At 29.7% G+C, this 72,089-nt stretch overlaps 3 protein-coding genes, 3 long non-coding RNA genes and 1 other non-coding gene across 16 annotated transcripts in view; 5 read left to right on the forward strand and 2 right to left on the reverse strand.

Moving 5' to 3' along the window:
* The first annotated feature begins 17,228 nt into the window (after window positions 1-17,228).
* LOC124956087 lies at window positions 17,229-20,333 on the forward strand. 8 transcript variants are annotated; one of them, XR_007103082.1, is made up of 4 exons: window positions 17,229-17,543; window positions 17,698-18,734; window positions 19,107-19,810; window positions 19,913-20,333. It is a non-coding gene; the product is annotated as an uncharacterized LOC124956087 (long non-coding RNA). The 8 variants fall into 8 exon arrangements; XR_007103087.1 differs by having other exon boundaries at window positions 17,698-18,462; XR_007103085.1 differs by having other exon boundaries at window positions 17,698-18,180; window positions 18,296-19,810.
* Window positions 20,334-27,242: 6,909 nt separating this feature from the next.
* On the forward strand, window positions 27,243-30,517 carry LOC124956085 (23 kDa integral membrane protein-like). The gene is made up of 4 exons (XM_047511462.1): window positions 27,243-27,473; window positions 28,786-28,974; window positions 29,075-29,206; window positions 29,299-30,517. Exons 1-4 carry the CDS (start codon window positions 27,363-27,365, stop codon window positions 29,464-29,466), a joined length of 600 nt encoding a protein of 199 aa, XP_047367418.1. The 5' UTR covers window positions 27,243-27,362; the 3' UTR covers window positions 29,467-30,517.
* A 5,737-nt stretch (window positions 30,518-36,254) lies between these two features.
* On the reverse strand, window positions 36,255-38,014 carry LOC124956090. The gene is made up of 2 exons (XR_007103092.1): window positions 37,938-38,014; window positions 36,255-37,398 (listed from the first exon to the last, which is right to left on the reverse strand). It is a non-coding gene; the product is annotated as an uncharacterized LOC124956090 (long non-coding RNA).
* LOC124956088 lies at window positions 37,495-39,618 on the forward strand. The gene is made up of 3 exons (XR_007103089.1): window positions 37,495-37,609; window positions 37,728-38,486; window positions 38,641-39,618. It is a non-coding gene; the product is annotated as an uncharacterized LOC124956088 (long non-coding RNA).
* Window positions 39,619-56,069: 16,451 nt separating this feature from the next.
* On the reverse strand, window positions 56,070-62,631 carry LOC124956074 (gem-associated protein 5). Of its 2 annotated transcripts, XM_047511445.1 has the most exons (16): window positions 62,348-62,631; window positions 61,570-61,887; window positions 60,809-61,494; window positions 60,467-60,722; window positions 60,150-60,378; window positions 60,001-60,085; window positions 59,534-59,918; window positions 59,103-59,433; window positions 58,804-59,037; window positions 58,591-58,738; window positions 58,199-58,456; window positions 57,922-58,132; window positions 57,630-57,836; window positions 57,474-57,561; window positions 57,132-57,389; window positions 56,070-57,042 (listed from the first exon to the last, which is right to left on the reverse strand). In XM_047511445.1, exons 2-16 carry the CDS (start codon window positions 61,876-61,878, stop codon window positions 56,813-56,815), a joined length of 3,915 nt encoding a protein of 1,304 aa, XP_047367401.1. In that variant the 5' UTR covers window positions 61,879-61,887; window positions 62,348-62,631; the 3' UTR covers window positions 56,070-56,812. The 2 variants fall into 2 exon arrangements, with proteins under 2 accessions (XP_047367401.1, XP_047367400.1); XM_047511444.1 differs by having other exon boundaries at window positions 57,132-57,561; window positions 62,348-62,629.
* A 680-nt stretch (window positions 62,632-63,311) lies between these two features.
* Window positions 63,312-63,383, forward strand: Trnad-guc. Its single transcript has one exon. It is a non-coding gene; the product is annotated as a tRNA-Asp (tRNA).
* A 3,442-nt stretch (window positions 63,384-66,825) lies between these two features.
* LOC124956026 (leucine-rich repeat-containing protein 58) overlaps window positions 66,826-72,089 on the forward strand; it is a 7,554-nt gene continuing 2,290 nt past the window's right edge. The window contains exons 1-4 of one of the 2 annotated variants that reach the window (XM_047511360.1): window positions 66,826-67,098; window positions 68,321-68,796; window positions 69,030-69,246; window positions 70,063-70,252. In XM_047511360.1, coding sequence (XP_047367316.1) covers window positions 68,324-68,796; window positions 69,030-69,246; window positions 70,063-70,252 — 880 coding nt within the window. In that variant the 5' untranslated portion in view covers window positions 66,826-67,098; window positions 68,321-68,323. Of the gene's footprint in view, window positions 67,337-68,320; window positions 68,797-69,029; window positions 69,247-70,062; window positions 70,253-72,089 lie in introns of both variants that reach the window. The other variant, XM_047511359.1, reaches the window with a different exon arrangement.

A 72,089-nucleotide genomic window follows, 5' to 3' on the forward strand; every position in this document is an offset into this window, starting at 1 on the left:
ACGAGAAATTTGTGAAGCGGTTCCGCCCGCGTTGCCACGGGACGAGCTGTTTATGGCATTAGCCGAAGCACTCGAATCTGAATTTGGACGGTCATTGCTATACTTAATCCTTATGGATCGTAAGTCACCTCTCATGTTTACATAATTATACTTTGTCGCTGAGGTCGTATATCATGTGGAAGGTGACAAGACAAAATCTGCCGAAACGCGCTCTCTGTGAAATACGGACACAATTGTCTTGAAGAAAATTTGACAACAACAGACCAGTTAATAGATCTACTAAAGTCCGCGTCAACCATCGAAATGGGTCAGCTATTATTAAGGTGAACTCTCTAGTATATATCGAAAAGCTGACGAGCATGCATGACGGAATAGAGACATGAAGCAAACAGTTATCGAGAGAGAAACTATTCGACAAAATTTCGACAAGAGAGCGTTAGTCAGTCAAATCAAATGAGATTCTTGAATGTTTCGAAAACGATTTATCACCTGAATTGAAAATTTTACTAAAATTGAAAAATTATTTTGACTCAGCATTCACATCAACAACACTTCTTCATGTCAGTCAGATTGCAGAAAAAGACATAGAGAAGGTAAAATTGCCCATACGAAAGAGTGCCATGGAAGTGATTGCTGTGAACAGACCAACTTGTAATATATGCGGAAAGATTGGACACATAGCTGTTCAATGCTAGAAGAAATAACAACCAACCTCCTACACTAACGTTGCTGCTAAACCGCCTCTTCGTGATAGTGCATTTCCTCGAACTAACAAGCGAAATAGTGCTCCTCGAGAACAAAATGATCGTGCAAATTCAGGTAGGACGAAATCTTCTAGTACGAGAGAACCTATAATATACAATTACTGTAAGAAAATCGAACGTATAAAGTGAGATTACCGAAAATTCAAATACAATAATGACGTTCAGAGCGGACGTTTTAGAAAACGCCGTGAGCATTCCGAAGCATTCTAGACAAAGTCGTTCTCAAAATCGTTCGTCCTCTTCAAGTGACAAAGGCAACGAGTACAATCGAGTACGACTAATAAACTATTAAATGGTAAAAGCATTTTCCGTATATCTAGATACAATGAAATTCTGCAAGGCACCTACCTTCATGATCGACACTTAATTTAATGAAGTTAGATGTTATTAAAACAGGGGAAATGGTAGATGAGAGCGAGACCATTAAAATCAATGGAATTACGAGCAGTCACATTTATACTCAGGGCTTTATTATGATGAATCGTTTTGGGAAATCAGTCCGATTCCATTTAATAGATTTAGTAGAATATTTACAAGAGAATAGCATGAGCGTGAATTACACCAAAGAATGTGTAGAATTTAAAGATCAGGAAATATTTTTCTATAAAGAGCTAATTCATGTTCCCGTTAGATCACAGTTAGAGCACAATGTATCGATGTCACATAGGAAACCAAGGAGCTAAAGAAGAATATATTCCCAGATTCGAATTTTTCCCCGTGACATATATATGGGAGATGGGTTGATCAAAAACAAAAAGAATAAGCATACTTTAAAGCAGTAAATAATACTTTGTGACTATAACATAATAATACTTACTCTTACTTTGCAATCTTACATAATATATAAATATCAAAAATGAAATAAAGCCGAAATCCAAAATTCAAACAATTGCGCGAGGAAAGATCTGAAATCCGATAATTCTGATTCCGAAATTCGAATAAACTCGCATCGATTAATTCGAAGCTTGACGATTTTAGCTCCGAAATCCAAAGTACGGACAATTTTATGTGAAAAGGTCCGAAATCCGACGACACTCCGAGATCTAAAATTCGAAGGCATCTGTTAAAATTATTCCTGCCGCTTGTTGTAGCCCGTAATACGAATGAGTATTTTTCTAAGTGAGTCTCAACCCGAATGGGATAAATAATAAAAAAAGGGCAGCCCAGATGGACTTTCTTATAAATTTTGTAAAAATTGATCGAAGTTTTAATTCGTTTTTTTTTTTTTTTTTTTTTTTTTTTTTTTTTTTTTGAATCCTTTGGATGTCGATAATCGAAATTATTACTAATATACAAAATGAGAAAAATTCGTATAGATCCTAACCTAAAGAGATCGTGGGATAAATATTTTTTTCTTTCTTTTCATTTTCTTTTCTACTTACAGATATATACCTTCCAAAAATGAAATGTTCCTTTACGTCTCAGGATCGGAGTTATAGATTGTAGTAGAAAGGATACTGATAATAATAATAATAATAATAATAATAATAATAATAATAATAATAATAATATTAATGAAAATGAAAAAAAAAAAAATTAATAATAATCGTCTAAAGCGATTGCAGATAATAAAAGTAAAGTACTATAGGTAGACATCGAACTATCTTATGACCGTTATTCTAGAGAATCCTGGATCTGAAAATCACATACGACAATAGACCTCGCTTTTGAAGAAGGAAGAATGCGAAGAGAGAAGTCTCTGTCGCATTCCTTCCGTTCATCCGTATTTTTGGTTGCGGAGATGTGCAGAAAAGCAACGTTTATGGTCGTCCAAAAATAGGGACAAAAGTGAAAGTACGAAAGAAAGAGAGAAAGAGAAAGAGTTTATTAAGTATTCCAGTCGCGAAGAAAGATCTCTCACGTCTCTTCTCAAATTGACTGGGCACATTCCTTTTCCCGTCTACCTTTCCGCCAGGTGAACCTCTTTCTTCTCTTTCTCTGTTCTCTTTGAGTCCTCTCTCTCTCTCTCTCTCTCTCTCTCTCTCTCTCTCTCTCTCTCTCTCTCTCTCTCTCTTAGCCTCTCTCTCTCTCTCTCTCTCTCTCTTAGCCTCTCTCTCTCTCTCTCTCTCTCTCTCTCTCTCTCTCTCTCTCTCTCTCTCTCTCTCTCTCTCTCTCTCTCTCTCCCACTATTCGTTGGCTCTAAATTATTCCATCGCCGACAAATGAAATAATGAATTTTACACGAGGCGATATTCTTCATCGAAATTCCTCTCAACAACGTCATCGACCCTAATACAATAAAACCATGTAACGTAATCGAAAACCTGATAAAAGAAGAAGAAGAAAAATAAGGAGAAGAAATATTTATTTTTCAATAATACCTATTATAACAGATGATATTTTTAATTATCATCAAAAATAAAGAATGGAATAGCATAATTGTATAGTGTAACATACTTGTATCCTACTAGGTGAATACAAAAAATTAAACCGTAAGTGTTTGTACATATAATACAACAATTGTACACTTATTCCTAACAGAAATGCTTTTATTTATGACAGAGAACAACGAAGAGATTTGAATTGACCAAAAAAAGAGTAACGAGAAGAGAAATACAAAGAGGACATAGGTCGATTTAGAACAGAACGATCTAAGAATAAAGAGTTATATCTTAATAAAATCCATATTAATCAAAAGAAAATGATCCGAGTTATTTAGTCTGTATCTTTCAGATAGGATTACAAAAAATATCTTTCATATATATATATATGTAAAGAAAGTATACTTTCTTCAGATAGATTTGCCGCGTGTCTCATAGCCCGCCCTTCCATTGTCCTTTGTTATTTACAAATTCTTTTGTGACCTACAAATCGAGCTGTTAAGATTTGGAAGATAAACGAGCAGTACGAAATATAACATAGAAGAGAAAAGTAACACCAGAGCTATAAGAAAATTTATAAAATATATTAAATAAAATTTAACAGTGTGAATAATAAACGTAAATTGTCATTTCTTTGTTCACAGAGAAACTTATTTTATCACCTCACCTTATCTATTCGAGATAGATATATATATATATATATATATATATATATATATATATACATATATATATATAAATGTAAAGAGTTTCTTTCATAAACAAAAATACATGAAGGCACATAAACGCACGCATGTTCACATATGATTGATTCGAAAAAATTATAAAACTGTTTAATCAATTAGTAAGAAATTTTATTATAATTAAAAATTAATTTTATTTTTAATTTTGGTCTGAAATACATAAATAAATTAATAAATGAAATAAAATATATAATTGTACGTTCACATTGATAATTTTTGACAGAGTTTTTTAATAATTATTTGTGCTGTGATTAAATCAGAAAATAAATTTTAAGGAACAATAAATTATTTGTTAACGATTAAAATTAAAACAAAAATTAAATAATAAAGCTGATAAAAATTAAATTTAGAAATATATTAGAATATAAAACTAGTAGAATATTAGAATATTCGAAGGAAATATTAAAACGTTAAAAGTAAAGCAAGTATTTAGAAATTACTAATGCACGATTATTGCCTTATGAAAACCACTAACAATGTTCACGTTGGTAAACTCGTTTAACAAAAAAAAAAAAAAAAAAAAAAAAAGAAAAGAAGGCAAGAGAAAGAAAGGAAAGAAAAGAATTAATATGCCGAAACACATGAATTTTAAATCTTTAACGAAACTATTCGATGAATGGTAACAAAAGATATATATATAGAGAGAGAGACAGATATTTAGATAGATAGAGAGAGAGAAAGACAGATAGACAAATATATAAATCAGACAGATTTTTATTTTATTTTGCATTATCATCATCATCATCATCATCATCATCATCATCATCATCATCATCATCATCATCATCATCATCATCATCATCATCATCATCATCATCATCATCATCATCATCATCATCATCATCATCATCATCATCATTATTGTTATTATTATTATTTCTTTTTTTTTTTCTAGAAATAAGATTTTGGTGATACTGTAAAACATTGAATTTGACGGAACATGTAATGAAATTCACTGGAACATGGCCTCCAAATAGTTCCCAGCCAATTTTTCTTTTCTTCCTTATTTATCTAATAGTTCATTATACTTTAGTTATCATCGATATTGCATTTAAAATTACTGATATGGAATAATTAAAGAATTCAATAATAATGCAAAAAAAATTATACGTTCGATAGAAACAATCATAATTTTTTTTTATCTTTTTTGATTCCAAAAAAAAAAATTGTATAAAATACAAGAAAAAGATAATAGTGAAAAATAAAATTGTATACTCGATGAAAATGATTATAATATTACTTCAGGATATTTTTATTATCCTGTCTAATTTAAAAAAAGATTAAAAAAAAAACAGAATAAGAAGGATAAAATAATAACTAACAAAAATTGTACGTTCAATTGAAGAAGTTGTAATTTTATTTTTATTTCTTTTTTTTATTATATTTTAACAATTATAGCATTTTCAGAGATCAAGCGACGCTGACATAACAATGTTACTGTCCATTCTTTTTATTATATTTTTTGTATCTTGTAGACTATTAAAATGATTGGACATGCGGACTATTTCTTAAAAATGGAGTAATTTTTTTATCTTTTATTTATTCATTAATTAATTTTTTTTCTTTCATAAAATTTCATCATCGAAAATATTCCCACGATTGATGTAATGCAATTTTTTTCATAAAGTTTCGTTATCAAAACTATCCTCACGATTTACATAATTAATGTACATTTTTTATAATTTACATAATTAATAATTAAATACGATTGAATTGAATTTATTCTTGCCTATAATCAATTATTTCTGCAGTTTTGTACTTTGTAGAAATGGCATAAACGTTACTTTTATTTCCTCATTTCAGTCATATTTTCCCGTTTTTAATTTTGTACCGACAAAATCTCGGTATATTGGTTTTATTAGAACGCATAGTTCCAGTGTGTTTTATTTTGGGTTTTATTTTTAATTATTGTTAAAAACAGTTTAGGTACAATGAGGCCTATTAATTCTCAACATATAAAATAATTTATCGAAAATTGATTGTGACAATTCCCTAATTTTTAGGTGCGTTATTATTAGAATTTATTTTGTCATTACCTATATATATATATAATGACAAAATTATATAAGTTAAAAATCTTGTTTCTTTCGGCCCGTCTATTACAATCTAGTAACTTGCCCCGTTTTCGGTTAGCGCAAAATTCCGCTCGGGATTGAGACTGTTTTTATTTTCTCTGTGAATGATACTTCGAAGGACGCATTTATCTTAGAACTCCGAAGTTTCGATATTTCTCGAAATGCTTATCCTTTTATTGATGACGTCACTGATTAAGAATGTAGTTCACCTCCAAATTAACTGTTGAATGGAAAACGGCAGCTCTCTACTTGTGTTTTTCCCTTGAAACCTTTACTTTCTCCAGGAAACTATAAATAGATTGATATTAAAGCGAAAAGGAAGCAGATCAAAAGACTGAAATGATGGCCCTCAAATTGTCACAATTGTTTAACAGTAACAATTATTTAATATATTGGATCGTACGGAAAATTCGTCCCTCCGGAAAGTCGACACAACCCAATAATTAATAAAAGAAAAAGTACGATCTTCACTTCATTGGTTGATCAACAGATTTTTAGAGATTTTCGTATAAAGTTATTATTTGCGCACGATGCTATTTTAATAAAATTATTGTTATTCGTTTGTACCGCGCACAATATTCGTGTGTCTCTTTGCCTTCGATTCGAGATTTGGATTCGATTGTAAGACAATTTGATGTCTCATGTAGACTGACTTTATGATCCTATTATTATAAATTGAATTCGAATTTAAACTGTATTAATTGTATTACAAGTACTAAGACTGTGTGTCTTATTACAAAAATTATTAACTTTCCAGAATAAGTGGATAACAGAATCGCACTTCCTCATCTATGCTGTGTAAACTATGCACTACACATGTAACATGTATAATATTAGCATAAAATAATTTCAATTTTTTCTCTGTTTTGGCTATATATAGTATGCTGCATTCGTTATAAATAGAACTTTTTCTTCACTACCATGTGATAATAAAATTCTTAAGATTAAATTTACAAAGTGAGATATATTTTCATAATTTATTTCTCCCGTTATTTTATGTTAGAAATAAAAGTTATATTTTGTCAAACTGTATGCATATAATGGTGAATTTAATATAGAAAATAATAAACAAAACTACTTTTAGATAATGATAAAACAAATTATATATTTTTCATTTTAATTTTCAAGGAAAACAGAAAACAAGAGTAATGTATTTTCTTTCACTTAGAACTAAATGGCAGATGATTCTTATTTGATTAGCACATTTTTTATAAATTATAGATCTTTCTACTCTGTTTTTTCCACGAATATATTTTCTACACTCACTGCAGATTTTAGATATTTTAATGGCCTTATATTGGGTCGGCAACTAAGTGATTACGGATTTCAAATAAGAAGGAAAATTCTTAATTTTTATTTAAAAAATATAATTTTATTCAATTAGATACTGTCCGTTCTTGTCGATGACCTTTTGCTATCGTTCTGGCAGTGTCAAAATTCCACGTTCGTAAAATTTCTGATCTTTGCTATTAAAAAACTGAATTAAATGTGATCTGACATCATCAGCGTTATTAAAAATTTTACCATTTAAGGATTTTGCATGGAACGAAACAAATGGTAGTCTGAAGGCGCAAGATCAGGGCTATATGATGGATGTTATAAAACATCCCAATCCAGTTCCAATAATTTTATTCTTGAGTGATCAAAGACGTGTGGGGCTTTGCATTATCATGGTGGAAAACGACACCCTTACGATTTGACAATACCGGCTGCTTTTCTTGAATTGCATCGCTCAGTTTGGCGAGTTGTTGAACGTACACGTTTGAATTGATCGTTTGGTTTTGTAGCATAAGTTCAAAGTACAAAATTCCTTTATAATCTCACCAGACTGACAGCATAATCTTTTTTTGGTGAATCTCTGCTTTTGATGTCGTTTGGGCTGGTTTATCTTTCATCACTCACGATCTCTTCCGATTAACGTTGTTATAAACTATCCACTTTTCGTCGCCAATAACTAGGCTTTTCAGAAATGGATCAGTTTCGTTGCGTTTCAGAAGCGAATCGCAGATGCTAATGCGTTGCGTCAAATGAATTTCCTTAAGCTGGTGAGGGATCCATAAATCGACTTTCTTGACATAACCAAGCATTTTTCATTTTTTTTCAATGCATGTATGCGATACATTGAGCTTCTCCGCAATATCACGTGTTGTACTATAACGATCTGAATCGATAATGGCCTTGATATGGATCTCATCGATTTAAACTGGACGGCCAAATCATTGAGCATTTTTCAGTGAAAAATCACCAGAACGAAATCTGGCAAATCAATTTTGACAGTGCCTTTCTTTCAAGGCTTCATTTCCATATGCGGTACATAACTTCTTTTGTGCTTGCGATGCAACCTTGCCTTTTCGTAAGTAATACAATAAAATATATCTGAAGTACACGTCTTGTTCTTCCATTTTTAAATTGGGATAAAAACAAAACTAAAGCACTAATCGATATAATTTTTTTATTAAATTAAAGGTAGAAGTCCAAATAATAAGAAAAAATATAGGTTAGATGCAATGACCACGTTAACAAAACAAAAGAAAGTATAAAGTCCATCTATCGACAAAATCCGCAATCACTTAGTTGCCAACCCAATAATACGTAATTCGGACGTTTTCCGTATTATTATTTGCATTTGTTGATATTTCTTTGATTATTGTATTAGATATTTGTATGTTTTGTTATTTTTATTCTTGTAATTCTTTGTATACCACGGTAAGTTTTTCTGTGAGTTGGAACAAGAATTCACGTTGATATTTTCTTTCTTATTGTTTGTTTGCAAAGAATCCATCCAGATACACCGATTAATCAAGAATATTGAAAAATATTTTTTTCATTGGTGGATCCATCTCCGAATGCCTGATTAATATTTCTTGAAGCTTGAGCTGTGGTATGATTTAATTTAAACTTGTACAAGAAGAGTAGATGTAAATCGCGTTTTGTTTCCATCTGGTTTAGGATTAAAGTAAAATAAAAATGGGATAGAAACACGAACAAATTTTACAAAATGAGTAAGAAGTATTACCTTTAAGCTTTATAAATTAAAATATCGTGCGCACGTTACAATGTATCTCTCTCAGTTGCAGCTGAACACAGACTAAACAAAAAGTGCCCGTTTCATAGTTTCCAACCTAATATTTACAGCTTTATTTTGAGTTCGCTATTGAAATAAAATAATAATATAATTATGATTTTAACCCTTTGCACTCCGAACCATTCAGGACGTTGTCTACCAGCTACTCAGCGCTACTTTGTTGCAGAAACGTGCATTTACAGACCCTCGTATTATTTAGTATGGTTTTGGAACTAACTAACATATTATAATGATATTGGACTTATATGAATTGGTTGAAATCGAGAAATGTATATTTGCAAAAAAATCAATATTTTATTTGTTATAATTTTGTACAGTGTGATAAACTTTAAAATACTCCCCAAAATGCATTACATGCTGATTAATCCACGTTTGACAATAATAAGTTGTTTGACACTTGCCACCAGGTATTTTCCTGTCAGGGCAAACAATGCAATCCCGTTTTTTTTTGTCCCACATCAGGAATATGTAGTTTATTCTCTAATCTATTGTCCGCAGAAAATGTGGATGGACGTTTTGCCAATGTTCTAATAAAAAATATGAATAAATATATGGGTTGAAAATTTCTAATTGTTATTACTAACTCACAAGATGATATTTATTAAAAAAACTTTTACCAAACAATTTATTTACCAAGAGTAGAATCACTTTTCCGATTTTCTCACTCGTTAGATCAATACAATATATTGTATGAATCTACATCTAATTTTAATTAAAAATAATGGTTTATTAACGGAGAGATGCATGGCCAGTTTGTAACAATTTTATCTACTTTCAATAAATTTATTCCATACTTCAGAAATCAAAGAATATTTGTCAGTTTGTATACGTTAGCTTCGAATACTTTTTTCATCGAATAAATTTAAAAATTTTTATAAAACAATTCTTGGTTATAGTGTTTGAAAAAAATATAGTCTCCCGTTTCTTATTCCAAAAATATGAAATGTTCAAAATTTTTTCTTCATATGTTCTACATACGTACAAAATAACAAATGTATTTAATTGCTGGAAATAGATTCCCTATAAAACTTAATCGATTTGTTTCTAGTTCTGTGCATTTTCGCATAAGTTCAATAATAATTATCAAGGCAAATATAGTTCTTACTTGATCCTTTATAATATTTTCTTTCGTGTATACCATTGGATTTGCTAATGGCCGTCTAAATCTTGAACCCTTTTATATTCCTTCCAAAACAGTTCCATCAATTGTAACTTCAATTTTCTGGTCATTTTTTTTATATTCGTCTTCAGAACTTGACGGAAATCGTCTTTTCTTTTATCTTCTGTTTGTTCAAAATGTTTCTTTCTTCATCCTCATTATTTAAGAATTTATTATCAGTTTGGAATAAATTATATCCAAATTGAATTTGATCAATACCAATATTAGAAAATTTCCCTTTATCGTCTTCTAAATATCCCTCGTTTATATTGTTTATCTTTTTCACTTGACCCTTCTTTACTGAATGTCTTGTCATGTTTAGGGTATCATGTTAAATATTAGAAATATTAATAAATGTTAGAACAATACAATAAAATAAAATGTAAATTAACTATTAAGTTTTGTTCACTTTCTATTTCTTTATTATTTTCAACGCTCTGTTTGGAAGTTCCAAAATTAGACTGTTTTTTAATATGGCAATGTGTACGGTAATAACATTCGAGGATAATTTGAATGATCTTGTTCTGATCAAGTCTGTTTATTGTCGGTTTTTCAGACGATCATTTGAGCGGATACGATAGACAAGATAAGTTACATACTTTTCTTAGAATAAACAAAACAAAAGCATAAATATTAACAAAATTATTAAACGGATATTATAGGAATGATCGTAAATTAAATAGAGAAAAAGAATAGCAGTGAATGGAGGATTTGTATTCAAAATTCAAAACCAGTCATTTGACAAACTGTAGTACGGTTAATGTTAAAAACATTTAGACGATCATTATACTATACTAACTTTTACTATTTTACTATTTGAGATTATATCATCACATTTTTCCTTAATCTTATCTCTTCTTTTAAAGAGATTACATCAAGCTATTTTTTTTAATTCTATTTAAACAAAAATAGTAGAGAATAACAATACGATTAATATTTTGCGTTGGAAAATAATATCTGTGAAAATTAAAATATATATATATATATGACTGAGACCCGTATATATATTAATTCCATTCCATAATCTTAAGATATTTCAATTCCAAAGTCTTAGTTCCATTTCAGTTCCGTCTCCGTTCTATTACTTCAGTCAGAGTTCAGTTTCAATATAAAAAAATAAGGATGAGCGGAGTCATAGAAAATTTTTTTTATAATATATAAATATATAAATTTATTCATTCTGTTTTCTCCACATGTTGACAGAAAATAACTTTTAAAACTATTATCAACTTTACATATATAAATATTATTTTTCATTTTATAAAAGTGACATTTCTGGTATTGAAGATATATAGATGATTCAACATCAAAAAGTGGTTTTGAATATTTAGAGAAGAAAATTTGGATGGTAAAGAAATATTTTACAAAATACTTTAGTATTAAGTGATGGCATCAAAATTTTATTAAAATAACTTCTAAATGAAAGATAATATTTACGTGTGTGAAGTTGTTAACAGTAGAAAACTGATATTTCCTAAAATCCTACTTTGTGGATTTCGAGAGCTTTTGTTACATCCCGTACGGGCCACAAAAAAAAATATTACAAAGAAGTTTTTCGAGAAGCTCCTATCTGCCGCGAGATTAGAATCTTTTTGGCCCTTATCTGCTATGTGCAGTTCTTGGCTCGGGATTGGTATGCAAGCACACACGGAATGACCCGAGACATGGCACTTGAAAAATTAATGGATGCACTTACCTTGTTTCCTGATCCCCGTAAATTCTGTTTCGATCCTCAAATACTTGGGTGTTCGGGGGTCATGGGGTGGTAAATGAATTATTGATACAGACTTCTTGTTGAACGTAATCGGGATGAGGCGTTAAGGTCCCTCGTTTTTCTTGCTCGCTTCCTTGTTGCCATAGATACCGAGGTGAAGTACATATGGGTATTATGTAACATCGCGAGAAGCCAGCACAAATGATACTTCCTATCGACACGACGCGTTCTCGGCATACGTGAGGATTTCATGAGAAAGGATGAAGATTCACTCGGGCGAACCATACGCACCTCTAGTGGGGATTCGATAGGAAGCTATCTTTCGCTCGTGTGAGTCATACGCACCTCTAACGAAAGTATAACTTTGAGGTTTTAGGGCAAAATAGTAAGGAGTGGAAGGATATCACGTGAGAAAATATGTCGTATACGCGGTAAAGAGTTCACTTGATAAATTGATTCTTCAATCGTAAAGATGAGTAACCTTACAGGTTTTAATGAAGATAATAAGAAGAATCTTGAATGAACTTCGACACGTGCAACTGAACTTATTCAATTGAATATACAAAGTTAGCTGCCCTTTATAATACTCAAAATATCCAAGTAACCGACAAAGTAACCTCCGAGAAGTGAAAGACAGAATAACCATTCTGCACGACTTATATACTCTATTGAACTGCGGTAGGCGGCTCGGGATGCCGCCGCTGCTGAGAGGTGGAAGTGTCGTCGCCGTGAACCATGGTGGGGATGATGCCGTCGTGAGTCATGGTGGGGAGCGCAGGATCCGTGTATGGTGGGAAGAGAATTTCCAGCCGTGCGGAGTGTTCCATTCCGCGTCTTCTGTTTCTCTCTGTTTTCCACTTTCTCTTTCCCTCTTTGGATTATATCTGAGTCACGCTGCTTTTCTACATCTGATAAACATCTGTGTCTCATTGTCTTTTCATTTTCTTTGTCCTTTCCATTGTGTTCGTATTATATTCTTTATAGAATTTTAGTTATAAGACTACGAGTGCTTAAACGCTAAGGTATCTCTATTACTTACTATCGTGTGTTTTATAAGAGAATTAGTTTGTTTTATTTATGATTCCCTTTAGGTCGAATGTGTCATATAATGATTTTAATGATTGATGGAAATAAGTTTCTTAAAACTTGTATTGTCCTTTAGAATAATAAAGAGATTGAAAAGTATGTGAAAGTGTATCCCCATCTTATATCTAATGCGTATTACATTGATATGTTGACTCCCTATATGGTGGACATGAGGAAAAAAAAATTATGCGTCTTTTGCTAAGTGTAAGAGTGGCATCACACTGTGATAACCAACAACTGTGTAAACCAACAACTGACTGCCGTATCTAGAGAGCGTCAGCCGCTGTAAACTAATAAATGATTGCCGTGTATAACCTGCGTCAGCCTCCATGGGCCGAAAAGTGACTATCGTATATAAACGGCGTCAGCCGCTGTGATGCACCAAGTGATTGCTATATATAGACGGCACCTCTCGCAAAAGGGTTAAGATTATTTTTAAGTTCAGCAGCGATGCATTTATCTTTAGATTTTGTTTTATTTTTCGAATTATGCATCGTTTAGTGTACTAATTTATTTTGATTTTACATTTGTTTCATGGATTATCCATGTCTATCAATGATTCCTGGAATCGTGGACCATGGTGGTCTACCTACAATTTTAGAAATTTCTCTCAGAGTTTTGTACTTATTATATAAATATATAATAATTTTCTTTTCTTCTTCACTAGTTTCCTTTTCGTTCCATTTTATAATTATTATTTGTGAATATAACTAAATTTATAATATTGTCTGTATTTAGAATGCCTCCAGATATACTGATCCTACATATATTGATATAAGATGTATTATCTTATCTTTATCCCATATACAATATCACGAATCAAGGACTCTACGAATACTTATTACATGTATATTTTCTGCTTATTTTTGAAGAATTGTTAATATTGTAAACACAAAAGAAAATTAACTTAATTTTAAATCTTAAGATCTTCAATCGTAAAATCGAATCACATGTGATTTTAAGTACGTCTTGATTCCTTTGCTTCTTACAATCAACTCTGTATTTCCTTCTCGATATTTGTTTTCTCTTTCGTTTATTGCATTATCCATTATCCTCATATATTTCGAAAATATTCGATTGAAGTTCGCTTGACAAATGAAAATCTGTACCGTTAGAAACTTTTGTACTCCGCGCGTTTCTCTACTACCGCCTACCAATAACTCCGGCATATTTTTGTAGCGAAGCGTCTAAGAAAAAAGTTTTACTTTGAATGGAAAAGATTACACATGCTTGTGAATGTATTTGATATTATTTATTATATAAACATCAATTCTTACTTCTTTTGTTATCATAAATTACCGTCATCATATGTGTCATGATGTATGTAAAATAAATATATTCTTCTTTTTCTGCTTCTTATTATTATATTATTATATTATATATTATTATTATTATTGTAATAGTAGTGATAATAATAATAATATGAAATTAATTGCTACAGTGGAATCCATAACAAAATAGGGCTAGGAAAGAAATTTCGCAGATATGAAAACGAATTCGTATATTGATCTTTACTAAAAAGAATAAATAATATATATGTTCCGGATATAATTAGTAAATTAGTTTCAGTTGATTACATATATTATGAACCATTGGTATTCTGTAAAAAAAAAGCAGAATATATTATATAAAAAATAAAAAATGTATGTATATAAATATATAAAATCATTTTAATTATACTCAAATTAAGTTTTCTTACATAAATATGATAGCCTACAAAAATTGGAAATAATTTCACCAAGAATAGTTTCTTTTTCATGTTATGTATAATTATCGGTAATGGTTCTAGTATCATGCTTACCAGTAGTCATAAATAAATTAATAAATTAATTCATATAATAAACATTATAATGAACATGTGAATGAATATCGATCAGTCAAACAGAACGATGCTTTACAATATAAACATTCACACGCACATATGCAACTGATAAATCAAAGATAGATAGTTATATACATGCATACATACATATATATACATACATACATATATATTAATATAAATATCATACATAGAAGTGTGAAATTATAAATGGGAAGATAGGGCTAAGAAGAGAGAAGTAAATACGTGACGTCGAGATGAGTCGTTTATAAAATTATAAACTATGCGAAGAATCAACTACAGCAAAATAGTAGTGGAGCAGTGGATGTGTTTATGGTTTGTAGGAGGGAGTAAGAAAGAATAAGAAGTATAGGTTTTATAGAGAGCGAGTAATCGAACGGGAAGAAGAGATAGATAGCGAGTAAGACGGAGAAAGAGAGAGAGAGAGAGAGAGAGAGAGAGAGAGAGAGTTATAACGAATGAGTGAGAGGGAAGAGAGCATGTGAAATCGGCCAGAAGCAAATGTGTGCATGTCAAAAGATAATTCCGACCCACTTGCATTACCTACGTGCTCGAATTTTATTTCTACATGTGTGCGCGTTTTTTTATCTTTCTTTATTTTTATTTATTCATTTTCTTTTGAAAATCTTAAATAACAATTAACCTACAAGTTGGAGGTTTCATTCTTGCTTGTCTCATTTAATGCAATTGAAAATACTTGCTTCCCTTGGGACAGTTTTCTCGGTTTTAAACTGCATTTAGTTTAATTCAAACAACAGGCAGGAAAGAGAAAATAGTGTAAGCCAGTATATAGCTTCTCGGAAAGTTGAAGTACCTCCTAGAAAACATTACAATTAATCATTCATTTCTTAGAAAGGCCATCATTGTCGGGAATTAAACGAAGTAATTAAATATCGGCTAATTAAAAGTCTCAGAATATATTTCTAAAGTTTTATACTTTCGCATTGGAAATGTTCTAACGATTAATGTATCCTTTCTTTTTATTTGTTTATTATTTTTTACTTTTTATATTTTTATTTATTTATTTACTTTTTTATATGAGAAATCTAAAATAACAATTAACGAACAACTTCACTGTTTCAATTTGAATTTTTCATAGTCTCTCATTGACATATTTTCTAAACGAATAATGCTAACATGAGATTTGTCAATATCGCTCATCTTTCTCTTTCTCTCTCTCACCCCTCTAGCTCTCTCTCTATCACAAGTTCACAATATCGCGACAGTCTATTGCCCATCCAGTAAAACCAGTTACAAGAGCAGATTTATACTGATTGAAGGATATGAACTAACAAAACGTTCCGACCCTTAATATATTTTCAAATGCAACATCTGCTCGTGGAACAGATGCGTTTACCACAGACGATCAGTTTACATTTATAAAGAGGTTTTCATGTGTGAAACCTGTTGCCTGCTACAATTAATTCTCATTTTTATTTGTTCGCATTATAATGTATTCGCCATCACATATATGTCTACATATGCACGTATATGTACATTATATATGTAGTCTTAATCGTACATTTCGAAACTAAGAAAAATTTCCAAAATAGAATAATTGCAATAGTAAATCTTCATTAATTATATTTTCAATGATATATTCCCTTCAAATTATTAATGTTTTCAAATTTATAATTGTTTTTTTCGTTCAGTAATTCGTTATACATTTCGTTTAACAGTTTCATTTTAAATTTGTCGATTTTTCGTCTTTTCTGATATTATACTTTTATAAATTCAATAAATATTTATTAATTAAAATAAAAAATATATAAGAATATATAAATATATATATATACACACACACACACACACACACACACATACAGCACGAATACATAAAAGAGGGAATCTAATATAAAGAGGGAATCTAATAAAAAGAACATGAATATATGGAGATTTTTTAAGATATATGTATAGGTATATAAAAATAATTAAATCTATATAGTATGTGTTAATATAATAATTTAGTATTATATAATAAATTATCGTAGTATAATATATTGTAAATATAATACAGTTGCATATAATATTTATATATTACCATTCAAATATTTTTTTGGAAATACGTAAAATACACATGATACTACATATTAATATGCTGTAAATATATTTTATATGTAATAAAATAAATGTACAAAACAAAACATAATGCACATAAAAAAAAAGAAAAGTATCTAAAAATAATTGATTTTCCATATTCGAATTTAGTATCAAACGTTAAAACATTTCTCAACCCAAGTTCGATTGATACGTTGTTGTTTCATTCATGCAATAATAAAAATTAATTGTTTTTACAAAAAGTATAAAAAGAAGAAAATAAAGAAAAATTATATATTTCTTTCCAAAAAAAAGGAAAAAAATTTCCTTTAATGGTGGGTTGCTGTAATTACGCCTGAATTCTCCAACGCCATCTAACAATATGTTTTGGAAATGCAAAATTACTGAAGAAATAATTGCGCTGTCTATACTACACGTGTAAGGTTAAGTTACCTTAATTTTATAATCAATCTTTGTTTAAAAAATAGATTGATAAATATGTTTGATCCTATAGCTTTTTATAGTGATATACTTTCATTATATATAACACTTATGTTGAATTAATATCAATATTCAAATGATATTCAAGAAAATCATTAGCGTAACCATATTCTCAATATATATAGATATATCATAAAATAATATTTTACTATAATGTCTTTATTACGAATTATTCGATATAACGAATTATTCTTTATTTTTCCTTTAACTACAAGGTAATTATTCCTTTTTAAATCATTATAAGCTTTTAGTAAGAGAAATTATACTTGATGTTTCTATTTTTTTTCCTTTTTTTTACAAGTCATCTTTGTATATTATTGCTAATATCGAACATCATTAAAGATAATAAATCTTCAGTCGTTTTTTTAGAGAACTCTTTCTAAATAATCCGTCCAAAAGAAATAATTATGTCATCGTTCAATTCAAGAGAGATTTCAATGCCACAGTTAGTTCATCTATTAAAGAAGAGTACAAGAAACAAAAGATTCTATCAAACATTTATAAAGTTGGTTGAAGAACATTAGCAACAGATGTAACTAAACATGAAAAATAAATATAAAACAAGTTTTATGCGAAGCAAATAAACAAAATAATGAAGTAACAAGAGGTACTGACCAATCACATTTTTCATGGAAAGACTTTTTGGAGTATTTATATCCACATATTTGGTATTTATTGATTTCTTTGTCAGTAAGTATGAAAATATTGATAAAAACTAAATCAAGCGTACACAATACAATTATCTTCCTTTAAATGTTTATAAAAATGATATAACAACAAATACTCTAATCAAATTAGATTATAGATAGATATAAAATTTATTTATCGACCAACAGAAATTCAATTTATTAGGTAATATAAATTTAATTAATTGTGCAAGTGTTGCGGTACCGGATGAGATATTTTCTACCGTCTTTGTGTAAATCCATATTGTTTCACTACATACTGTATATTTTTTTATTTGTAGAGCGCCTTAATGGTTACAATATTAAATTCTTGGATACCGCAATCTATTGGTAATATTATAAATATTGTGACAAAAATAGTCCAAGACAAAAAGATGATTCTACATTGAATACTTTGGAAATACTTCTTAGACCAACATTTGTGCTGGCACATATATATGTTGCACAAGTATGCACATTTTATATATCTTCAAAAATTTCAAATATATATTCAAAATATGTACATCGCAAGGCTAAAGAAGTTCTACACAAATTGTTGGTTGTGTTATTTCTGTAATAATGTTATAGCCTCAGTTGAGAGTATCAATGTTATTATGTATGCCAACAGTTACATTTATTGGTAATCTATTAGGAAAAAACTTGCGTAAGATTTCTACAAAAACTCGAAATCAAATTGTGGAATCTGCTGTCTTTGAAGAAGTTATCCATAATATACCAATGGTAAATTAAGAATTATTCTATACTTTAAAATCTGCTCAAATGCTATACCAATGGAAGATTGATACGTTGACCATAACACCGAAATTACTTGTTTTGATGTTACGAAAGTATTTTTATTATTCTAAACATATAATGACAAAATAATTATAAAAATGGTTGTATAAACATGAGCAAGAATGTTATTTTAAAGTATTTTCTAATTAGTCATGTTGTCGAAAATTCAGTGACTGTCAATGTTCTTTCAACTTTTACAATTATAAACATTTGAAGTACTTTGGTGACCGATGACTATAGTGAAACAAGTGCGGTTACATATGACCACCGTGGCGATCAACGTATTAATTTGTATAATGATCTTTTTCTTTTTTACAGGTAAAAAAGTTTGCAGCAGGAAATCTGGAAACAGAAGTATTTTCTAAAGAAGTTGAACATGCAATTGAGTTATATGAAAATTTAGAATTTGGTAACGGTTTGTTTTTTAGCAGGAACAGATTTATTTTGAAATAGTATTTTGCTTCGTTCATTGTACTTTAGTGATCATTTAATATCTATTGGACAATTAACATTTGGCGAACTTATGGTATTTTTGATGGCAATTGAAATAGATCAATGATTTTTCTCTCAACTATCTTTATTGCTTGGCACATACGTAAGTGGAATCAATTCAAGTGCCTGAATTTTTAAAGTATTCTATTATTTTTACTTGCAAGATTTTACATATATCGTTTATAATCGATTTGAAATTTATTTTATTGTACTTAAATATGCCACCATCACCAATGATGGTCGGAGGAAAGACAAGAAAGGACTCTCAGGGAATGTAGAATTTAAAAATTTGAAATTTAACTATCCTAGTCGATCGAATCATGTTATTTTGAAGAATTTTAATTTGGATATTCTTTCTTTATGATGTCGACGAAGGTAGCATATCTGTTGATAAATGGGACATTAGGTCTTTTCATTCTAGCTATCTTAGAGGTATTGTATTAGCACATATAAATTAAGAACCTGTACTTTTTACGACTAGTATAATGGGGAATATTTGTCATGGAAAACAAGATGTGACGGACGAGAAGGTAAATAATAATATGTGAAAGAAAATAAATAATGTATGAATAAAAATGTTAATATTTTTTCAAAGTATTTCATTATATATTGTATATCATTTAATGTTACAGATCATAAAAGCGGCAAAAGAAGCTAATGCTCATGAATTCATTACAAAATTTCCAAGAAGTTATGAAACTTAAAATGACGAGAGAGGCGTAATATTATTTGGTGGATTAAAGCAATCATCGATTTTAACATTAGTCTAAACAACGATATGTAAAGAAACTAAATATAATTAGTCACGTATCTTATTCTGTATTCTATATGAATTTTATCTTTTTTAAATTTAATGTATTGAATTATGAAAACGAAAAAATGGTTCACAATGCGTTAGAAAATTAACTAGAAATAGGTTAGTTATTGCTCATAGACTAAGTACTATTAAACCTGCTTACGTTATTATTGTATTACAATATGTTATTGTAGAGATAGGTTGAAAAATGAATCGCTGTTCTTTTACTATCTGCGCACAGCTACTTTATCTTGCAACGTTTTGTTCTTTTTTTTTCCTTTTTTTTTATTTTCTTCTTTACAATTTACAATTAAAAATGAACTAAAAGATATTGACAATTGACAATTAATGTTTTTTTTTTAATTGTTAAAAATGTTTATCTTTAATAATTAATTTTTCTAATTATTTTTTATCATTCGATATTATATTAAATTTAATCGTATTATTCTGTTTTATAATTGATGCATCATTAATGATTAACAAAGTATAATTTCTTTTGGAAGTAGCTTTACTCCAATTTTTTTAAATTGAAAAAATCGCGTAGAACTGTAATTATTATAATATAATTAATTATAATTAATAATTATTGTAATAAAAAGTTGCAATTATAATAATTATTGTAATTATTAACATTAATCGCTATAAAATTATTCCTTAGTTCATATTCCTAAGTTCAGAAATTTTAAATGTTTCTTTTTGTAATTTTAATTATATTTAAAGTTGCATAATAAAGAGTATATTTTGAAAAAAAATGTAATAATAAAAAAAATTAAATTATAAAAAGAAATATCTTTGCAAATGAATGTAATGTTATTAAATAATTAAAATAATATAATCTTGTTTTCAAATTGTGTATTATGGTTAGACGAGAATCAATGAAAAAATTCCTCATAATAACTAAATTTTATATCTTCAAATGAAAGATTTTTACACTGTACGCATGCGCAAATGCACACACATAGGGAAAGAGGTGATGATTAAACAGATGACTTAAAGAGTTATGATTACACACGAGGGAGTAGGTATTACGAATGGATCGTGAAAATATTCATTTACGTAATCCTTTTTGAAAATCGGTAAGTAGAAATTCAATTTACCCTGATATTTATTTCGCGTGAATCCCTATAACTCTTAAAAGCATACATGTAAAACATAACATATATGATTTGTAATGAATATTGGAAAAAGCATTTGGAAATATTGATCGTATTGAATAAGTACTTATGTTAAATTGATGGAATAATGATAACACAGTGATGAATACGTAGAAGTAACTTCTCTCGTATTATTTAAAAATATTCTCGGACGAACATTATCTTAATAAACAAATAAATCTCTTAATTGTACCTGCAGCTTTAAGAATTTTGAAATTCAAACTTCCCTTTGTTTTACTTTGATTTTTTCTAAACTCATTCTTCAATTTATGTTTCAATTTTCCATCCTCATAATCATTTCTGCTCTCGGTACTGTTTCCTGTTATATTTAAATTATTAGTATTATTGGTCACGATCATCTATTTAACTTCGTTTTTATGATACATCGTGTTAGGTATTTTGAATTTAAATCGAGACTTGCTAATTCAATGATCGAGTAGACATTGAGGATCAACAATCCTCTCATTAGAATTAAATTTATCTCTGAAATCATTATTGTCGAGATAATCATACTCTTTACCATCATCTTCAATTTCTTTTTCATCTTTTACTTCAGCATAGATCAATAGATTCTCCTCTTTAGAATGATCATTATTCTACTTAAAATTTTTCTCCTCATTTCTAATTTCACCGATGATTTTGAAATAAATACAATGATCATATCTATAATTTGTTAAACAAGTGCTATCCAAATTATCATTAAATCGATATCCAAGAACATTATCAACTTCATTTTCTTTTCGTGATAAGATCTACGTCGATTTCTTTCAAAAGTATGAGATTAGTTTGTTCGAGATAATATTCCACTTTGATTCATGCTCCTGACGGTCCTTTGATAATCTTTTTGATCTTACTCGATCATGTTCCCCCAAATTAATGAGAGAAAGTGAATTCCTTTGAAAAATACCATAAGTTAGGTGCTCGATAATGAATATAGTGCGAATTAAATATTGCAATATATTTGTTGAAGTGAGATACGATGATAGATGTGTTCGTGTATATTAACGTAAAGTTAGTTGTGTTAGTTATTTCTAAAGGAGTAATCTTTAATACGACTCGGAGATCTGAACGATGTAAGTTCGAAAAGTTGACTGACTTTTTGGTGTCTCTCGAAATGTCCGCAAGAACAGTAATGAGATTAGGAAAAGAATAAAACAGAGCGGAAATGAAATACAATCAAAAATTTTCATGGAAAAGAAAGATGGCTATTGATCGGAGACGGTTCAGGATAATTTTTTCAAATGTTTAAACAATCCTGTGTGTTATCCTTTTGTTTTGATGATTTTGTAGACTAGAGGGTATCAATAGATATTTCAGATATCTACTTTCAATGTTTATTTATTGTCCGATCAAACATATTATTGAAACTATATGCTTAACAAAAAAATGTATAAGCTTGAATAAAAATGGCAATGTATTTTTTATCTATGCTCATTCTTAGCGAGTTTCCAAAAAGTTCCCAAGACATTTCCAATAGTGATATATGACTCTTAGGAAAAATTACTATGATTAACTGAGAGATACACGTGTACGTCAACATATTCGCCCCCTTAAATGATCACATTTAAAGCAAAGAAGAATAAAGATATTTGTTGGAGATTCGCTGAGATTTATTTGACATAAATGATCTATTAATGTTATATTTGCACTATATTCGTTGATTCGAATATGATAATGTATGAATACGAATACGTATGTGCATAGTATGAATGACTTATAAGCTGATATATGTTGAACTTATAAATTAATTACATTGATACGTTACTCAAATTAATCAAGTAAGAAATAAAATTTATAAACAATTAATAATTGGATATGACTGCATTTAATTTGCCTTGATTGGCAGCGATGCAACAATCTTAACATCTCGTTCGTACGTTTTCGTGGCCCTGTGAATTGTTGCTACGTAAACGATCCCTTCCTCACCAGGATGGCTTGTGATAACGTGATCTAACATTCATCGCATACGCGGTGTATTGTCTTTTTCGGAATACATAACTTGGAAATTTTCTGTTCCACTTTAATGCCATTTCCTCCATATTGTTGATTGCGCTAATGCTTTTCACGTTTGTTTTAATTTTTGATAATATTGACATGTAAAGAATCGCGATGCTGGAATCTGCCATCGTCCATACGATTTTAAGTCCGCTTATTATTCAGCTTGCAATTGAGGAAGTGAGTAAGAGCGAATAAGATAAAACGTTAAAAGAAAAAGGGGAGAAGGTGAAAGTTAAGGTTTGCCTTTGAGCGTACGTGTGAAGTGTCTAGAAGGGTATGTATCTGATAGTAATAGTTCTGATGGTGCCATTTTTGTTTGTTATGGATTTGTTATGAAAGATATGATGAACAAGATATGATATGCAAGTTCGTTTACAAGTTCCGAATTTGGATTCGATCGCATCATGATTCGCGCGGAGGCAATTTTGCTAAGGTTTTATTTTTTCGACATTGTTCGCCATGTTACTCGATCGTTGCTTCGATTAACTTATGATATTTGAATGCATAATGATTTGTGGCACGGATGATGCAAAGCATGTCTTTGAGAAAGCTTGCTGCGGTTTTGATAGCATGTATATATTTTAAAATTTAGGATAATCTTCGCGTTTAATATGTGCCGGAAGAATTTTTTTAATCGTGGTTGCTTCTATGCAATAATCGTTGATGAGATTGAATATGTCTGTAAGAGTAAGCTTCTCATTTCATGTAAAAATTTAAATAATTGATTCAAGATAAGAAATCCATTCGATCAGAGATCTTCATACCACGTTGCAGTGCAGTTTTGGCTGATTGTAATAGTCAATCAATGTTGCTCCAAGCGAGAGCATAATTTGACACGGTAATGTTTATAAATGAAATGAATTGAATCGAAAAATGATGAAGGTGAGTTCGCCTTGTAGGCACGATTTTAGATAAATTAAACGCCTACAGTCGTCCGGGGAACGATTATTGTGAATGGAAGATTTGAATTGATTCGCGAAACCGAGCCAATCTTTATATCGACCGCTAAAATTGGGCAGTGTGATTCGCGATAGATATATCGTTTGATCATCGTTTAGATTATAAAACTTTACTCGATTTTACTATTACTATTAATCTTTCCGCAATTGACAATGTTTTTACATAATTATTCTCAATATCAAGTTTTTCGTCTAAGTACGTCTACGCAACGGGGAAATACTTTAATAAAGTATCTTGAATTTCATTAAAAATAGTGAAGCTTTCCTTCATATGATTAATTTTTGACCTTAAATGATATATGTTCCCATTCATTCGACAAAATTGAATTATATCTTTAAAACGCGTTAATTGAGCTTTGAAAATTCAACGCTTAAACTTTAAGCCACTTAAGTTTTCTACGGCAGAGGCTTCCACTGAGGAAGAGAATAGGAAAGGAAAAATAAGTAGTCTTACTTGAAAGATGTAATGCTACCAGGTTGATGAGTCTAGCGGACTTCATCACTGCGATTTCCAACAGTTCGTTGATTCTCTGATAATTCGTTATTTAGGATAGGCTGCAAATAAACTCGACTGGTCCGTTTCCTTACGTGGTGATTTGGCTGCTTCTTAGGCTGCCCACAGGATCAGTGTTACCAATATTTGGCTCGAAAGACCAAAATTATATTGCGTCGTGAGGGGCGCAACTACGAGACTGCTTTCAGATACGCTTCTCACATCGGTCCAGCGATGATAGTCGATTTGCACGGAGAATCTTCCTACGTTTCTTTTTAATTCTATCACTGGTCACGATTAATAAGAACGACAACACAAGGCTAGGATTACGTTGAAGGTCATTAGCAAAAGACCGTTCGGCACGTTCTTGAAAATTACTGAGAGAATGTGAATTTTTTTGAAGGATCCCATGAAACTCGTGAGATAGATGCGCGGTAATGAATATAGCGCGAATTAAATATCGCAGTATATTGGGTTGTTCGGAAAGCAATTTCGTTTTTTTTCCCGACAGAAGATTTAATTGTATTTTTTTGCACCCAACTTCACACTTAAGCCGCATAATCATTATATGTTTTGAGAGCTGATATAACAAGATTTGTGTATGAAAAAGTCCAATTGATTCTACGCAGTAGTTTTTGGTTGGTGCCCTTTTAAATATGGAGAGCAATAAGCAGCATTTTCGTCATATTTTACTTTTTTACTACAAAAAAGGTAAAAACGCTGTTCAAGCCAGAAAGAAATTAACCGATGTGTATGGAGAAGGTATATTGACAGTACGCCAGTGCCAGAACTGGTTTGCAAAATTTCGATCCGGCAATTTTGATATCGAAGATGCATCATGTTCTCGAAGGCCGGTTGATAAAGACACGATAAAGGCATTAGTTGATGCAAACCGGCGAATAACAACACGTGAGATCGGTAAAAGGTTAAATTTATCAAATTTAATTGTTTATGATCACTTGAAAGGCTTGGGTTTAACCTCGAAGCTCGATATATGGGTTCTCCATGTTCTCACGGAGAGAAATTTGTGTCGTCGCGTTGATGTCTGTGATTCGCTTCTCAAACGTCACGAAAATGATCCATTTTTGAAGCGCATCATTACTGGGAACGAAAGATGGGTTGTATATAATAATGTTAAATGCAAGAGATCATGGAGCAAAAAAGATGAACCGGCTCAAAGCATTTTCAAAGCCAATATCCATCAAAAAAAGGTGATGCTATCTGTTTGGTGGGATTTTAAAGGAATCGTTTTTTTGAGATTTTACCGGATAACACAACAATTAATTCGGAAGTCTACTGTCATCAGCTGGACAAACTGAATGATGCACTTCAATAGAAAAAATGCCAGAATTAATCAACAGAAAAGATGTAGTGTTCCTCCAAGATAATGCGAGACCCCATACAAGTTTGGTCTCTCGCCAAAAGTTTTTACAGCTTGAATGGGATACAATGCCACACCCACTATATTCTTCAGATCTGGCACCTTCGGATTATTATTTGTTCCGGTCTCTGCAAAATTTTTTAGACGATAAAACTTTTACTTCGAATGAGGAGGTCAAAAACCACATCGATCAGTTTTTTGCCACCAAAGACCAAAAATTTTATGAGCGTGGAATCATGCTACTATCAGAAAGGTGACAAAAGGTATTGGACCAGAATGGCCAATATATAATTTAATAAAATATTTGTTCATTATACGAAAATTGTCTTTCATTTTCACAAAAAAAAAACGAAATTATTTTCCGAACAACCCATTATTTGTTGAAGTAAGATACAATCCTAGATGTGTTCGTGTATATTAACGTAAAGTTAGTTGTGCTAGCTATTTCTAAAAGAGTAATCTTTAATACGACTTGGAGATCTAAATGATGTAAGTTCGAAAGGTTGACTGACTTTTTGGTGTCTCTCAAACTGTCCACAAGAACAGTAATGAGAGTAGGAAAGGGGTAAAACAGAGCGGAAATGAAATACAATCAATCCATGGAAAGGAAAGATGACTATTGATCGGAAACGGGTCATTATAGTTCTTCCAAATGTTTAAACAATCCTATGTGTTATCCTTTTGTTTTGATGATTTTGTAGACTAGAGAGTGTCAATGGATATTTCAGGCATCTACTTTCAATGTTTATTTATTGTCCGATCAAACACATTATTGAAGCTATATGCTTGACTTTATGCTATATTTAAAAAATGCATAACCTTTTGCAATGTATTTTTTATCTATGCTCTTTTATAGTGAGTATCTAAAGAATTTGCAAAGGTAGATATTTCCAGTAGTGATATATAATCCTCAGGAAAAAGTTCTGTGAACACTTGAGAGATGTACGTGTAAGTGAACAATTTTTAAAAAGTAAAATGATCAAAAGGATATGCATATGGATATGGAGTATAATCGATAGGAGCAATCGAAAGGAGAGAAAAAAGAATAAAAAAAAAAAAAAAAAAAAAAAAAAAAAAAATAGAATGAAAATCAAAATTATTGGTACCATATTAATATTTGTAATGATGTAATTTGTAATTTATGATTGCGTCAATATTTGCTAAATTAAAACTAAACGGCGCACGCTCGAACACGAAGTCCAGGATTGGGTGTGAAGGTGTGATAGAAAAATAGGGAGGGAAACCGGGATTTCTCACTCGAATTGATTGTAACTGTCATTCGTTAAAAGACAGCGTATGTGATGTGTCAAAAGCAAAGAAGTATATACCGAAGAAAAGATAACGAATATAAAATGGCTGATAAAGTGACAATAATGAAGACACTCCTCGTATTTTTCTCTTGTATATTCTGGGTAAGATAAGTGATATTTGAATTTTATAACTTTTCATATCTAATGGAAGACTTTATTTTTATAGACTTTTTTCTTATATCAGGCAATTGTGTAATTCTATATACGTATCTATGCATTATATTTATTAGAGACGCTATATTATACACTATTTTATACAATTTTATATCCAATACTATGATTTATTGGTTTATAATATACTATGTTATTTGCTATAGAAAATTATATAACTTTTTTATTTTTTTTTTTTTTTTACATTATATTTTATACAGTGTAATTTATCTTTGATATATTATTCTACAATATTAAACCAAAAAGAATGTATAATTAGAATTATCTAAATTAGGATATTTCTGTTTAAACATTTACATGATTAACCACTTGACATACAATGACGTCTCTGAGACGTCATTCATTTCATGTGCCATTGTAGACTTTGACGTCTCCGAGACATCAAGAACTGTCTTTGGCTAACATCGGGCAGTATATAATTGAGCTAAATTAAATGGTATCTTACGGATGCGTCGATGCTCATTTTAATTGTATGTCAAGTGGTTAATTAGTGTAATCGTACATAAAATCAACTGCTGCACAACAGTTTGCTATTTGACGAATCAATGACACTAGTTGATTTGCTCATTTATTTGTTTGACATTAATTGAATAGCTTGTTTATGGATTAGTTAATCGATTAGAATAGAGATACATGATACAATTGTTTTTGAGAAAAACCGCAAACGAAACGACATTGATTGATTCTGTAATTAAACCTTTTGGTTTTAGTCTTTTAATTAATCTATTTTCCGTTTATATGTAACGAAACTTCATTTCACAAAATTTCAAGGAGAGTCTGACGTTTTTTCTGTTAAAAATAAAATTTTTAATATTGACTGAAATTTTTAAATAAATAATTAAAATATTTAGAAAGCATACTGAAAGATTAATTGAACATTATTAACATTTTCAGAAGACTTGAATGTATTTTTAATAAAAATAATACAACAAATGGATCAAAATATTTTGACAATTTTTAATGATTTTTTTTTTAAACATTAATGTTTAGATCGTTTAATTGAAATAATTATGAAGTATTCGAAAATAATAATTTAAAAATGTTCAAGCATTTCAATATGTCCTATTAATATTATCATCATTAATATTATCTTTTAAATAATGAATTTTATGTTAAAATATAATTCATATGAAGTTTATTAATTATTATACGTTCTCGGGAAAATTAATAAGAATGATCAATCGAAATAATAACAATGATATTTATTTATACGTGCATATTTATTTATAACTTTTTTTCATAGGCAACAGGTATGCTAATAGTGGGTGCGAGCATATTGATACGTTTTAAATTTGAAGATTATTATATTAACAATCCAGTAGGAGGTCGAACAATGATATTAGCACTTGCTATACTTGGTATAGTTTGGATGCTATCTGCACAATTTGGATGCTGTTCTACGATTCTAAAGCATTCTGGTTTGATCTATCTGGTAAACTGTAACAATATTCTATTTTCAATTAAAAGAAAAATTATAAAAGAATAATGAAATGAAAAAAATGTGTTAAATTAATGTTTCATTTAATTCGCAGTATGGAGCATTTTTAACGACCATATTGTTATTGGAACTTGGTGCAATTACATTGATTTATATTTGTATTCAGACGATAAACGAAAGATTGATTAGCATGTCAGCGTCTGATCCTAATAAAATATACACCGAGGTATAATTAAGGAAATTTAGTAAAATATTTGTAATAATATAAAAATATCTCGAAATAATAATATTTAATATTATATTCCCTAATAATTACAGAGTTGTTGCCAAATTATATTTAGAATCGTCAAGAGTAATGTCGAATTAACGGATAGTATTATTATTGGACTATTATTATTTCCAATAATTGGAGCATGTTTAACAAGTTTTTTAGTCGATATGATTAATATTGCAGAAATTGAACGCCGAAGGACCGATCGCGTATAGGATAGACATTTCATAGATTATCAATAAAATAATCATGTAAGTAATATTATTCATTTGTTAAATATGATCGCTTTAATTGTATTATTGTAAAAATTAATCATAATATTGAATAAATCCAATGTACATCGATAATTCTAGACAATTGATATTATTAATAATTCTAATCAATATCCATAAAATTATAATAATTATTGATATTACTAATTGATATATTAAATTGAGGAGAAAGTTTCTTCGTATTTTAATGCAAAAGTAAATCAAATTTTTGATATAATTATAACCTTTCTAAAAATACTCAGTAATATGTCACCTTTTAAACGCAAGCCATTATTAACGTATTGATTGATTAAATACTACCAAAGTTGTACGATAGTAATATCAATGGCTGAAAGAATACAAAGAAACTTTTTTTCTAATTTAAGTCAATATAAATATCGATTTAAGAAATAAAATGAAACAAAAATTTCAACAATATTTATAAATTATAACTTTACGTAACTGCGATAGTTGGATCTTTGTTGATCTCTACTGTTAATTTTATTCTTGTCAATATTATTGAAGTCAATATTATTAAAGTATATAATGTTATCGCCACTATGCGTTTATTGTATTGGAATATAAGCTTGTATTGGTTATTTTCGTTTCACGCACATTTAATAATCTGTTTCATTTGTGGTAAAGTAAATAGTGTTAGTAGACTGTGAAATCGTTCTTTTCAGTCTCTCATATGTGTATCTCTCTTTGATGGTAACATGTATCTCCGTGCTAGATACGAAGTCAGTACGAATTTGTTTCACAATAAATGTATAGAAATTAATAAATATAATTGACACGTATAAGAATTAATATATAAATCTTCGACAAAAATAAGAATATGTCGAATATTTTTTTGTAAATAATTAGTGAATACTTATATATTATATTATTTTAATACAAATTAAAACGAATTCATTTCCACACTATCCATGAAATAAAACTCCTACCGCTATTTTTTTTTATGTGGTTTCCCCTGTAAGACTAGTCCACTCTAATCTACATCGATTATTACTACTACTACTACTACTATTACTACTGAAAGTAATAACAATAATAATATAATATAATGTAATGTAATAATAATAATAATAATAATAAAAATGTACTTAAACATTATTTATATACATAGAAATATTATATAACACGTTGACTGCCACGCGCGTTTTCAGTAAAATCTCCTTCAGGCCACGCGTACCGTGAAAAATAATAACAATTTTTTAAAAATTTTATTAAAAAATTTTTTTATAAGAAAGAAAAAAAAATTCTTTTTTAATCCTTTGCGCTCGAAATTTTTTTCATTCCATATTACCAGCAACTCGAAGCAATTTTAGTGAAAAGATCATATTTACATGTAAATTAATGATATACGCATTAAAAGAAAAGTCAACGTTGTATGTTATTATTTTTTTTAATTGTTTATGAGAAGCATAATTATCCGCGAGCCGCGACCGTCATTTGTTATCAAAAATGAAATATACTATAAATAGTTTTTACGATTTGTTTTTCTCCTTATGTTAAAAACTGAAAATTATTTGCATTGTCGCCGTAGAGGAGCCCTCGAGTTTGAAGACAAATTTTAAATGGCTCCGCTCCGGAGCCCTCGACTGCAAAGCATTAATTTTTTTTTTATTTAAAATTTGTTTACTTTAGAATTTAAAGAAAACAACAACTTATTGTCCAAATTGTCCTGACCAATCTCAGCTTTGTATAGAATGTTTTAAAGTTTTACATTTTACATAATTTTCTTAATAAACCATTTTCGTATTACTTTTATAACAATAGTTTATATTAATAAATATTCATTATAAATTTAAGTTTATATTAATAAATATAGTTTATAATAATTAATATTCAATAGTTTTGTTATTTCCTCTGCGAAATATCTTTTCAAACACATACGAATATCCTTCGCAAGTAGTCAAAGAAGCGTCACCCCAATACAGGTGACACAACCCAATCAGAAATTCTACTGTCACCCGAATATGGGTGACGTGGCAGTCAACGTGTTAATACATTTTATATTATAATAGTAAAGACAATTAGCTTCGATTTATCGTGAGTAAGAAACAATATGAAAACAAATGCATAACGATCATTAGATAGTAAGACAAGAAGAAACTATAATGAACGGAAACAAAAGAAGATACTTTTCATCAGGTATCATTTCATTATTTGCATTCTGTTGTTCGCTGCTGCGACAGCATCCATGAACAACTTTGTATTTTTATACATGTAGCGAGATATTTTGGTATATGCATATTGTAATCAATCTGACGAAATACTCCTGGAATAGCTGGATAGCTCATAATAAAAATGACTCGGAGTTGTTGATATTAAAAATTGTTCGAAGTGCAGAGGATTAACTCATTCGCTCCGGAGCGCTTGCGCCACGATGTGATCGCTGTGAACGGATTGCATTACTGAGTAGTTGACACTGAAGTACGGAATGCTACGAAGTAATTAGAAGTCATTTCTTTTTCTCTAAATTTTACAATGACATTTATTATATTCAGTAATATCATCTTACTTTCTAAAATATAAAAATGTATAATCAAAATTTATTATTTTTTTTTAATATTTTATTATAATGTTCATGTAATATTTTTAATACAACGAAATTACTAAAGTATTTAATGCCGAATATAAATCGTGTCTGCTCTCACTCGCGAAGAATATTCTCTTAAATTTTCTTTTCCGCATGTTTTGATAATGGGTCTAAAAAATTAAATATTTTAAAACTCAACATATTATCACAAAGGCAGAAATTGAATATTTACTGGTATATATTCGTCGCTGGCAATGTTCTAAAGAAGACTGAAACTGTGTATCGTTAAAACGAAACACAATATCGTCTTGTCGTTAGTGTTTTATTTCATGATAGTTAATTGCTTTTAAGGCATGCAGCGTTGACAGATACTCGATTAACGAAAAAGTATCTCATGTAAAGTATGAAATCAAAATATATGTGATATGTACGCTCTTCCTACTCGAGCGCCCACTTTTTCAGAGCGTATATATACGCTCTTCATACATGAATGGTCATTCTTCGAAGGCGTATATATACGCCCGTCAGAGCGAAAGGGTTAAACGTTATCTATCGATGGGCGGTCATGTGTCGAAATATTAAGAACACGATTTGTTAAGTGTTCATGCATAAAACCATCACGAAAATTACATTGACGAGGATCTAGATTCGTAATTCAGGAATCGAAGTTCTCGTAATTATATAATTATGTTAATTTTTTTTTATCGTATCAATGTAAATAAAAATAATGAATTAATTTATATTTTTTTCCTAATTTAATAATTTAATAAAGTCTTAGTATTCGATCTCTTATATTTATTTCTTCTACTGAGGATTAACGTGAATTTCACGATGATCTGTGCTAGATCATAGCAGCAGTATAATTTTGTTTAATGACAAATGCATATAAAGTATATATATATATTTGTCTATTATTTTTTCAGAATTAATCAATAATGAACATATATATTATATATTATTTTTAGTAAAGATCAATACACGAATTTGTTTCCATATTATCTGTGACATTTTTGTCTCAGCCCTATTTTGTTATAGTTTCCTCTGTAGAAGTTAACTTCATATTATTATTATTATTATTACTATTACTATTACAATAATAAATAGATAATATAATAATAATAAATAGAGCCTATGTCTTTTTAATGTATAAAATCTAAAAGGAACTACAAATTTATCAAAAATTTAACAATATTTTAGAAACTCAGATCCATTGATATAAACGATTGGACACGTAATTTCTTATTTTTCCATCTGAAAGAATCATCTGTCTAAAACTCATTAAAATAATCAAGGAAGTTACTGTATCTGGAAATATTCAGAAAATCAGCTGTTAACGCACACAAACAGGCAGCCAATCGTTACTTTATGTATATAAACACACGTCATTTAAACGTGAAATATGAAAATCGATAATGGAGTTCCAAAATTTTTCTCTTTTGCTGCAAATTTCGAGAGTGGCCAAAGTACAAAACTTTTTCTTGACGAAAAATGTCGAAAATATTTACGCCATCAATTAGAACAGAAGTAATTTACGATCAATTTTGATAAATACGATATTGTTTTAAAGAAAAATATTTAATACAAGACACATCTTTCTAGATTTTTTAAGTTAGTTTTGTATTTGTGCATAAACTATTTTCGAAGAAATATCATTCCTTAGTACGATTTTTTTCAAAGAAAATAAAGCTTTTTCAAAAATTTAAGAAAGATGTGTCTTAGATTGTACTTTTCTCTTTAAAATAAGAATCTGATTATCAAAATAAGTTAAAAATTACATATATTGATGGCGTAAACTATTATAAAATCATGGGTAACGGCTCCAAGCGTAGCGTTTACACCATTGCAAGAAAGATATTTTCAAAATATTTATTATATTATATCATTTATCATAGAATCTAAAAATACGTAAAATCATTTTAATTATAAAAAAAAAAAAAAAATAAAAAAAAATTACTTTTTATTATACTTACATTTACCTTTCTTAGATAAATATGATTGTGTACAAAAATAAAAAAATAATTTCATCAGGAATAGTTTCGTTTCCATGTCGTGCATAATTATCAGTAATAGTTCTATTATCATGGATATCAGGAGTCATTAATAAATTAATAAATTACTTCATATTATAAACATTGTAATGAACATCATATCAGTCAGTCAAACAGAACGGTGCTTTTCAATATAAATATTCACACATACATATGCAACTGGAGAATTAACTACAGCAAAATAGTAGTGGAGCAGTGGGTGTATTTACGGTTTATAGGAGGGAGTAAGAAAGAATAAGAAGTACAGGTTCTATAGAGAGCGAATAATCGAACGGGAAGAAGAGATAGATAGCGAGTAAGACGGAGGAAGAGAGAGAGAGAGAGAGAGAAAGAGAGAGAGAGAGAGAGAGAGAGAGAGAGAGAGAGAGAGAGAGAGAGAGAGAGAGAGAGAGTTATAACGAATGAGTGAGAGGGAAGAGAGCATGTGAAATCGGCCAGAAGCAAATGTGTGCATGTCAAAAGATAATTCCGACCCACTTGCATTACCTACGTGCTCGAATTTTATTTCTACATGTGTGCGCGTTTTTTTATCTTTCTTTATTTTTATTTATTCATTTTCTTTTGAAAATCTTAAATAACAATTAACCAACAAGTTGGAGGTTTCATTCTTGCTTGTCTCATTTAATGCAATTGAAAATACTTGCTTCCCTTGGGACAGTTTTCTCAGTTTTAAACTGCATTTAGTTTAATTCAAACAACAAGCAGGAAAGAGAAAATAGTGTAAGCCAGTATATAGCTTCTCGGAAAGTTGAAGTACCTCCTAGAAAACATTACAATTAATCATTCATTTATTAGAAAGGCCGTCATTGTCAATGGAATTAAACGAAGTAATTAAATATCGGCTAATTAAAAGTCTCAGAATATATTTCTAAAGTTTTATACTTTCGCGTTGGAAATGTTCTAACGATTAATGTATCCTTTCTTTTTATTTGTTTATTATTTTTTACTTTTTATATTTTTATTTATTTATCTACTTTTTTAAATGGGAAATCTAAAATAACAATTAACGAACAAGTTCAATGTTTCAATTTGAATTTTTCATAATCTCTCATTGACGTATTTTCTAAACGGATAATGCTAACATGAGATTTGTCCATATCGCTCATCTTTCTCTTTCTCTCTCTCACCCCTCTAGCTCTCTCTCTATCACAAGTTCACAATATCGCGACAGTCTATTGCCCATCCAGTAAAACCAGTTACAAGGGTAGATTTATACTGATTCAAGGACAGGAACTAACAAAACGTTCCGACCCTTAATATATTTTCAAATGCAACATCTGCTCGTGGAACAGATGTGTTTACCACAGACGATCAGTTTACATTTATAAAGAGATTTTCATATGTGAAACCTGTTGCCTGCTACAATTAATTATCATTTTTATTTGTTCGTATTATAATGTATTCGCCATCACATATATGCCTACATATGCACGTATATGTACATTATATATGTAGTCTTAATCGTACATTTCGAAACTACGAAAAATTTCCAAAATAGAATAATTGCAATAGTAAATCTTCATTAATTATATTTTTAATGATATATTCCAAATTATTAATGTTTTCAAATTTATAACTGTTTTTTTCGTTCAGTAATTCGTTATACATTTCGTTTAATAGTTTCATTTTAAATTCGTCAATTTTTCGTCCTTTCGGATTTTTATACCTTTATAAATGAAATAAATATTTATTAATTAAAAGGAAAACAAAAAAAAATATATATATATACATGTATTATATATATTATGTGGACCGGAAAGTAATGTCACTTTCTTAAATTAAATTCAAACGAATTAATTTTTAACAAGTTTTTATTTTTAATCACAATCAAATATCGATATGCGCAGAAACGACATTACTTTCCGTTCAACCTAATATATATCGGATATTCTTTGTAATCCTGTCTGGAAGATATAGACTGACTAACTTGAATCGTTTATTCTTGCTTAGATTGTATTCATAAATGCATTATAATTAAAATACTACAACTCTTTACTCTTTCGCTGTTCTACTCAAGACTTTACTCATTACTCTTTATTCCTGCTCTTCTTGTTACTCTCTATTGAGACCTTTCATCGCTATTTTTGACTTGGTCTACTCAAGAAGGTCTCTCCATTGTTCTTTTTCTCACGTGCATCCCGTAGCCTTTCTCATTCTCATTCACATTCGTGCATACGCATTTGGTAATTCATATTGCTCTTTGTCCTATTGATTACTTCGACCTTCGATCAATTTGTCTCATACAAATATACATAACTAATTAACACTAGACCTTCAAACGTATCCTCCACCATTCTGCAGATATATTTATTCCCGAATGTTTTTTTTTTTCACGCTCTTTAACGTCGTATCATCTTTTCTTTTCTTTTAAATCACTTACCATCAGTTGGCTACACTTTGCCGATACATTTCACACACTTTACTATGCACTTTCTAATAATTTATTATCTATCTCACTTATTCCTTCACATACATTCATTGTACTCCGAGTTGAAATAATATTTACGATGTTGTTTATCTTACACACTACATACCTTAGCAACTTTTCTTTTCTTTTCGTAATTTTTAAATTGTTATTATTTTTTGTTCTTTGATTTTTATACTTTTCTGTTCAAAAATACATAAAGATTTAGATTGTCCGATTCCTTGTGTGGTTTCTCGTTTATAGATAATTTCCCTGGTAACTCCGAAACATCACCGTCAACTTCATCATGCTGTTTTTCGATCAGCGAACTTGATCATCGAACATTGATGATCAAATGATTCCTCAGTTCACCTTGTCGTTCCAGCATGGCAGTCTTGCATCTCTTTGATCTTTTTCATCAAAACGTTAACATTTCTTCCCTCTTCTTAATGGCATGCTTCTTAAGGGTGGTTCTTGGATTAGCAGTTCCATATCAAGTTTTTTTTCCATCATCTCCAGAAGTTGCTGCTGCATAGCGTACAACTCTTTCATTTGTGCTTCGATCCCAGAATATCTCTTCATTTTCCATTGCCTCTGTCAACTGTATCGCGACTCTTCCTTCGTTGTCCAAGCAGGATTCTCGACGTTTACCATCGCTGCTGTTCAGTTACTGAGCGTATCTGCTTCGTAAAACCTAACAATAATTCTTTCGGTATTATCTGGAGGCATACTATAGCAATCCCCACTCCTGAAATATCAGCACGATCCCTCGAGGCATGCCCAATACTGATCATCCTAACCCCCAGAAATTCGACTAAGAGACAATTCATTGGTTCACGTTGGCTTGACGTCATTGCCACCCCTGCCCTGCACGACTAAATGTATTTGGATGATGGTACCTATTTGCCGTATAAGAGAAAGAGAAAGACAAAAAGAAAGAAAAAAAGAATGAGAGAGTATGAGTGTGGTAGAATATGAGGGAATAATAGTTGAATGGAAGTACTCTCTCTCACTGGGCGAGTGACAGAGATGAAAAACGATGTTAAAATTTAGGAAACTTTATTTGGTGCATCTTTCGATATCTCTTTTATTCTCTATGCAAAAAAAAAAGTAAATCGATTCATTATTTTTTTATTATTGTTAATTTATTCGTCTACCGTGATAAATACTATATTTTATAAATAATATGTATCATGAAACTATTCTATATAAATATGTTTTTTTATAGAAAATAGAGAAAAAAGAAACAAAAATAGGGATTATATATTTGTTAAAAAAAAAAGAAAGTAAATAAAAATTCTTTTAATGGTGAGTTGATATAACTATGCCTTTTTCGTGGACAAGCAACTATATTAAAAGAAACTTTGCACATCAAGGAATAAATATGATATATTTATATCAATTTCTCAGGTACACTGTAGTTTAATCTGACAATTACTTTCGACAGCTATGGCTGTGGTCCCAAGAAGAACGAATGATTTCTTTTTTGTTCCCGGTGTTTTCGTCGTCTTCTTTGTATTTCTCACTTTTTTTGGTTTCCAATTGGTTTCCAATGTGTGTGTTTGATAGCGCCGAGGCATGTTAATTATATGTCTTGCCAGAGGAGGCGTTACAGTCGCAACGATGTCGTCACAGCCTATACTCACCAGTGCCATCTAACAATGCATTCTAGAAATGCAAAACTGATAAAGAAATAATGGCCATATTAGACGTATAAGGTTAAGTTACCTTAATCTTATAATCAATCATTGTTCAAAAAATTGATAGATACGTTTGATCCTATGGTTTTTTATAACCATATAATTCCTTTATGTATAACACTTATGTTAAGTTAATACCGATATTCAAATGATATTCAAGAAAATCATTAGCGTAACCATATTCTCAATATATATAGATATATCATAAAATAATATTTTACTATAATGTCTTTATTACGAATTATTCGATATAACGAATTATTCTTTATTTTTCCTTTAACTGCAAGGTAATTATTCTTTTTTAAATCATTATAAGCTTTTAGTAAGAGAAATTATACTTGATGTTCCTATTTTTTTTCCTTTTTTTTACAAGTCATCTTTGTATATTATTGCTAATATCGAACATCATTAAAGATAATAAATCTTCAGTCGTTTTTTTAGAGAACTCTTTCTAAATAATCCGTCCAAAAGAAAGAGTTATGTCATCGTTCAATTCAAGAGAGATTTCAATGCCACAGTTAGTTCATCTATTAAAGAAGAGTACAAGAAACAAAAGATTCTATCAAACATTTATAAAGTTGGTTGAAGAACATTAGCAACAGATGTAACTAAACATGAAAAATAAATATAAAACAAGTTTTATGCGAAGCAAATAAACAAAATAATGAAGTAACAAGAAGTACTGACCAATCACATTTTTCATGGAAAGACTTTTTGGAGTATTTATATCCAATTATTTGGTATTTATTGATTTCTTTGTCAGTAAGTATGAAAATATTAATAAAAAGTAAATTAAGCATACACAATACAATTATCTTCCTTCAAATGTTTATAAAAATGATATAACAACAAATACTCTAATCAAATTAGATTATAGATAGATATAAAATTTATTTATCGACCAACAGAAATTCAATTTATTAGGTAATATAAATTTAATTAATTGTGCAAGTGTTGCGGTACCGGATGAGATATTTTCTACCGTCTTTGTGTAAATCCATATTGTTTCACTACATACTGTATATTTTTTTATTTGTAGAGCGCCCTAATAGTTACAATATTAAATTCTTGGATACCGCAATCTGTTGGTAATATTATAAATATTGTGACAAAAATAGTCCAAGACAAAAAGATGATTCTACATTGAATACTTTGGAAATACTTCTTAGACCAACATTTGTGCTGGCACATATATATGTTACACAAGTATGCACATTTTATATATCTTCAAAAATTTCAAATATATATTCACAATATGTACATCGCAAGGCTAAAGAAGTTCTACACAAATTGTTGGTTGTGTTATTTCTGTAATAATGTTATAGCCTCAGTTGAGAGTATCAATGTTATTATGTATGCCAACAGTTACATTTATTGGTAATCTATTAGGAAAAAACTTGCGTAAGATTTCTACAAAAACTCAAAATCAAATTGTGGAAACTGTTGTCTGTGAAGAAGCTATCCAAAATATACCAACGGTACATTAAGAATTATTCTATATGTACTTTAATATCTACTCAAATGTTATACCAATGGAACATTGATACTATTACATCCCACATCCTTCTTATACTTAGAATATAAATACCTGCAAATAACATTATTCTTAGATCGTTAAGTATAGGAAGTAAGTGGGGACACCTTACGCATTATACCTTACGTATTACGTATTATATAAAAGAGTTTTCAAACATTATTACAAAGAAACGTACAAGTTAAGAATCTTATTTGCATAAGTAACTAACACAATTATATGACACATCCATTACCCGATAACTAGAGGTGCGTACGAATCGCACAAGTTATCGTAACCACATCAATCACCCAATAACTAGAGGTGCGTACGAATCGCACGAGTCATTGTAATCACATCCTTTACAGAATAATGATCATTGTAATCACATCGTTCACATAATAAAAAGGTGTGTACGAATCGCATGATTTATTATTGTCCATTCCCAAATCACTTCTTCCTTTATGCTGAGAACACGACGTGGTGATAGAAAGTATCATTTACGCCGGTTACTCGCATCGTTTTACGATCCAGTTTGCCATCACTCGGATTTGGGAATTCTTCCAAAGGAGATCAACATACACGAGACAGTTCCTTATCGTCTCGTACCTATCATAGTAGAAGAGAGAATCAACAGCCCGAGTAACATATCACCGTCCGATCTCCAGGTGAAAAACATCCGAGAAATTCCTCATCATCCATCATCTGTCAACGCTACTGAAGAGGTCACCTCATCGGAAAACCGTTCGTATAAGTGTCCGTCCCGTGCCACGAACTGCACGTAGCAGGTAACGGCCAAAAAGGGCATAAATCTCACGAAGGTCAGAGCTCCTCAAGGTAAGTCTTGAACTTATATTTTGTTGAGGCCCGTACCAAGTGGTACGTAACATAAAACTGGTGACAACGGTGGGATACGCGATTTATACAGCATTTCATCTGATAAAGCAACTCATTCTGACAAACTTGTTACACCCATCGAAAGAATGGAAACGCGTAATGCTAGACCTAGGCGATTCATTGAACAAGAATTAGAGGACGCTCAACAAAAATTAGCTCAAATAAAATCTCAGTTAGTTGCGCGCAAGTAAGCTATGCGCGAACGCGAAGAAGTAATAAGGCGTGAGACCGAACGTGCGTCTACGGCAAAATTAGAGACAGATCCACTCGTGTTTATGATGCAGGAAATCCTTGCCATAAGGAGCGAAAGCCGCTCCAAATCAGATCATCACTCGATAAATGAAGCATTAGGAATGATACCGCATTTTGACGAGAAAAATATGCCTCTCACCTCGTTTATTAAAGCATGCAAAAGAGAGCGACAAATGATACCAGACTACTCAATAGAAAAACATGATACAGTAAAACCTGGTTTTGTGCGGTCCTTTTTTATGCGATTTGTTTTGTGCGATTTTATTTTTGTGCGATTTTTTTTGTGCGATTTATTTTTATGCGGTATATGAATCTTAGCGGCGTTAGCACCAGTTTAATGTTTTCTATCAATGTACATATACATGTTGTGGACGAACTCTAATTACGTGGTCTCCTTAACAACGATGTATCTGGACTTCGCGATGCTCTGTTCATTTGTTTTAAACAAATCTCCTGACAAGGCAGAGTCAGTTACGTACATATTGTCGCTCGACGTGCGAACAGTATACGCTTCGTATTCAGAGTTTTATCCACGATTTACGTGATTAAAGATTCATTTTATAGTGAGATTAAAGGTAAATAAATTAGTTACTTTTGTTTCTATTTATATGTAGTTTTTATGATTTTTATTTTATTTTTAGACATAAGTACTCCCTTAAAATGAATAATTATAGCCAAAAGAAAGTAAAAAGACAGACAATTCCATTAGAAACAAAAATTCTAATATTAAATAGATTAGCAGATGGTGAAGGATTCACAGCTGTTGCTAACGAATTTAAATTAGGTGAATCCACGATCAGAGCTATACACAAACGTGCGAGTAAAATATATGAATCTCTTAATAGTGCAACAAACGACAGTAATAAAAGAGCATCATATTCGAGAAATATTGTAATAGAGAAGACGGAAAAGGCTCTCGTGTTGTGGGTTAAAGATTTAACTAAAAAACGAATTCCTGTTCATAAAGAATTAATTCAAGAAAAAGTTAGACATATATTCAGTTAGACCAACTGAAGGATTTAAAACCAAGTTCGTCATCCTGTTTACGAAACGTGAAATTTTCTGCGAGCAATGGTTGGTTTGCTGGATTTTTACAACGATAAGCACTTCACAATGTGAAGATACAAGGCGAAGCAGCGTTCGCTGATGAAACAGCTGCTATGAATTATCGCAAAGTATTAGCGGAAATCATTGATGATGGTGGATATTGCCCAGATCAAGTATTTAATGCAGATGAGACTGGGTTATTCTGGAAAAAGTTGCCCAGCCGAACATTCATTGCGAAATCGGAGAAAACTACAAATGGTTTTAAAGCGCCAAAGGATCGAATCACACTTCTTCTTTGCAGTAATGCCTCCGGTGCAAAGATGTTAACACCACTTATTATAAATAAAGCTTTACACCCACATGCGCTAAAAGGCGTAAATTTATCTGAATATTCAGTACACTTCATGACCAATAAAAAAGTATGAGTCACATCAACTGTATCTGCAACATGAAATCAACGATTGTTTTGTATCAGAAGTTGAAAAATACATGGAAGAGATGGGTCTTCCGTTTAAAGCGTTGCTAATTGTAGATAATGCACCCGGTCATCCCTGTATAGTACATCCTAATGTACAAATAGTGTTTTTACCACCAAATACGACTAGCCTTATACAACCACTGGATCAGGGCATAATCACAAATTTTAAGAAACATTATATCAAATTAACTTTCAGCTACATTTTGAAAAAAATCTATTATAGCAGATAAAATATATGCAGGAATCCAGATTTCTAAAAAATTGGAAACGCATTTTCTTAAAAAAGATACCAATGCGGAAAGACGCTTAAAATTCCAAAAACAGCTGAGATCATGCATGTCTCGCTATCGTGATGTTTACAAGCAATTGACTAGTCGACTGTCGTCACAAATACTGATCACTGACTTTATGGTACCAAAAAACAAATCGATTGAAATCCTATCTTCAAGCGACGAAAGCTATTTTGTACCAATTCATCACAAGAAGATGCATGTTTTTCATTACGACGAGTAGCACCGAACTATTTAATGTATAATTTGAAAACTTCTTCATGTATATTACAATGAAGAATTAAATATTTTTACAATTTCTTCAGGTCTAATTTAATTATTTAATTTAATTGAAAGCATTCTCTCATCTATTTCATAAATCATTGATGCATTTTTTAAGTCCGACTTTTTTTATGCGGTTCCTGTCCACCGCATAAAAAAAATTTTAGGTAGTATATTGTACAAAGTTGTTTATTATATGTAAGAATTCGTAAAATTTCCGAATATTTTTTTGTACGATTTCTTTTATGCGGTCCCTATCCACCGCGCAAAAACAGGTTTTACTGTATTCGTAATATGAACTCTTCATGCAACCGACTCAGACAAACACTAAGAACTCTGCATTCAAAAGAATTCTACAGAGCTGAACTTAGAAACATATTAATGCACGAGAGTGAACCAATGATCAAATACATCGATAGGATAAGAGATCTACACGAAGCGCTCATGGACGAAGAAGGGTACTGGGAGGAAGCGTCCAAAACGAAAAAACGCGAAATTGACGAATTAGCTCTCAATAGCTTCTGCGCCGGACACCCCATGGAGTACTTCCCATACATGCTAGCTAGTCAATGCAGGAGTTTAACAGAAGTATGCGATAAAGCAATCGAGTTGCATGCTAGAATGCAATATGAATGGAATAGAAGAAAGGCTGCAAAAGCTTGGCAATCAAAAGGCAATCCGCGAGCGATCAGCTGATTTCTACTATCGCGAATCGCGGAAATCGAGAGGAGCGAACACACGAACAACATGGACTAACGATGCACGTGAAATCTGCACGTATTGTAAAAGAGTAAGACATACGCGAGACAAATGTTACAGGAATACACAAGACTCTCAAAAGCGTACTCCTACCCATAGATCATATCCTCCTCCTCCTCCTCCTCCTCGACTGTCTCACACTTCTCCTACTGCAGGACCTCCCTGGCCTCCTACATATCCAAAAGAATGTCGATACTGCAGAAATTACGGACATACAATCGACGAATGTCGCAAAAGGAAGTGGCAAGAACGCCAGTCGGGAAACGCGAACCACCCTCCGTCGAGAAACGCGACTTCGGGGGTAAACGCGTAAACGCGTCAGATAATGACGGTAAGAGCGGACGAATCAACTACGTCCGCACAGTCCGGTTAAACAGCGATCCGAGTTCACCTTCTGTCGTCATCACTTCTAAAGACTTGAAAGGAGAGATTGAATTTTTAATCGACACGGGGTCAGAGCCTAATATAATATTAAAAATCGGTATGGTCGACGATTTTCTAATGTGCAACGAATCAAAGATAAAATTAAGTGGAATAACAAAAGAAACGATATGTACGTATGGCTCTTACACCATCGACATTTATGGATACCCCGTAGAATTCCATATTGTTCCCGACTCCTTTCCCATTCCACATGGTGGCATAATCGGATCCGACTTTTTTAAAGATGCTACAAAGATTAACTTTATTAAAGAACACGTAGAGTGGCACGGAATGATTATGCCTTTCGTCAAGTCGATGGAGATAACCATACTGGTGCAAACCAGTAACATAATTAAAATATGCACTTCGGACAAGAAAAATAAAATAGACTATGTGCCATCATTAAATTTGGGAGAAGGAATTTACGCAGGCGAAGGCTTAGTAAGCAGCAATAACGGAGAGGCATTCATGAGGAGTTTTAATACCAAAGAGGAAGATGTAAATCTCGTTATTCCGAGAATCAAACTCCAGGATTTTGAAACAGTCGAAACTTATATCTTATCAACTCCAGAACCTAGAAGCACGGACAGAGATAAGGAAATTTTAAAAGATTCTTATCTCCCCTTCGAAAATATTTCTTCGAAAGAAGCTAGTAAACTCAGTATGCGGACTTTATCTCCCCTAGGTTGAGATAACGACGCTCGGAAAACAGAATGCCTCACACACGAGACCGAGATTACGGAGGTTATGCAATCGACAAAGGCCATCACCAGTCTTTCCCACATCCTCCCCTCTCTCACTCGACCCTGTAGACCAGCCGCAGATAAGACTAATAAACGCTACGCTAAAGCTCTCCAAAGCATAAATTTGGAATCATTAAACGCAGGAGAAGCAAGAATGGCAGAACATATGATAAAAGAATCGTTGGACTTATTCCATTTACCGGGAGATAAACTTACGTTTACCAAAACTATAACACACAAAATAGAAACAGTAGATTCAACGCCAATTTCCGTACGCCAGTATCGCTTCCCTCCCATACATAAGGAAGAAATAAATAAACAAATAAGTGAGCTCTTAGGGAATGAGATCATCTAGCCATCAACGTCGCCCTACAATTCTCCTCTCTGGATCGTTCCAAAGAAAGCAGACGCCGACGGAAAGAAAAGATGGAGATTAGTGATAGATAACAGGATGTTAAACTAAAAAACGGTAAAAGATAGCTATCCTCTATCTAACATTACTGAAATATTACACCAGTTAGGAAGTGCTAAATACTTCAGCACGTTTGATTTGGCATCTGGATTCCACCAGATCGCGATGAGCAAAGAAGATGCTCCTAAAACAGCATTTTCAACACCATATTAGCTATTACGAATTCACACGAATGCCCTTAGGGTTAAAAAATACTCCTTCTACATTCCAGAGATTAATGAATTCAATCCTCACGGGACTGGAGCTTTCCGTATATCTAGATGATATAGTAATCTACTCCAGCTCTCTTTCAGAGCACGTTATTAAATATCGAAAATGATGTGATAGATTAAAAAACGCAGGACTAAAATTACAATCAGAAAAGTTGTAACTTTCTTAAAAAAGAAGTAACTTATTTAGGACATGTAATCAGTTCGGATGGTGTGAAACTCGATCCCGGAAAGATAAGAGCAGTAAAAGAATTCCCAGTACCCCGTTCAGCGAAAAAAATATAAAGCAATTCTTAGGATGTTATTAAATATATGTTATAAAGCAATTTCTTAGCTGGTTATTATAGTAGATTTATACCTAATTTTTCTGCTATTAGTAAACCACTCACGAATCTTCTAAAGAAAGATGTACCATTCAAATGGAAGAATAGCCAAGAAATTTCATTTAAAACGTTAGTAAATTTACTGTGTCAGGAACCATTATTACAATATCCAGACTTCTCAAAACTTTTCGTCGTTATAACCGATATATCCAATTACGCTATAGGAGGAATACTATGCCAAGGTGAGATAGGCAAGGACCTACCTATTGCGTATACTTCCAGATAACTTAACCAACCAGAACAGAATTATTCAACCATAGAAAAAGAATTATTAGCCATCATATATTCGATAAACTATTTTAGACCTCTACGGTACTAGCTTTTCATTAGCTGTATGATCATAGGCCACATGATCATAGGCCACTAAAATAGCTGCATTCAGTAAAAAATCCTATATCGAGATTAATACGCTGGCGATTAAAGCTAGCCGAGTAAGAGTATAACGTCGTATATAAGGCTGGGAAAAGAAACGTAAACGCGGACGTCTTATCTCGAAACCCCGTAGACCTTCATAAACAAATACTCCCCATAATAGGGACAAGCTCGAGCGAGGAAGAATTGTATACACCCAAAAGTAAACACGTGCACCTTCAAGAAACTAAAGAATCACAAAATACGAAAGCGGACGACATAACAGATGAAACCACTTAAGCCCCACTTGACGTATACAACGAAACAGACAATACGAATGACGAAACTTCGACCGACGAAACGTACACTCACATCGACGCCAGTATAGTAGAAATAAAGGATAGAATAATAATGCATAATTTATATATTACTTTCTTTACTACGATTAACGGGACTTCAGTAGATCTAGAAGCAAAAGAGCTAGCAGACAACCATAAATTACCCACCATCATCGACCGACGCAACTCTTGAAAATGTAAAGGTTATTAAAAAAAATGAAAGGTTATTAAAAAAAATGATATTTAATCGCGTTACCCGTCAAGGAAAGAATCTTACTCTTTACTAAACTAGGGACTCTGGACGAAGTCCTTCATTTTCTTCTTAATGCGGCCATCGAACCACAATTAAAAACAATAGCAATCTCAAGAGGACCAGTGGAAAATGTATCCTGGGCCGACGTAAGGCGGAAAATTCGTTCGATCTTTTTAGGTAGAGGAACAAAGATCATTATATTAAGGCATGAGATAAAGATACCTAAAGAAACCGAACGAATGGAAATAATAAATGGCAACCATTCGACGTCTGTAGGTGAACATAAAGATGTATCGAATACTTACTCTAGAATCCGACAAAAATACAATTGGGCAAATTTAAAAAGAGATATTTTAAATTATATACAGAAGTGCAGAAGTTGTCAAACGAAAAAGCTTATTAGATTAAAAACTTATCAAACGATGACTATCACTGACACGCTCGGGAAGGCGTTCGATAAAATATCTGTGGACATCGTAGGTCCGATACCTACCACGAAATCCGAACATAGCTATATCTTAACAATACAAGATCTTCTCAGTAAATATTCTATCGCGATTCCTCTCCGACAAACTTCTTTGGAAGAAATCGTTGATATATTTATTAAAAATGTAATATGCCGATTTGGCTCTCCAAAAGATATCTTCACCGATCAAGTGAATGATATCAACTTCTTGTTGGAATTAATGAAAGCCGTTGCTAAGAAATTCAAAATCCATCAATATCAGACGAGCGCGTGTCACCCACAATCGAATAGCTCAATCATATCACATCCTCGTAGAATTCCTTAAACATTTCATTACCGAAAACAGCAAATGGGACGATTGGATTGATGTGGCAATGTTTTCATATAATACAAGCGTACGCGAAGGAACGATGTATACACCTCACGAACTAGTATTTGGCCAATTAGCCAGAACGCCGAACGAATCTACCTATAATGATTTACAAAATGAAACATATGCGCATTACCTGGGAATGTTAAATGAACAGATTAATAGATCACAAGAAGCAGCGAGACAAAATTTAATTAACGAAAAAACATATAAAAATATACTATGACAAAAAGCAACGAGTTGTCGATTTTAAAGTAGGAAACCGAGTATACTTTCTGAAAGGAACATATAAAGGTAAACTCGATGACAAATATATCGGATCATTCGATGTAGTAGAAGTATTAAATAAGTACAATATAAAAGTATGTACCGATAATGGCGACCGCATAGTAGACACCAGCAGACTCAAGGTCTGCTAAATCAAGGTCTGATAAATCTAAATAACAGTCGCCATCATGGAAACCTATAGTACCGATACACAGTTCCTTTAAGTGCAGCATGGCGAAATGATCCCTCTTCCTTCCATGATGACGGTTGGTAAAGTGGTCTCTCACCACAGTCGATAAGTTAAAATACAAGAAACGCTAAACGAGCTAACAGCATCCATTGCCTTTCGACGCTGTGCAAGACGGAACAGCTCAAAAGTTGACATAAAAATCTTTACAGTGGAAATCTTTATTTTAATACTAATCTTAATAAAAGGACGACAGGTATTTCCGTCGTCCATTGACTCAACATTTGTGCCAGCAGTTGCACTCTACGGGCACTCTCTCTCTTTCTCTAGGCCTGAACGTATTCATATCAGAGCTAAAGTAAAACAGCATCAATACAAGAAGACTTATCTTGAGCGGCACCGCCATGACGGTACTTGCAAAGGCTCTCAATATAGCGACCTCTATGGAACATGGGACGATTAGTAGTACAAGCTTCCGTTAGGATCATGCTACAAGACTATTTCGCCATCGTCAAGAAAAAGGCCAATTAAATCCATCTAAAATCAGGAACCGTATAGGCATTGGACGAAGAAGCCTGCCTCGACTCAGATGGAAGTGAAAGTTACTGGTCGAACATTCCGACCGGCAGCTGTGGTTTCCATTAATATGACGTTCTTTATGAGAGGCCAGCGATGAAACTAACACCTACCGAATCATCTCTAGAAACCATATTTTACACAGTAACAAGGAAAGATTTTACGTTTGCTCTAACAAGAACTAGTGAGTTTGTTTTATGCGGATACTCTATCATTATAAGAAAATAGCTATCTTTAGCTATTATTCATAGAAACATCACGTGGAAGATCATTTAAAATAAAAACTAAAACTTTCGTTGAAAACTTAGATATCTTTGCCTATGTGAATTCGAAATTTATATATATAGAAAGACATCTTAAGACACAACTAATCTTGTTATATGTCGACATTACGCGACAAAAGTGTGGTTTGGAGCAACAGGTTCTCAAGAATGCTCTTTCGTTAGTAACGATAGCTCCGGACAAAATGCATTATGCTTTGATAAAGCAGCCAGGATACATGGCGATCATTGCAGTAGAACTAATATATATATTAAAATGTATTCCTGTGAAAGTAAAGATCAGGCAAACCGAGGAATGCTACAAGGAATTACCGATTACTTATCGGAATGATTCATATTTCCTAGCACCTAAAACACGTATCATCCTGAAAAAAGCTTCCCCAAAAGATTGTAACGAATTATTTCTCAACATGTATAATCTACATGGAACTTGATGTAGAGTGACTCCGAAACTGGTCGCATCAATACCTCGCCCAGTAATTCAACCTCTAACGAAGTTAAATGGTTGTAACGAAATTAGATGTACCTTCACAGTGAAGGTGCATCGACCCAGAACATCTGTGAACAAGCGGTATTTATTCAAACGAGAATCTTAAACTCAGGTCACACGTTATGGAAACGGCTGAAAAACCCGCCATTATCGACACTCTTGCTAGAGGAATTAGTGGGAGACATATACCTTCAGGCAAAAATCTCTTTATATAATTTAATGGATGAGAAATGAATTGTGATCACATATGAGCACTGTGGCGATCAACGTATTAATTTGTATAATGATCTTTTTCTTTTTTACAGGTAAAAATGTTTGCAGCAGGAAATCAAGAAACAGAAGTATTTTTTAAAGAAGTTGAACATGCAATTGAGTTATATGAAAATTTAGAATTTGGTATTGGTTTGTTTTTTAGCAGGAACAGATTTATTTTGAAATAGTATTTTGCTTCGTTCATTGTACTTTAGTGATCATTTAATATCTATTGGACAATTAACATTTGGCGAACTTATGGTATTTTTGATGGCAATTGAAATAGTTCAATGATTTTTCTCTCAACTATCTTTATTGCTTGGAACATACGTAAGAGGAATCAGTTCAAGTGCCTGAATTTTTTAAGTATTTTATTATTTTTACTTGCAAGATTTTACATAGATTGTTTATAATCGATTTGAAATTTATTTTATGATATTTAAATATGCCAACAACACTAATGATAATCGGAGGAAAGATAAGAAAGGACTCTCAGGGAATATAGAATTGAAAAATGTGAAATTTAACTATTCAACTCGGTCGAATCACGTTATTTTGAAGAATTTTATTTTGGATATTAATATATGAATAAAAATTTTAATATTTTTTCAAACTATTTCATTATATATTACATATTATTAAATGTTATAGATCGTAAAAAGAACCTAATGCTCATGAATTCATTACAAAATGTCCATATAGTTATGAAATTTAAGTTGACAAGAGAGATGCTACATTAACTGGTTGACTGAAGCAACCATAAATCTTTATATTAGTTGAAGCAATGATATATAAAAGGACTAAATATTGATAATTTATCTCGTATCTTATCCTGTATTCTATATGAATTTTCTATTTTAGCTTTTTGAATTATTAAAGCGAAAGAATAGTTTACAATGCATTAGAAAATGTATCCTGAGGTAGAACAGTGTTGGTTATTACTTATAGACTAAGTACTATTAACGTTTGTTGTGTACTTGAAGTGTATGACACTTTAGACCAACTTTAAATTCAATTTAAATCAAGTTAACCCTTTGCACTCGGAGCCATTTTCGCGCGAATTAATCAGCAACTGGAAACGTTTTGTCGCGCTTTTGGTAAATTTCTTACTTCTAACTTAAAATGATTAAACACACAAATTATCCTATCAAACTTTTATATTTTAACATTTTATGTATCTTTACATTTTCACTAAGATAATTTCTTAAATATTAGTCTTTGTAATTTTGCTTTCTATGATATTTCATATAAAAATTGCCGAGATGGATACCCAGCTTTTCGGGACAAGTATTACAATAATATGTTGTTTGATATTTTTTGACGACTTTATTTCTTTGAGAGCAGACTTTACAATCCTTCCTAATTCTTGTTAGAATGTTATACAGCTTTCCATTTAGATGGATCTTCTCGGAATCACAGGTTGAGGTTGAAGCTCGATCACTATTATCATCACTGCTTGTGTTCTCTCTATCGTCAAACTGTCTGAGTATAGATGTAATTTCTTCGTTAAGTACATCAAACTCATCTTCACTTGACTAAGTTCCATGCTTATGGGGATCAGAAACTTCAATTTTTATAGTTCTTTTGTTACAACTTTCAAGTTCGAACTAAGACCGATAATGAAGTCCGGTTGATGGTTGCACATTAATTTCAGATAAGAAAACAATACTTCCATTGGAAATGAAGATTGTTATCTTCGTAACATTATACAAGAAGAGCTTAGGAACACAATTAAATGAAAGAAAACAAAAAGTTCTCACTGTGCATCGAATTTCTGCATCGAAACAAAATGGTGAGCGAGTGTCACCTCTCGAATTGCTGCATTAAATCATGTGGTGAGTGAAAGTCACCTCTTCAGTGCAAAGGGTTAATGTTTATCAATAGGACTTTTACAATCATTTATCTGTAGTTGAGATATGTATCGTTATATACCAATCAACAGAATAGTCCGCGTTGTATCACAGTCGCTAAGTTGTGATCGAGTAAATTTTAAATTTGTAAAATCTGAAGTGTGCCACACTCCGTGTGGACAGTAAATTATTTTTGCATTAATTTTTGATTTTTTATTATTAAAAATTTTTAATCCATTCATGTTCTAAGTAATGTAATCCTTTATTTAAATGTGATAGAAATTATTTTCTAATTTTATATCTCATTCATATTCAAAATCACATCTAATCGATGAGAATGGAAAACTAGATATTATACAATACTATAATGAAAATAAAAGAATCGACTCTTTTGATCAATTATGTCATTTATTCACTGTTTAACTCATTCGAGACCAATTGCATATCGTATGTGCAATGCCTTTATGAGACTATGAGACCCCAGCTGCACATTGGGGGTGCAATAGTAATAATGAACAATTTTCAGTTATTCTGAGTAAAATATTCGTTTAAATAAAAGTTGCTTTTTAATTAATAGTATCTGTAAAATATACAAAAACATAATTTGTCATTGATTTTCATTTGTATCAAATAAAACAAAACGTTTTGTTTGAATTTTCAAAATCTACATTTTTAAGAAATATCATTGCAGGAATTCGTATATCTAATTTTATTTTTCAAATCTATCATTAACGTCAATAGTATCGCCTTCTATTCATACCATCCAAATGAAAATCATTATCTTAAGCCAGCGGGATTTGCGTATTCAAAATTTCTTACATGTAAGAAATAATATCTTAAATCTTATTATCTTAAGCGCTGGTTTAGATAATAAATTTTTTCTTTTCTTTAACCGTGATCTTTATCCGTGAATAAGTAAGAAATTCGTTTCCACCATTCTGTGTCTCCTTATCCGTGAAAATGGAGCACCAACGACGACGCGTAACAGTTCAGTCTTACAGAAAATTCTTCACAGAAATTAATTGCACAGACGATGTGCAATCATCTTATTTATGCGAATTGACTTACGAATTGATTGATTTCCATAGTAAACAAGGTTTTTTTTTTTACTGAAAATGAACAATATAATGAAAAAAAAAAAAAAAAATTTGGATCCTTGGGACAAGTTTTTTTTTTAACTGAAAACGAACAATATAATGAAAAAACAAATTTGGATCCTTGGGACCGTGTTCGAAAAAATTTACGTTCTCGAATGGGTTAATAAAAAAAACTAATTATTAATTTATAAGAATTTTCTTCAGTATTATTGGATATGACTGATATAAATTCCATAAAGTTATTGAAATGTAAAATGCTAGTAGAAATGTTACAATATTTTTTCAATTTTGCCTGAAAGAACTTTAATCTTGCCTGAAAAAATTCTATACCTAAAAGAACTCTACACATTTTTGTAAGGTTATTAATATATTTCAATATATCATTCTTTCGAAATAATTAAAAATTATGAATTAAGATCATATTCGGATTTAATGCTGAGGAAAATGCAGATAAATTCTCTAAGATTATAGTATATTAAAAACAATGCCGATGTATGATTTACCCACATTCGAAAAACAGGAAAACTAAAATTTGATGATCCTCGTATAGACATCCAATATGTAATTAAAACTGCAATAGTTTTTGAGTTCGGTGCATCGGTCACGAGTAAACATTTAATTATTTTTTTATTGTAATTTTGTACTTTTATAACTCTTTGTAGAAATATGAATTTGTATGTATGGATATTTCAATAAAATGAATGGAAAAGAAATGGAAAATAATAGAGACTGATAAAATAATTAAATATTTTTTTCCTTCTCAAAATAAGCTTATACTTGTACTACAAAATAACTATACTTTTTGGAAAGATCATTTGAGTACTTATATTTTTTTGAAAAAGACTCATCTCAAGATGATTATGTCGTTAGATTTTTTTTCGAAATATTAGAAATTAAAATAGATATACGGTTTTTAATGAAAAAAGTCCATTTTTGAGCATTGCATGATTCTTGAATTTTTTTTTATAATGTCAAAATTGGAAATGCGTTTTCATAACTACTGGATTATTATTTTTGACGTTTCGAAGAATATACAAAATTTTTTTGGAATAAAAATTATTCATTCTGTATAAATGACAGCTGTTTAAAGTGCCTAGAGTGTAGCACATTCCAAATGCACAATTAGAAATTATTTTGAGTGTACATAACTAGGGTTAATATTATGTACATATTATACATATATATATAAGCCGTTTATTTTGAAAATGGCCTAACTCCATTTGTCAATTTTTTCCGGTTGCCATAATTACATGTACAACTTTATGTTATTTATCAATAAAGCATTTCAAATTGCTTATATTCCGAACAAATACGATAATTCTTGACACATAAGTTTTCAGAGTTAGTTCAATAATTGAACCGTGTAGTTTGAAAGTGGCCTAACTCCATTTATACTTATAAGAAATAGTAATTAATGATTTAAAAAAAAATCGAAAAAGAAACAGAATTATAGAACAATATTCGTTTAAAAAAAAAAAAAAACATTACAGAAAGACACATTATAGCTTACAGTGACATATGCGTTGGGCAAAATAGAAACATTAAAGTAGCTTTAATGTGGTTAAAAATTGTCCAAACTTTGAAAAATAATGTGGAAATCATAGATCACAAATTTTTAATATCAGGACATTCGTTTTTACCAAATGATAGAGATTTTGGCGTGGTAGAAATGTCATTAAAAAAAAAATAATTTACTGTTCGTTCCCCAACATTATTACAAGATTATTAAAAAATGTCGGAAAGGTAATAATTATTCATTATTTATCGAAAAATCGAAATCGCGAATTTTTGAGTTCTTTAGAATGAGAGAGAGAGAAAGAGAGAGAGAGAGAGAGAGAGAGAGAGAGAGAGAGAGAGAGAGAGAGAGAGAGAGAGAGAGAAATGTCAGTTCGATCGTGACCTTTGAAAACGATTCGTCATGAAGAAAGTAAACTGGAATACGATATTGGAGCTGACGTTGTGTCGAATAGAAAATAAGAAAAAAAGGATAAATCATTAAACAAAAAAATTAACGAGAAATATCGATGATCTTTTAATTATTTCTTTTCTTACTTTCTTTTTTTTTGCACAATAAATTCATCTTCATCTTACTCTTTTTTTCTTTTTGCGTTAATATTACTATAATAATAATAATAATAATAATAATAAAAATATATGTAATATATAAATATATATAAATATATATGCATATATAGTAATAAAAAATAATATCACTATAACAATAATAATAAAAATGTGAATGACAGCCTCGTAAAATTCTCTTAAAAAAAAAAAAAAAAGAAAAGAAAAAAAAGAAAAGAAAAAAAAGAAAATAAAATAAAGTCATAACTATACATTTATTTTCTTTTTCCTTCTTTCTTTTTTTTTTTTTATTTTCTTTTTATCTCTCCTTCTTCCAATTCTTTTTTATTTTCTTTTAATTTTTTCAAATTAAATCGATCAAAAGATCGATGGATGCTTCTCTACTTCACGAGAGAGATATTTCGTTATTAAGAAAATTTTCTTAATATTTAGATATTAAGAAAAAATAATGCTAAATTTGTAATATATGTTGTTTATTATTCGATACAAATTACATTGATATATATCGATTTATAAAGCGTAATAGACGACCTTGATCTTATGATTGAGAATCTTTAGGAAACTTTAATCGTTGTTAATGATAATAATTATGCGTTTTCATTCAATTTTGATAACATTGATCGTTATTATCAAGAACGAAATTAGCTATGATGAAAGATACTTCGAAAACAACGAGAAACATTCACTTTATTATCACTACAATAACATATCGAACAAACACGTTGTCAAAAATTGCATCGACTATTTCGTTGTTCATTATAACGGCGATGTATCTTAAACTATTGTCAAATCTTCATGCATTATACATTCTATAGATATATATATTTCCAAATTTATATATATATATATATATTTATTGTATATATATATATGTATATTGTATATATATATATATGTATATTGTATATATATATATGTATATTGTATATATATATATATATATATATATATATATATATATACGTATATTGTATATATATATATATGTATATTGTATATATATATATATGTATATTGTATATATATATATATAAACATATATATATATATATAAACATATATATATATATATATATATATATACATATATATATATATATATATATATAAACATATATATATATATATATATAATAAATATTATGTATATAAATATTATATATATATATATATATATATATATATATATATATTTATTATATATATATAATTTATTATACACATTTAAATATTAATATATTTATGATATTAATCATTAATACAATATATGACAATTGTTGCGTCGTAATATATATATATACACATATTTGAATATTAATATATTTATGATATTAATCTTTAATATATGACAATTGTTGCGTCGTAAGGATGCAATTACAAGAGAGCGTTTAACTGCGTTTCTTGCACTGGACCAGCTATGGTGGTGATTAATTTGCACGGAGAATCTATCTCCCGTCTCTTCCTAATTGTCAGTCGTAGATTTATCATTGGTTACGATGAATAAGGGCAACAGGACAAACTACGGACACTTTTACAAATATTTGAAAGAATTTTACAAATATTCATTTGTAAAGAAAAAATAATTTATTTAATTAAAATTAGTTAGTATTACATTAAACAATTATTCTGGTATATTAGAGAAATTCAACTATAATTCTATTAAAAAATAAAATCTATTTGTGTAGTCCTTTGATAATTTTCAAATATTTTTTATTAATCTTAATAAAACTATTTCTTTTTTTTTTTTCTTTTTTTTTTTTTATTTATTTTCTGCTTCACTGTTTCTTGACATTTGCTAATTTCATTTCTTATAAAAATGGTTTTTTTTTGTTTTTTCTTTAATGAAAGTTATTTTCTTTTTAAATATTGAAAATATTGAAATAAGTGAAATATTGAAATAAGTGAAAAAAAACTTTGTAAAAAACACACACACACACATTTACTTTTCAAATATATTTACAATATATATGTCTTGAAAGTCCAATATTTATTTTTCCTGTTTCTGATGTAATATAGTTTATACTAGTTACTTAATAGCTTCTATCCATATTTTATTAAGTCTGTCTGAAAATTTAATTATAACGTTTTCGTTAGAAAACTTATCTATTAATTCATTAGCTTTACTATATACTAAAATAGGACTTGGTGTACATATACGTTCGTTAACAAATCGTTTCTTTTCATTTTTAATATCATCAAGTTTTTTTAATAAAATCTTATCACCTTCACTATTTTCATCTACCTTCTGTGTTTTACCTATAATATGACATAAAGTAAATTAAAAATAATTTCATTATTTATAAATATTAAATAATAATGAAAATATTTCATCATATTAATTATACCTAAATTGGAAACTATTTCAGTCTCTAATTTCGTGATTTCATTAGTTAAAGACCAATATCTCACTGTTTCTTTTTCAAGAATGTCATCAAGTAATTCTTCTATTAATTGTATTATTTGAATTTTTTCATCATTTATAGATAGGTTAGTGTCATCTACAGTCCAATTTAAAAGTCCAATGCACAAATATGCACGTAAACTTTTAGATAGTGAACATTTCCGTGCATAAATACTCATCTCTTCTGTAGGACTATTATTATCTAAATTTATAAGTACTTTAATGAAAGAACTTCCATGATTTACTATATATTTGCGATGCAATATTTCAAATTGAGAAATAATACTTAATGCATTAATCAAATGAGTTAATTGTTTTGTCACTGAATCACAAATTATTGCCATTGCTAATTGGCCACTAACATTTATCCACAACTGAAATAAAATATGAATTTTAATTTATTTCATTTTAAATATCACAATTATTTAATGAATATACTTACTATTGCTTGATTATCAATATGATTACTAAAGCTATATTGACACAGCTCATCGTAATAAACTTTATATTCTTCACAATGATCTTTAAAAATCTGTATTATACCATCCTTAAATTCACCCTTTAACCAAGTATGAATTGTACTTTCTTCTATTTTAATTTCTAATATCTTTTTTAATTCCTTAAACACTTTTACATGGATTTCTAAATACTGTAAATTTATATTATATGTTATATTACTATAATTAAAAAAAAAAAAAAAAAAAAAAAAAAACCATAAAATATATGATCTTTACCTTAATTTGTGGAAATTTCAAAATTATATTTTCTGCAAGAGATGTATCTGAATTCTTTAAAGCTTCCATTATGGCTTGTTCTACTAATGATTTGCTTAAAACACTTTCATTAGATAACAATGCTAATTTAGAAGCTATTGTTAAACATTCTACATCTTTTCTACGTCCTAATAAAGAGGCTGCTTCTGAATAAGCTCCTAATTTGACATAACTGAAATTAATAATAATAGACAATTATTATCGTGTATAATAAAGTAATAAATTTTTAATAGCATACCAATGAGCTGCAGCTTCAAAATGACCTTTTTCAAATTCATAATTTGCCCAATTTTCTAATATAGTTTTTATCATTGTGTCATTAGAATCTAATTTAGATTTAGCAAGACAATAGGCTTCCTTGAACATTCGTGCATTATGAAAAACGTCTATAGCTTCATAAATTTTATGGATACAAAGTAAATATGACACTGCCTTAGTTGGATTTGATTCAAGTATCAATTGATTTGCATATGCTTCACACATTTCACGCCATGTTCTAAAATATAAAAGAATAATTTTAAATATTTAAAATATAAAAGGATAATTTTAATAGAAAAATAAAAAATGAATTTAACGATTAAAATTAAAAATCATTATTCATTCTTAATTTAATAAATAAACACGACTAACTTCATTGAAAGACTTGGCGAAAGTGAAATTAAAGTATCATTAAGACGTTTCTCTTTAACAGCAATTTCCAAATTTTCTTTAAGATTATCATGCCACATATCAATCTCTGTAACCGCAGTATGATTGCCCTGAGCAGTAAGTATAGATTCTGAAAAGAATAATAATAATTATTATCATATATTTTAATATTTTATGTCTATAATATATGCGCACTTTCATTATTAATAATCTCAGAAAGTTTTGTATCGTCAGTAAATAAAGATGGTACTTCAGCATGTTCGTTTAATTGATTTTCTGAATTTAAAAATCTTTCTTCATCTTTAATAAGATATTTAATAGATTTAAGGGTAGCTAACTTATTGTTCATTATTTTGGAGTATGTTGGAAAATATGGACTTTTTTCTGGAGCTTTCTTTTGTATCTCCTTTGCAATAGCCATTGATATCTCTATAATATGAAATACGTTATAATTATTTTATAATTTTATACCACTATAATCCTTTATTCAATACCTGCTTTAATTGTTGCAGATTCCGAAGTTTTATTTATTGTTTCTATAACTATTTCTGAAGTATTATTATCTTCAACATTAACATCATTTGTTATTTTATTATCATCTTCGTTTATTTTTTGTTTATTCTTTTTCGATTTGGACTTTTTTGAATTAGACTTTTTTTCAGGGAGTAAGACTGGCTGAGTTGATATTCTCCATAAACGTAATGTAAAGTCTGATGATCCTGTTATTATCAGATCTGGATCTAAGGGACTCCACATACAACAATAAATAGGTCCACAATGGTGTGCAAACGTTGCTATCAGTTCTTGTCTTTCAACATTCCATACCTGAGAACAAAAAATAATTAATATAAAATACAGAGGACTTTATAAAATAATTACTTCTATACAATCAAATGAAATATAGGTAATGTATAAAAAAAAATACCTGTGCCGTACAATCATAACTACTTGAAACCAAGTATCCACTTAAATGTGGACTCCATGATAAACCAACAATTTTATTACTATGACCATTCAATGTTGCAACAATTTTGTTAACAGTTCTTGAAGATATTTCTTCGGTATCATTTACTTTATCATTTGATTCCGTAAGTACATTTACCTCATTTATTTTTTCAAGAAGATCTGAAAGATCAAGTATATTTATTGTAGTTGCATTATAGGCAACAGCTATATAATTTCTAAGTGGAGAGAATGTTAAATCCGTTGCGGTACTATCAGGATGCCATATTAAACAATGCACTCCTACATTCATAACACTAGTTGTATGACCAAATTCTTTAAGATCACGATTATAAAATAGAATTGTCCTAAAACAATATAAAGAAAGTAAAGTTCATAGTTATTGTAACTGTATAAATTGAATTACTTTTGCCTTTAAAAAAAATTTACCCATTTTGAAGTCCTATTGCTAAACATGAGAAATCTGGTTTCCATGATACTTCTGTGCACTTTTTTCCAATTATGAGTGTAGGATCTAAAAAATAAGAAAAATTAATATTGCTACAAAGAAACAAAATACGACACAATTATATTTTTACCTTTGTTTGGTTTATCTGCATCATAACATACAAGATCGCCTTCCCCACAAGAATACAAACCATAATCTTTCATTCCTGGATATGGTCCCCACTGTAATGTATATACAGTTTTTCTGTGATACTGCCTGTATAGAGTTGGCGGTTTATTACCATTTATATCAAACATCCCAATACGACCTTCTGCAGTTCCATAAGCTATCAAGTTTTCTTTTACTGGATGCCATGCAATCTGAATATTATATTATTACTTTATGATATTTTTAGAGAGATTAAATATGATCATATAATATCAATATCTGAAAATAAAAAAAGCTTACAGATCTTATATTGCTTTTTATCTTTTGCCATAACATAGTAATATCAAAAGAAGTTTCATGTGGTTCAGATAAATTCCAGATACGTAACATTGTATCACCTACACCAAACGCAATTCGTGTATTATCCACAGGACAAGCGGCTATACAATAGATAAATCCACCTTGAGTAGGAATATTATATTCTATTTCATGATTATCCTTTTTTATATTACAGCAAATAATTTGCCGATCTTGAGCTAATGTCCATACTGTAATACTGAATAATTTTATATAAATTTTTTTTTTTTTTTTTCCTATCAAATCTACTTATAATCATATCCTAAAATTATTTACTTTACTGACCCGTTTTCTATTCTCCAACTATCATTAATAGTCTCATAAACATGTGGTACTATAACAATAGAAAATAATGTTCTATTGTGATAAGCATGAATCATCTTACACAGAGGTTTATTTTTATTCATTGTTTTCAAATCCCAAGCAAGAAGTTCTCCCCAATATGAACTAGTAAGTAAAAGTTTTGGTTTTGCCCAACAAACAGAAATCCAATTACCAGTGGATACATTTGATTTATTTCGATATTGACGAGATTCAAATGGTACATTTGGTACAGTAAATTCCAATTGGTATCTACCATCTCCACCAGCTCTCCATAAAAATATGGATTTATCTTTTGCACCAGAAGCCAAAAGAAAATCTCTATTATTTTCATTGCTTAAAATATTATGTTCTACAGGACACCAAGATAAACTAGATATTTCTGTATCATGTCCTCTTAGTTTATATCTTATAGAACCTGTTCCATGTGTATCAACGATATAAACCAATCCAGTTTTAGAACCTATGGCAACAAGATTACAATCATGTGGACATACAGATAAACAAGTTGCTGTCAATTTTCCTAATAAGATTGGATAACAAGTATTGAAAGATACATTCCAAGATATTAGTAAACCATCTGTACTAATACAATATATTATATTGGGATCTTTAAGGCACCAATCAACTCCTATAACATTTTGTTTCGTCTAAAAAAAATCAAAGATATAAATTATTCCATAATAATAAATTAATGTTTATATTATAGATATTAAATTGCTTACATCTTGATACGAGTAACCCATAATTGCAGAGAGATTATCTACATTCCATATTCTCACTGTAAATTCATCACCACTAGAAACTAATAAATTTTTATCCTCTTGTCCATACTCAGGTGAAAAAGCTAATGAAGTAACTCTATCTATATGAGCATCCTTAATGATAGAATAATTTAATATTTTGTTTTCTTTTTGACGCTTTGCAATTATAATAGCATTTCTAGCACCCCAAGCAATAGTTCCATCTTTGGAACATGTAAAAATACTATTCAAGTACCAATTTGGAGAAGGTGGTAAAGTTACTTCGTTCATTTCCTTCAGCTGAAATTAGGTTGAAATTTCATCAATTGATTATTTAAATATTTAAAATATTTCACAAACACATACATTGTTACTTTATTAATTTTATAATTTTATTTCAAATATATGTATATATATATATATATATATTTTTTTTTTTCTTCCAATATAAATTCATAATAATTTGTAATATCCAAATATGATTTGATATGATTAAAAAAAAACAAAAAAAAAAAAAAAAACTATAATTCTATAATTACAATTTTATTCTTTTCTTTTTTTCTTTTTGTTCTTTGTCTTTTTTTTTTTTTTTTTTTTTTTTTTTATATACATATTTTTATGACAAAATAAAACTTGTATTTCAAATTAACGAATCGCAAACTTGACGTTAGGCGGTTTTTCCTTCGTATAACAAATTTTTTGTTTATTATTTATGTCACAATTAAACGATAACAATTATTACAATTTTTTCGATACATGCCTGATGTTATATAATGTAACGTAAATTTCAATGAATTTGACACAGGTTACAACAATGATAATAAACTTTATCACGCTTATTCTTTCTACGATTCACACGTGAATACATGTGCATTTAACGATAAATCAAATAGAGAAGAAGCAATCGCACGTGCTTTTGTATCTACAGTTTCTATCTAGAGAATTTTCTTGTCACAGCTTAGGCGCCCTCTATTTTAAATATATTAATGCTAGTAGATTTTATAAATCACTAGGAGATTATTAAAAATCAAATAAAATTAAATATTTACTTTAATATTTCTTCGTTGTATTCTTCCATTTGACGATACAGTGTATTCTTAAAATGTTAAAATTATATTTAACATTTACATAGGAAAAGGAACAAAATTTTATGATAATATTTATGATTATTAGAAGAATTTTATCAACATAGAGGTATATAAGAATAATAATCATAATGTTTTGAATATGTCAATGACATGTAAAATTATACAAAAATAAAAAAAAAAATGAAAACGTTAAATTTATATGTATTCTACTTTATATTATCCTTCATATAAAATAATATACATATATATATATATATATATATATATATATATATATATCTTTTTTCATACAAAATTAAGTTTAGTTAATAGTTAACTGTTAAAAATTATTAGTTAGATCATATTCAAAATATTAAATGTAGAAATGAAGGAGAACAAAAAGAGAAATACAATTTTTGCATCATAAGATATCTTACGTCTTTTCTTAGTTCTATAATGAAAATGGCGTAGAGAAATTGTTTATTTTTATTATATTACATATTCTTAAGATATAATATTCATTTGACATTGTAAAAATATAAAAAAAAAAGAAACTATTATTGTATATTACTTTATATCATTTATATAATTAAAAATAATAATACATTTGATATTGCTCCTTTATATACCAAAATTGATTCCACGAAAGTATTCCGATCCTCGGTAGTATAGTGGTTAGTATCCCCGCCTGTCACGCGGGAGACCGGGGTTCGATTCCCCGCCGGGGAGGCAGGTTATTTTTTTTTTGTTTTTATATTTATTTTGTTATTATTTTCTTATTCTTTTTTATTTCTACTTCTTTTATTTTTATTTTTATTTTTATTTTTTTTTGAAATAAATACATATATAAATTAACTTAAATCTATGGATTATCAATATATATATATATATTATGGACTAAGTGATTAATAATGCAGCCATTATGAATAATGACAAATAAAATCAGATATATTGTAATAAATTGTAACGTTAGGATTATGTCTTTTTAAATAGTTTTCTATAATAAATTTATTACAGTGCTTTCATTTTATTTATCTATATTCATCATTTTATTCATCATTTTATTTGATCTATATTCATCAACTCATATTAATCATTTAGGTCATTATATATATATATATATATATATATTTTATTCATCATTTTATTTGTCTATATTCATCAACTCATATTAATCATTTAGGCCATTATATATATATCATTTTATTCATCATTTTATTTGTCTATATTCATCAACTCATATTAATCATTTAGGCCATTATATATATATCATTTTATTCATCATTTTATTTGTCTATATTCATCAACTCATATTAATCATTTAGATCATTATATATATATATATATATATATATAAGATTGTAATTGTACTCAATTGTATTGAACTAAAATTAAAATTACACGAAAATATAATTTTTACGTATCAAGTAATAATACTCGCTGTATCTTCATTGTATTACAAATATAAAAACATAATGCTCTTGATAATTTCAATATCGTAAAGTATTATTACATAAACTCAAAATATCTGTATATCGTTTTTTACGTATTACATTTAAATAAAATTTTTTAAAAATCGAAAGTAAAAACAGGAATACATGTGATGTGGTTAAACATAAGCCGTAATAATTTCATTCTTACGAAAATTTTCATCATTACGATTTACGTCTTACAATCGAAAAATGTAGAAAGTCATGATAGTCAAACTCTGATTAATGAATTTCTTTATATCTTACACCTTACATTTAAACGGATCTAAAGATCTAAAGAACTATTTGACAAAAAAATTTGACAAGACGTAAACTTATGATGTAAAACATGTGACCATGTTAATCTAAAACATAAAATTCAATCAATAGCAAAAGCCAAAAAAAAAAGAAATTCCTTTCTATTTATAAAGGTTTAATTTAAAATTGGGATTATTTGGGAAAATTATTGTAAAAAACGGGTTAATGTGGTTTGTTAATTCCAAAACATAAAATAAGCTTCACTTTTATAAATCTATTAAAAATTTTCTTATCGAATTACAAATTTTACATTAATATAAAATCTATGTAGATAAACAAATATTAAAATTATTTACATTTAACAAAGGAAAAAAATATTTTAAGCCATAAAACGTATCACATTTAATTAATGTGTCTTTATTTATATTTCTTTCATTAATTAAATTTCAGTTTACAAAAGTTATCAAAAATATATTACAACATTGATTACGATCATTTTATTATATCTAAGAACAAATGTCGTAAAAATATAATCTTATATATCGTATTAGTGTTAAATTTCAAATTAAAATGAGTGTACCGTGATGATCTATAATTGATCGTTCAAAAGACGTATGTATACGATATGAAAATTTCAAACTTATAATTGAAATTAGTCAATGTTACGTAATAAAGTTTTATATTTTCAAGTTTTATACAAATTGAAATATTACGAATAGTCCAATACTCGATTGAGATTAGTCGATTTTCTTACGCTTATGTCTTACGTCCATTATGGAATTTTTTAGATGTAATATTAACAGGACTACTATACACTATTATTACTATTATTCCCTTTTTCACTATTACTATCATTAAGTTACTTACTATCTTCAGATTTGTTTTTTTTTTTATCTCGATATATAGCAACCGAACAATCAATCCGTTTCCCCTCCCGCCGCTATTTAAATTTATTATTAAAATTATCAGCTATCAATCCATGCTTAAAAAAAGAAATTAACTCTTGTGTAACTCTTGTGACAAAAAAATGTCAAATAGTGGGAGATCGTTTTCTTCCACTTTATCGAAAGAGATCAAGCATAAGCATAGGCCACACATTCGTTCACCCTGACCTAGGCTAGATCTATGATTGTCTATTTCGTTTTCATTTTTTTTTTATCCTTATTTTTTTCTTTTCTTTTTATTCTTTCCTTTCAGTTAACAATTTTTCACAACTATTATGTCATCGTGACGATCAAACTACACAAAGATCTTTGTTCAATTTTCAAATGATCGAAATTCATTTAATAATATATAATTCAAATATACACATATATATATATATATATATATATATATATATATATAATTTCACTATATTATCTACGATCTATATCTCACGATATAAGAAAAAAGAAAAAAGAAAAAAAAAAGAAACTGCAATTTTCACAGGTATGCTAAATTCCTGTGAATCCTACGCGTCTTATTTTTATCCACGTTGGATAATAATAATAATAATAATAATAATAATAATAATAATAATAATAATAATAATAATAATAATAATAATAATAATAATAATAATAATAAAAAGAAAGGAAAGTTAATCAAATTTTTATAGGTTTTAAAAGACCTCGTTCATTGCGTGTTAGAGGATTCATTTTGACTAAAGAAAAAAAAAAAAAAAAAAAAAAAACAAAAAGACAATAAAAAAAAGAAAAAAAAAAAAGAGAAAAAAAAAAAAGAAAAAAGAAAACATTTGATATCGTTCTCTTTTTGTTAATTCTTCGTCACTTTAATTTCATCGTCGTACAGATTGTTACGAGGATAAACGAAAAATGAGAAATTACATACATATATTTTATCATTTATTATCTCAGTTATTTAAACGACAAGAGTCGCATGTACATAGGAGAAGAAAAAGAGGAAGTAAGGAAAAACAAAGAAAAATAAACAGAAACAGAGAAAAGAAAAAGAATGTAAATATTTGAAAGCAACAATGTAACTAAGCGTTCCTTTGCGAATTCGATTAATATCACGATTTGCAAGGAGTTCAAAGAAAAGAGAAATAATGTGAAACGATTGATCCAAATACGTATGCATGCATATCGTATTGAGAGATCAATGAACGAAGTTACTTCCTTAATATTTTTCTTTTGAAAAAGAAAAAGAAAGAAAAAGGAAAGAAAAAAAAATAGAAAGAAAAAATTAAGAAAAAAGAAAGATGTTACAAATAAAATAGACGCGTCCGGATTGCAACGGCACTGCCATTTGCTAGTGACTCTGCACATATATATTATACTTGCGTGGGTCTCGTGTCGATAGGCACCCGATGAACTGAGAGAGAGAAAGAAAGAGAGAGAGAGAGAGATGGAGAGAGAGAGAGAGAGAGAGAGAGAGATGGAGAGAAGGAGAGAGAGAGAGAGAGAGAGAGAGAGAGAGCTTATAAAGCAAACTGATAAAGGCAGCTATCGTTCAGTCCCGCGATCCGCGCGTTCTCGATCATTGCATTTAGAAAAATCATATGTTTCTTTAGAACATTTTGTCCGTTGGTGTTAATATAAAAAGAAAAAAAAAAAAAAAGAAAAAAGAAAAAAAAAAAGAAAAAAGAAAGAAAGGGGAAAAGAAAAGAAAGAAAATTCAACGCAAAATCTTCTCGAATTCGACGAAGAGAAAATTTTAAATCGTCCTAAGGAAATATTATCAGACTGAGTCTTTGAACGATTACGGACGAACGAGTAAGTAAGATTGTAATAAAAGAAAGAAAGAAAGAAAGAAAGAAAGAAAGAAAGAAGAGTAACGAGATAAAAGACAACAGAAAAGTAGAAAATAAAGAAAGGAAGAAAAAAGAAAAATAAAGAAGAAATAAAATAACAGAAGAGAAAACAGAAGAGAGAGAGAGCTTAGAAGGAAAACGTTAGAAACGGAGTTATAGATATTTCGTTAGAAGCGAAAGCGAAGATCGCCATCTCTCAGGTAAGTCGTTTTCTGATTGACTAGCGTTGTACCATTCCCCCTCTCCTCTCTCTCTCTCTCTCTCTCTCACCGTTCCTTCACCTTTCCCACCTTATATCTCTCGCGTCGTCGTCGTAGCCATCGTCATACTTTTTGGCGGAAAAATTTAAAAATAATCTCACGAGACACGAGAGAATACGAGGAATTCTCAAAAAATTATTTTAAATAATATTACTCAATTCATTTTTAAATATTTATACGTACATATACGTAATTCTTTTTGAAATTGAAGATACGTATATGCGTATATCCTTTTTTTTTTTTTTTTTTTTTTTTTTTTTTTTTTTTTTGCGATAATAAATCGATCGCATTAGCATGACTTCGGTAAAATACGATCGTTTCATTTTATTTCTCATTTTCTCTCGTTCGTTTTTCTTTTCTTCTTTGGTTTTTCTTTCTTTCCTTTTCTTTTCCTTTTTTTTTTTTTTTCCCCCAACGAGTCTCGATCTAGCTTGTGTATATTTTTTTAAGCAAGAAGAAGAAGAAGAAGAATGAAAAGAAAAAAGAAAAATGAAAAAAGAAAAAGAACGAAAGAAAGTAATAATAATAAAATGGCAAGCTACGCGCCATGATCATCGGAGTCTATGTAATGTTTGTCACGATATTGCTTTTCATTTACCCGTTCGACTTTATCAGAAATCAATGTTCTTCTTCTTCTTCTCCTCCTCTTCTTCCTCCTCCTCCTCCTCCTCCTCCTCCTCCTCCTCCTCCTCCTCCTATTCCTTCTTTATATGTATATCTATTATTTTTTTCATCGTTTATCGCTACGACGTGCAATATAAGTCGACTTATGTAATTCTCTTCGTGTATTTTTGCGAAATAACAAATTCGAGAAATTATATTACTTTTTTTTTCTCTTTCTTTTTTTCTTTTCTCTTTCTCTCTCTCTCTCTCTCTCTCTCTCTCTCTCTCTATCTCTCTCTCTTTCTCTCTCTCTCTTTCTAGACTATGGAGAACTACACGTCGGATTCGAGTGATTCCGATGCGAACACAAGAACGTTGGATTTATCATACCTGATGCTAGACTCATACGTATTGGATGAACATTTTATAACGGTAAAATGTCCTGAACATGTGGACACCATTTTGGTTCATCAAAATCGTATAAATGATCTTCCATCGAGCATTATTCGATTTACAAATTTGAATTCATTGGACATATCTAACTGCGGATTGAATCGACTTCCGGATTTCCTTGGTGATTGTCCATTGACATGTTTAATCGCAAAACACAATAATATCTCAAACGATTCCTTGCCAAAAAGCTTTGAGAATTTACCGGATTTACGTGAGCTCAATCTAAGCGGGAATAGACTACGAGAATTTCCTGAACAAATACTCGATCTATACAATTTGAAGTATCTATATCTCGGTGGTAATCATATTACGGAGATCAACAAGGATCTATGGAAGTTGCAACGGTATCTTTTTACATCATTTTCTTATTTTTTTTTTTTTTTTAAGGAGAAGAAAAGAAAAAAGAAGGAAAACAAATTAAAAAGATAAAAAAAAAGAAAAAAAGAGAAGAATTAAAATGAAAATTCAAGGAAATATACGTAGTATACACGTTTGCGATGTTCTAAGTTAAAATTGTAATTTTTTGCTTCTTCTTTTTTTTTCTTTTTTTTTTTTTTTTCTTTCTTTCTTTTAACAGATTGCAGGTACTCTCGATGGGAGGCAACAGATTGATCGAAGTTCCCTCAACGTTAGGTCAATTAAAGTCTTTACAAGCATTGATACTGTGCGACAATATGCTGGAGAGCTTGCCAAGTTCAATAGCGAATCTAACGAATCTCAAATCGCTATTACTACACAAAAATAGATTGAAGACACTGCCAACGGAAATTATCACGTTGAGATGTTTGACAGAGGTTTCATTTAAATTTAATTTATTTATATTCATATAAAGACCGAGATCCTATTTCAAATTGATAACCTTTTAGATTGGATTTATATGGAAAAGAAAAAGAAAGAAAAAAAATATTAAACGCGTGTTAATATTTATGTACGATTCGTAGAAAGGAATACGATGACATATGGACATTTTTTTGTCGTTTTCTTTTTTTTTCTTTTTTCTTTTTTTTTTTTTTTTTTTTTTTTTCTTCAAGGTCACTCGCTAGAGATACCAAGATCATCGTCGGTGCATACGTTCGTTCATTTTTCTTTTTTTTTTTTTTTTTAGTTCTAATAGAACGATATCGTTTATATCATATTAATATAATAATTGATAAAATGGAAAAAGAAAAAAAAAAAGAGAGAGAAATAGATTTGAAGGATAGAAACTTTCTGTCGATCTTGAGATATATTTGAACGAGAAGATATTACGTTTCTAACGATGTAATTTTGTCCTTTAACATTCTTTTCTTTGTTATATACCATTCGATCAAAAGAGAAAAATAATTAAGTTTCTCATTTTAAATGAGACTTTCTCTCTCTCTCTCTCTCTCTCTCTCTCTCTCTCTCTCTCTCATTTTAAAACTAACGTCGCTCGGACTATAGCGTACGTTCTTATCGTATGACTTTATTATCTTCAGTAATAAATACCTTATATACAGTTAGTGTACATATATATATATATATATGTATACGTAAATAAGTATTTACGTATATACATACATACATGCGTATAAATAGATTAAAACGAGTGTATTCTCTCTCTCTCTCTCTCTCTCTCTTTCATGTTTCAGCTTTCTCTAAGAGACAATCCTCTCGTGGTTAGATTTGTATCGGACATGACGCACAATCCCCCATCGTTATTGGAACTTGCTGCACGAATTATTAAAACGAACAATATGCAATACGACGAGGAACACATTCCTAAAAATCTCGTGGAATATTTGAACAGTGGACACCGTTGTGTGAATCCCAAGTGTAAAGGTCAGGAAATATTCTTTGACGATGTTTGTCATATTACAAAGATTATATATGCTCTTTCGCCATACGCTATCATATTATGTTATATTTATACAGGGATGTGTAATTTCATTTAATTAGAACACGAATACATGAAATATCTTGGTGCTCCTTTTTTTTTTTTTTTTTTTTTTTTTTTTTTTGAATACAAGAGAAAAAAAAGGAAAAAGAAAATAAAGGAAAAAGAAAAAGAAAGGAAAAAGAACAAAGATCGTAGGAAGAAATTGCTTGATTTCGAATACGTTTTTTCTTCTTCTTTTTTTTCCTTTTTTTTTTTTCTTTTTTTTTACGACTTTTCCGTTTCGACGTTTTGAATCGTTGATGGTGATTATCTTTTTTTTTCTTTTTTTTTTTCTCTATGAATCGATATATTTTCATTATTACAATATCGTAACGTATAAACAGATTGAATATATATGAATTTGTTGGCTCACAAATGTCCTTGATCTTGATCTTGATCTTGATCCGTGGTCCTTGATCTTGATCTTTATTTAATTTATAAATTAAATTGTTTCACTGCAAAAAAACGTTAACTTCAGAATCTGTACTATACGATTATCATTAACTTCATGATATACATATATTTCATATTATATATGAGCCGTTTACTTTGAAAGTGGCCTAAGTCCATTTATCTTCAAATCGAGATATTTAAGGGTTTGCGTTTCAATGAATTTAAAAATATACATATAGGATACTAATGAGTCATACTACTTAAGTGTATCTAAGAGTGTTAAATTTATAGTTCCTATTAAAATAGTGGCAATTATTAACTGAATAATATGCGTTTTCTTATCAAGAATGGAGTTAGGCCACTTTCAAAATTAACAATCAGATTCATTATAAAATTTGAAGGTGCCCAAGTCCATTCAACATAATTTAAGATATATCTTTAAGACACTTCGAAAACATAATTTATGCGATTCAAAACATTTTTTAACTACATAATGTACAAAATTACAAACAAATTTATTACAAAATAATTTACTACTCATCTATATTTTGTGTGTGTGAAAGGGATTTGAAGAAATCATGATGTTCCGGTGGTATATATCGTAATATGTCAATTATGTCCTTGACTTTTGCTATTGTAATTTGTCTGATATTTTTATACAGTGGTGTCAATACAATATTTTCAAACTTTCTTGGTCTACCCCGACGTGGTAATAAATTCAGAACTTTAAAATTTTCATTTTCATTCATTGATGTCTTATAGAAAATTTTATACGGTTTATTTCTGACAAAACGCATCCAGCATATTTTTAATCAGTTTATTGATTCTCCATCAGAATTCTTTACCCTTTTAAAAATTGCATCTTCTAATAATTTTGTTCATAGAAAATCTTCTTGTGTCATTTCATTTACAATAAAGTTATTACCTTTCCGACACTTTTTAATAACCTTGTAATAATCTTGGGGAACGAACAGTAAATTATTTTTTTTTAATGACATTTCTACCACGCCAAAATCTTATATTATAAGACAATAAATGAATTGCTATCGTTTTAGAATCGATTTAGAAGAGTATTTGATCATTCCAAAAGTAATGTGCGATTTTTTTTAAGTAAAGTTTTAAAGCAACGTAAAGAAAGAAAAAAAAGAAAAAAAAAAAAAGAAAAAGAAAAAAAAGAAAAGAAAAGAAGAATTACATTCAACTTTAATCCAACATAAGATATAATTATCACTATGATTTACAATTTCTTTTTATCTTGATTTTTTTTTATATTTTCAATATCTTGACGATAAAAGCTCTTTAAAAGGATTTCCTGACCTTTGTTCTTCCTCAAGACGAACGTTCATT

This window comes from Vespa velutina, chromosome 20 (genome assembly GCF_912470025.1).
Source record: "Vespa velutina chromosome 20, iVesVel2.1, whole genome shotgun sequence".
Classification (NCBI taxonomy): Eukaryota; Metazoa; Arthropoda; class Insecta; order Hymenoptera; family Vespidae; genus Vespa; species Vespa velutina.

Excerpts from the sequence above, each read along its gene's own strand:
- LOC124956085 (XM_047511462.1), top strand. The coding sequence starts at position 27,363 with ATGTGTCAAAAGCAAAGAAGTATATACCGAAGAAAAGATAACGAATAT. Across the intron at positions 27,474-28,785 it reads TTTTCTCTTGTATATTCTGG|GCAACAGGTATGCTAATAGT; the intron begins GTAAGATAAGTG and ends TTTTTTTCATAG. Across the intron at positions 28,975-29,074 it reads ATTCTGGTTTGATCTATCTG|TATGGAGCATTTTTAACGAC; the intron begins GTAAACTGTAAC and ends TTTAATTCGCAG.
- LOC124956074 (XM_047511444.1), bottom strand. The coding sequence starts at position 61,878 with ATGAACGAAGTAACTTTACCACCTTCTCCAAATTGGTACTTGAATAGT. Across the intron at positions 58,457-58,590 it reads TCGCCAAGTCTTTCAATGAA|AACATGGCGTGAAATGTGTG; the intron begins GTTAGTCGTGTT and ends TTTATATTTTAG. Across the intron at positions 58,133-58,198 it reads TTTGAAGCTGCAGCTCATTG|TTATGTCAAATTAGGAGCTT; the intron begins GTATGCTATTAA and ends TATTAATTTCAG.